At 34.6% G+C, this 72,089-nt stretch overlaps 2 protein-coding genes across 2 annotated transcripts; one reads left to right on the top strand and one right to left on the bottom strand.

The window, feature by feature from the left end:
• The first annotated feature begins 47,722 nt into the window (after positions 1-47,722).
• LOC107909961 (anthranilate synthase beta subunit 2, chloroplastic) lies at positions 47,723-50,895 on the top strand. Its single transcript, XM_016837677.2, has 8 exons — positions 47,723-48,045; positions 48,134-48,297; positions 49,100-49,170; positions 49,318-49,355; positions 49,460-49,570; positions 49,752-49,851; positions 50,177-50,312; positions 50,602-50,895. The coding sequence occupies exons 1-8, from the start codon at positions 47,931-47,933 to the stop codon at positions 50,707-50,709; spliced, it is 843 nt and encodes a 280-aa protein (XP_016693166.1). The 5' UTR covers positions 47,723-47,930; the 3' UTR covers positions 50,710-50,895.
• Positions 50,896-54,817: 3,922 nt separating this feature from the next.
• LOC107909962 (probable xyloglucan endotransglucosylase/hydrolase protein 28) lies at positions 54,818-57,626 on the bottom strand. The gene is made up of 4 exons (XM_016837678.2): positions 56,802-57,626; positions 56,564-56,664; positions 55,856-56,064; positions 54,818-55,587 (listed from the first exon to the last, which is right to left on the bottom strand). The coding sequence occupies exons 1-4, from the start codon at positions 56,980-56,982 to the stop codon at positions 55,086-55,088; spliced, it is 993 nt and encodes a 330-aa protein (XP_016693167.2). The 5' UTR covers positions 56,983-57,626; the 3' UTR covers positions 54,818-55,085.
• Between the last annotated feature and the right edge of the window lie 14,463 nt (positions 57,627-72,089).

The following is a 72,089-nucleotide window of genomic DNA, read 5'->3' as shown; positions in this document are numbered from 1 at the left end:
AAGTGCAACTCCTCCAATTCTTGCAGCTTCAATTTGCGCTCTTCACCTGCCAAACTATAGTCTAAATTGCATTGCTTAACAGCCCAAAATGACCTATGTTCTAGCTCTACAGGAAGATGACATGCCTTTCCAAAAACAACCCTATAAGGTGACATCCCTATTGGCGTTTTGTAGGCTGTTCGAACAGCCCATAATGCTTCATCTAACCTTTGGCTCCAATCTTTCCTATTGGGTTTAACAATCTTCTCTAAAATTCCCTTAATTTCCTTGTTGCTACTCTCAGCTTACCCATTAGTTTGAGGGTGATAAGCTGTCGATACTTTGTGGGTGACACCATATTGTGAACATAAGGCTCTTAAGGTTCGATTATAGAAATGTGTTCCCTTGTCACTAATAATAGCCCTTGGTACGCCATATCTATTTAAGATGTTGGTCTTAAGAAGTTTCACCACAGTTTTAGCATCATCAGTCCTAGTTGGAAATGCTTCCACACACACAAGAATGTATAAATAACCGAAAGAAGAAGGGAAAGGCCCCATGAAATCAATACCCCACACATCAAATATATCACAAACATAAAAATTATGTAATGGCATTTGATTTCTACTACTTAAGTTGCCGGTCTTTTGACATGATGCACAATTTTTACAAAATGCGTATGAGTCTTTATGAATAGTCGGCCAATATAACCTGCATTCAAGTATCTTATGAGCTGTTCTCTTAGGTCCAAAATGTCCCCCACCCTCTCGAGAATGACAAAAATTAAGCACGGATTCTATCTCACTATCATCAACACAACGCCTAATTATTTGGTCGCTACAAAATTGCAAAAGGTATAGCTCATCCCATAAGTAAAATCAAGCTTGACTTCTAATTTTTTCTCTCAAGTGCCTAGGTGCATTCGTGGGGAACTCTTTAGTCACTAAGTAGTTCACTATGTCGGCATACCATGGCAAAACACTAGACACACTATAAAGTCTCTCATCGAGAAATAAATCACTCTACTCACTCCTTACGTCCCCAGCCTCTATCCTACTCAAATGATCAGCCACAAGGTTTTCTTTGCCCTTCTTATCCTTAATCTCTAGGTCAAATTTTTGCAACAGCAAAATCCACCTAATCAATCTAGGCTTAGCCTCTTTTTTATGCAACAAATATTTAATAGCACTATGATCAGAAAATACAATGACTTTGACTCCTAGCAAATATGCTTTAAATTTCTCTAAGGCAAAAACTATGGCATAGAGTTCTTTCTCGGTTGTAGTGCAATTACATTGAGTCGAGTTTAATAGCTCACTAGCATACTTAATAATATAAGACTCTCTACCATTTCTTTGTTCTAGTGCCGCACCACCAGCCTTATCACTAGCATCTCATAGAATCTCGAAGGGTAATGCATAATTTGGTCCTTGAATGATAGGTGCCGTGATTAATTTCAGTTTCAGTTCATCAAAAGATTTTTTACAATTCTCATTAAATTTGAATGTGACATTCTTACCTAGCAATGCACATAAAGATGAAGATATTTGCAAAAAATTCTTGATGAACCTACGGTAGAAACCTACATGCCCCAAGAAAGATCGAATTCCTTTCACAGTGCTCGGATAGGGTAAGTTTTTAATCATCTCAACTTTGGCTTGGTCAACTTCTAAACCTCTAGCTGAGACGATATGCCCCAACACTACACCTTTCTCAACCATGAGATGACATTTCTCAAAATTCAATATCAGATTAGTCTCAATGCAACGCCTAAGCACTAACACAAGATGATGCAAACACTGATCAAATGAATCACCATAAACAGTAAAGTCATCCATAAACACCTCCATTAAATGTGAAATAAAATCTAAAAAAATACTCGTTGTACCTCTTTGAAACGTGGTTGGTGCATTGCACAATTCGAAAGGCATTCTCTTGAAGGCATAAGTTCCAAACGGGCAGCTGAAAGTAGTCTTTTTTTGATCCTCAGGTGCGATGGGTACCTGTAAATAACCTGAATAGCCATCTAAGAAGCAAAAATGTGAGTGACCAGCTAGCCTTTCTAACATCTGATCCATGAATGGGAGAGGGTAGTGGTCTTTCTTAGTGGCTTTGTTTAGCTTCCTATAGTCTATGCAAACCCGTCAACCGTTCTGCACTCTTGTAGGAATTTCTAACCCTTCCTCGTTGGTAACTATTGTGGTTCCTCCTTTCTTAGGGACGACATGAATCGGACTTACCCATTTTAAATCGGCTATAGGATAAATAACATCAGCTTCTAACCGTTTTAAAATTTTTGTCTTAACTACCTCCATCATCGGTGGATTCAGTCGGCGTTGGAGGTCTCTTTTAGGAACTGAGTTTGGTTCTAAGGCTATCTTGTGAGTGCACAAAGTCGTACTAAGTCCCCTAATATCAACTAGTGTCCAACCTAAGGCTTCTTTATGCTCTCTAAGAACTCTAATCAGCTTGGATTCTTGGATTTCGGTTAAGGCATTCGACACTATCAACGGTAAAGTTTGATTTTCACCTAAATAAATGTACTTTAAATTTTCGGGCAGCTCTTTTAGCTCAAGTTTAGGTGGTGAAATCAGTGAGGGAATTTGCTTATTAGTCACCTTAAGGCTAGGGAGGTTCGGTTTGAAGTGTGTCAATTGAGGAGAATTTAATGCACAAACCGAATTAATCAAAGAATCAGAAACAACAAATTTGTGCTCATCGACATCAAAGATGCTTTTAGCTAGAACTCCTTTTAACTCGTCATCTTCTCCTAATTAATAAATATTTTGAACAAAATTATCAATTACATCAAGGGCAAACACAAAATTAACATCAGCGGGATATCTCATAGCATCAAATATATTAAATTTTATTATCTCACCATCAAATTCCATAATTAAATTCCCTTTATACACATCAATTTTCGTTCTAGCGGTCTTAAGGAAAGGTCTGCCTAAAAGTAAGGGTACATCAATCGAATTATCATCAGGTCCCATGTCTAAAACATAGAAATCGGCCGGAAAGACTAACTCATTTACTTGCACTAGAACATTTTATAAGATGCCATCAAGGTAGGCATTACTCCTATCAGCAAGTTAAATTATCAGTCCTGTTTCTTTTAATGAACCTAATTGTACTTTGTTGTAGATACTCATTGGCATGACATTTATAGAAGCTCCTAAATCAAGCATAGTTGTATCAAGTTTAACGTCTCCTACCTTACAAGGTATCGAAAACATTCCAGGATCTTTGCATTTAGGTGGAAGTTTCCTTTGAAATACTGCAGATACATTTTCGCCTAAGCTAATCCTCTCATTTCCAATCAATTTCCTTTTAGATGTACATAACTCTTTTAAAAACTTAGCATATCTAGGCACATGTTTAATTGCATCAATTAACGAAATATTAACTTGTACCTTGTGGAACATTTCCAGAATTTCCGCATTGACGTCTTCTGATTTTTCCTTCCTTAAGCGCTATGGAAACGGAGCTTTCGGCACATAAGATTGCTGTTGGTCATTAGCGTTTGATCTTCCTTCTACTTGAGGCTTGAAGGCCTGCGTTTCCTGCTCAAAATTTGTTGCATCGCGTGAAGCAGTGAGCTGCTGTAGGTGCGATTTTTCTGCCTCCCTTGGTGATGTTTGTGACGGTTGTGAATTCGCCTTTCACATGGCTAATTTCTCCTCTGTTCTATTACCGAATAGACCTTTTTTTACCTCGGTCTCACTCTCCTCATCGCTGTTTTAGACCTTTTTCAGTATAGGTCTTAGTTCCTTCACACTTCGCAAGGTTATTGCACTAACATTATCCCTCGAATTTGCCACTGGCTGTGATGGCAATCGGTTATGCACCTGTGCTTGCAAGTTCCCAAGGTTAGCATTGGTCGAAGAGGCTCTAGTTTGCAATTGCTTCACGGCTGATTCCAAAGCCTGGAATCTTCCATCGGGTTCCTTTTTTTGGTCAGACATCATCTTCATCATTTGTTCGAGCATGGTATGAGTCTTAGTCTCAGCACTAAGCTTTTGATGGGGTTGTTGTGATATATTATATGGTCAGGAATTTTGCTCCTCAAATCTAGAGGGTGTAGCTCGATTTTCATATCTAAAATTAGGGTGGTCTCTCCATCCCTCATTGTAAGTAGCTGAATATGGGTCATACCTTCTCTGATTCGGGAAAACGGCATTAGCTTCTCCTTCTTACAATATCGGACACATATCCGTGGTATGTCATTCCAAACAACAAATGCCACACAGCAAAGCTTTCGAATTACTTCCAGTCATCAACTTACTTACCATAGCCGTTAAGTTAGCTAATTAAGCCTCCATCATACTCGTCTGGCCCTCATCCATTCGCTTACCCACGTCCAACCTCCTGAAACTGAATTACTGTGTATTTTGTGCCATATTAGCAATCAAATTCCGGACTTGCTCAGGTGTTTTATCGACCAGCGCACCTCCACTCACTGCATCGATCATTCCTCGAACTTGTGGCGTCAACCCCTCATAAAAGTATTGCACTAAGAGCTGCTCACTAATCTGATGTTGCAGACAGCTCGCACATAACCATTTAAATCTTTCCCAATACTTATATAATGACTCACCTACCAGCTACTTAATTCCACAAATTTCCTTCCAAATCGACCCTATCGTTGATGCCGAAAAAAACTTCTCAAGAAAGGCTTTATGTAAGCCTGTCCAAGTCGTGAATGAACCCGGCGGCATGGAATATAACCAATCCTTTGCCAAACCTTGTAACAGCAAAGGGAATGCTCGGAGCTGGATTTGTTCTTCCTCAATACCATCTGGCTGCATAGTTGAACAAGTAATTATAAATTCATTAACATGTCGGTATGGGTCATCACCTAGTAGTCCATTGAATTTCGACAACAAATTCAAGAATCCCGAGTTGAGCTTTAATGGCCTATCAAGGGCAGGATAAGTGATAGAAGGAGGTTGAGTAGCCAGGTTAGGTGCGGTCATTTGCTAAAAGGTCTGGTTGGCCACGGCAATGTCTTCTGGATCGTTAGGCTCAGCGTGGGGATTGTAAGATTCAGTTTGTTGATCGGTGATATTAGCAGGGGACTTCAATGTTCGACGTCCACTCCTTAATAACATATACCAAGGGAATTAATCTATCTGCATAAACATAAACAAGAAAATAAAATAAGTTCTGAAAATCAAATAGATTTGACTACGTCACTTCCCCGGAAACGGCGCCAAAATTTGGTAACTATTGTTACGTCTACCGAATTAAATCCACTATTCAACCAATATTAACTGGTAATATAGAGTAAATAGGGAATCATCCCATGAAGAAGCTCGCGTTAAATTTATTTGAGAAGAATTGAAATTAAGCTAATGTTAATCACACACATGCATGCAAGAAAAAGGGGGTTCGTGCTTCTATGTTTGCTAAAATAATATAAGGTAACGAACAAATGAAACTTCAATTAAGAATGCTTAAAATTATCAATCAAATAAAGAGAAAAAAAAGGCTTATTTATTGAATCCTCAATCCGCCAAGAAAAAGTTATTTGTGACCTTAAATTATCCTAGTAGACTAATTCGGCAAAAAGGCTAAAAAATCACTTACGAAGCGACTTCCTATCTCCAGTAATTTTTATCCAATTAGAGAACATTCATAACTGAAAACCTACCTTTAATTATCTCTTTGTCAACTTATTAAATGTGCATTTAGTATTTTAGAGACTTCACCTAACATTAACCATAGAAAATCCTCCAGCGGCTTCTAACATTAAATCCATAGTTGTTTTAATTAGCTGTAGGCCAATTAATCATCACCAACTCTAAGTTTAATTAAGAAATTCGATTACTAAATTTGTACTTAGATGATTATAAGAAAATTCATAAATTAAATAGGTGATCAATCCAATTGATTTAGAAAAAATTCCTTGAATGATAAAAAACAAACAATTAAGGAATACCGATTTTGAATTTAAAACAAATTATGGCTTGGAATCAACTTGTACTTGGCTTCATGAGTGTCCAACTAAGCAAGATTAATTTAGCCACTGATAGTGAGTAAAGCAAAACAAGAATCAATTGAAAACAACATGAATTTCGATCCAATCTTGTTTGGAAGGGCCCCTCTAATCGTCAAGCTTTCCCTCTCTCAACTAGCTGAATTCTTGGACTGCTTTCCTTCAGCTGCTTGTTCGGCAATTGCTGGTTAATTAAAGGAGTTTCTAAGTGGAGTAACGCGAACTATCCTGCTGATTTTTTCTGCTGCTTCTTCTCCTCTTTTTATGGAATAAAATTAGCTTCCAATCGGGTAACTCAGAATCCCTCTACTCCTTGATTTTTGCTCACTTATCGCATAAAAGTAGCTCAATTAGACTTTCACTCCTACTTAACTTCTCAAGGCTGAACCGGTCATAGCTAGAGAGAGCAAATTTGAATCAAAATTAAATCTGATCCCCTTGCTGACTTTGTCGTATATTCGGCAAACTGTACTTCTAAATTGGACCAAATCTTGCCCTTGGTCCCAATGTCTTTTGTGGTCGATTTGGTCACTTTAATTTTTGTATTTTGACCACGTCAATTTAATTTTCAAAACCAGCATACGATCATTCGTATCCTGTAACACCCCGTACCCGAGTCCGTCGCCGGAGTCGGACACGAGGGGTTTGCAGACTTAAATCACTTCTTTGCACAATCCATTTTAAAAGTTTCCAGGCAAGCTGGCTAACTGCGTCACTGTCACCTTAAAAATCATATCTTGAGTTTCACAACTCGAAAATCAGTTTCGTGATTTTTCCCTGAAACTAGACTCATATCTGCATCTAAAAATTTTTTTATAGAATTTTTGGTCAGGCCAATTAGTACAGTTTATTAGTCAAAGTCTCCCCTGTTACAGGGATCGACTACACTGACCTTTGCACATTACGACTTCGATATCTCCCTGTACAGGGCTTCAATACTGATGCCGTTTGTTTCTATAGAAACTAGACTTAAATAGGAATCTATACATATATGGCATGACTTATAAATGTCTCTGTTTAATTTATAATGAATTTCCAAATTCAGATCAGGGGATCCAGAAACCGTTCTGGCCCTGTCTCACGAGAACTTTAACATCTCATAATATACTGTTCATATGAACGTTTCGTTACTTTCCTATGAAAATATATTCATCAAGGTTCGTTTGCATAATTTATTCACTATTTAATTCCATTCCTACTATTTTTAATGATTTTCCAAATCTACGTCACTGCTGCTGTCAGCATCTGCCTTTAAGGTAGACTTTACCTATTTCATAGTTTCCATGATTCAACTAGCCCTTTTAGCATAAATAGCACAAATTATGATAGTGATTAACCATTCCCATGGCCAATCCTTGTTAAGCATATCCATACCAAATGAGTATAACATTATGCTCAAACATATATAAGTCATTTTCGCATGGCTATCCAAAATTATACAAATCCAAAGGGTACATGACCAACAACAAAAGGGTAGTCCTATACATGCCATTTCGAAGTTCAACCAAAATTGTACCAAAAGGGGGCTTTGATAGTGTGGGCGAATTCGACTTCAAAATCCCGAGTCCGATAGCTGAAGAACCAAAATCTATAAAACAGAGAATCAAAGAAACGGAGTAAGCATTAAATGCTTAGTAAGTTTTGAGCAAAGAATTTAGACACAACCAAAGTATAGCATTCATGTAGCTAAACGGATAATTTCATATGCACAAATTTTCAATATCATACTTACTTCACATTACCAACCCTTTTATTCATACACAAAGATCAACTTAGCCAAAGGCCGGTAGCTCATTTATCAACTGAGCGAATACTTATTTGTAAGGGTTCAACTAATTCAAAGCACATACGAAACATACCTCAATGTTGGGATGTTACAAGCGTATTAACTGAAATTTTTACAGCAAGATCATTCATTCCCAAATCACGTACCTTCGAAATTTAACCGGATATAGCTACTCATTCAAATGCCTTCGGGACATAGCCCGGTTATAGTAACTCGCACAAATGCCTTCGGGACTTAACCCGGATTTAGTAACTCGCACAAATGCCTTCGGGACTTAACCCGGATTTAGTAACTCGCACCAATGCCTTCGGATCTTAGTCCGGATATGGTCACTTAGCACAAAGCCTTCGGGACTTAGCCCGGACATCATTCGAATAACCATGCACATTTAACAATAAATCATGACACATTCGTATTTCATTTTCATTAGCAAAACTCAAACACAAGACACTTATCACTCTTGCCATTTCGGCTCAATAGCCACACACAAAGAGCACGATTTTGATTTGCTTAAAACATGATCTAATCAAATCATAATTTAAGCTCTATTACTCAAGAACTTACCTCGGATGTGGTCGAGCGATTTCGACAGCTATTCGATCACTTTTTCCTTTCCCTTATCCAACTGTGGTCCTCTAAGCTCTTGAGCTAATTCAAACAAATTTAACTCATTAAAGTCTCATTTTGCTAGCTTATGGCCGAATATACACATAACTTATGTACTTATTCAAGTGGCCGAACATACATGTCTATGTTGGGGCCGATTGCAACACTTAATACATTCTACAAGTATGGTCACTTGTATTGACTAAACACCATTTTGTTTCAAGTTCAAAACTTGGCCCATACACATATATACACTAGTAAAGCATCCTCTCCCTTTCCATCAATTCAACACATGCATTACTCATTAATATACAAAAATTATATTCGGCCTTAGCACACAACTTGCTAGCCGATTCTTCTCCATCTAGCAACTAATGCACATATGTGCTCATTTGTTAGACTCTACTTCATCTAACAACCACCATATTTTCCCTTCTACTTCCTACCATGGCCGAATGCATCACAACACCATACCATTTCAAATTTTTGGTCATGGTTAAACAAAGAACTTAATGTCTCACTCAAAAAAAATGCTAAAAAGAAGATTCAAGAATGATCAATCCACCATCACATGCACCATTACAAAGCTTCACTTTTAGCTTGCAAATGATATCAACACAAATCCACCTTAGCCGAATATCATCTCTATGACATAGTAAAGATTTGAACCATGGGCTATTTAGAACTCAAGCTAACTACTAAAACATGCATGCATCTCATGGAACATCATCAAACATACCTTAGTCTATCAAACCACCATAGCCGATTTTCTCAAAGCTCTTTTTCCTTCTTTTTCTTTCTCCTATTCGGCCAAGAACAACATGAGAGCTTTTCTCTTCCTTTTTTTTTTTGGTCATGCATGAGAATGATGAACACATTTTTTTTCTCTTTGTTTTCTTCCTTCAATTTCTTATTAGTTTATTGCCCATGCTTCTTATTTTATTCTTCCATTAACACAACATGTTTCATGACATGTTTTGCCCATGCTTCTTATTTTATTTTTCCATTAACACAACATGTTTCATGACATGTTTTGCCCATCATCCCTTGTCATGGCCGGCAACTAGTACTTAAATGGGGGGGGGGAAATTGACATGCAAGTCCACCCCTTTGATTACATGCACTATTAGGCCACTTGCATTTGCCTAGCACATTTCTAAATTTTCTCACATAAGTCCTATCAACTAAATTCACATGCAATTAACTAAATCGAAGCTTAAAACTTTCACACATTTATATTCACATATTTTAGGCAATAATTATCACATTCAAATAATTTGGTGACTCGGTCTAGCGGTCCCGAGACCGCTTTCCGACTAGGGTCACTTTAGGGCTGTCACATATCCAACAGCTTCATTCATGAAAATCATATTCCAAATTGAGTCCATTCGAAACATCAAAATGTCTCTGTCTCGTACATGGCTCAGAAATAACATTAAATTGTTAAATTGGAACAAAAATAAATTATCAAGGTATGGAATGCACTTAATGTAAATTAGGCTAATTTAAAACTCAATTGCTCAAGAATTTATCAATAATTAAGATAATTTAGTTGAATAAGTTAAGCTCAAAATTGAACTTAACACTACTTTACGAATTTTATGTATCAGTTCCAGTATTTATTAGCAGATAATTTATGCTAAAAAATTATCAGAAAAAATTTCAAAAATGTTTCAGTCACTAACTGTCTCGGTATAGCTTTAATCATTTCAGAGTTTTCTAAACTAAAGTGTTTCTAAGTTAGAAGTATTTATAGGATCAGCGCCAAAGACTCAATATTTCATAGAAATTTCTTTTATTCGTACAAAAATAAACTATACCAAAATAAATAATTTTCACAAAAACAATTTTCAACCCAAAATTTCACATCCTGAGTTTTGCAACCTGACTCTAATACCACTAAATGTAACACCCCAAACTCAACCTAAACGTTATGGCCAAATCTGGAGTTGTTATGCTAAATGATTGAAATTTTGGTTTTTGTGTATCTTGAAACTCATCGCAAACTCTGTTATAATCCATGATTATCCAAAACATATTTTATCTAATTATTAATTTGAAAACACAATTTCGCAGCAAAAACCCTTAAAAATATGTTTTTATTTTGAAAACACAATTTTTTAATTGAAACCTAATGTTTTTGCATAAATTTATCATTGCCGATAAAACATTTAAACTATATTATACAGAAACGAAAAATAAAGACCAAAACCCAAAGTAGTCCCAATTGTCTAGAGAGCAAAATTTACAAAACTCTCAAACCACAATTTAATAAGTCAAATTTAAGAAAATACGATATTAATCGAGCTCCTAATTGCACCAATCTGTCTAAGTCTAAGGACTACTTTACAATAATAGTCGAACAAAATATGAGTTTCCGAAACTCAGTGTGTAACAAAAACTCAAACAAATAATTATTTACAGACAAATTTAATAGTACAGAATCTTAACAGAGTAGTTCAGATTCAGATAAATATATTTCCTACCCTCAACTGCTACACACCATCTCCGACCATCCCAGCACACCATATTGGGTTTGAAACATCCATCCAACCCTACATACCACTTAGTGTCGTTAAGACACTTACAGAATATTTGCAGCTATGCTGCCAGTATAGTGGCGAGATGTTGCCACTCATAGAAACACTTCCTCCACATAATATATATCCCGTCCCAAAATCAGGCATAATGAGAGCAGAAATCATACATAATATATTTAATACAAATCACACATATAACATTATTCTCAGTTTTATTTATCATATGACATCTCAAATATAATTGTAAATATAAGAAATTATACTAACATATGACAAAATTTCATGTTTTATAGTATATTTAATCAAATACCGACCCTACAGAAGGCCTACAGTCGATCGAGGTGACGTGTACGGCCCTAGGAAAAATTTTTAAATTTTTCGGCCCACACACCCATGTGGCCCACACGGCCTCACACACACCCACATGGTTCACACAACCTAAATAGTCCAGACTGTGCATCACACACAGTCCCACACATGGCCTATTAGATAGCCATGTGTCGTACACGACCGTGTGGCATCGACAATGTCATTTTTTAGCTTTCATCGTTTGCTTATTTTTGAGTTTTTTGTTACACACCTAGTTGGATTTTGATGTCAAATCACACATAAGTAAACCACAAACCTAAATTGATAGAAAATACATTCACTTAACACCTTCCTTAATCAAATCTAAATGTGAAATCGACAACATGGCCAAATTATGCACATCGAAATTCCCAATGCCACGATAAACGACCTACCCACAATGCAACAGTCGAACACCACAGAACTAGATTGCTGGAGGATCAATTATCTTGTGAATGTCACCTAGAAAACCTTAAAAGATTAATACAAAATACTTCACTACACACACCGAATCTAAAACCAAATATAAAGAAATACCAAATAAGACAAGAACATGTTACTTACACGAGACGGGGTAGTAAACAAATTAATCATAGCAATTGGAGAACTCAAAGTATCAAAACAAGAAAGTCCAAAACTTTGGAGTGGAAAAACAAAAGAACGCAAGGGACAGATTTTTGCAATTACTCCACAAGAACAAACCTGAAGCAAAAGAAATGGGAAAGTGGGTAAAACCAATTGAAATGTGAGTAAATGGGAAGGAAATTTGAGAATATTATTTTTATGATTATTTTAAAGATAAAGCAAAATAATATACCTCACAAAATCCATAACTTATCTTAACTAGCCCTCTAACATTGTTATTATCCTACAGATCTTTTCTTTTCTTCTTCTTTTTTTTAGTGTTCAATTTCAACCCAAACTCCACAAGCTGAACATGGAACAACCCGTTTTCAGTTATGTCAAAAATAGTGGTTTCGAGACCACAATTTTGATGAGCGAATTATTATTTTAATATTTCTTTAAAATTTTATGGGATTATATTAAGGTCGAATTAAAATTTTCTTAAGAAATTTTGATGTTTAACTGGTTATTTAGGTAAAAAGGACTAAACTGTAAATGGTGTAGAAGTTGAGTTCTATTAGCTAAAAGGTTCAAATTGCTATGAAATCTTAAAATAAAGGACTTGAATGATAAATAAATCATTTAATGAGTTAGTGGAAATGCATGGATAGGTTTTAATAAAATTTTGATAGTTTTTAAAGGTTAATTAAGTAATTTGATAATTGAATGAAAATGTTAAGAAATTAAAAGATGACAACCTATCATCTTTCTCATTTTTATCTTTTCTAACCTAAAACATCATTAAAAAAGGCTTGGAGCATTCGATTAAGCTTGTTTCTTGCATGGTATGTGATTTCAACCTCGTTTTTAATGATTTTTATGTTTTTGAGTTCATTTTAGCTTATTCTAGCTAGCCTGGGTTAATTTGTAAAATTTTTAGAGGTTGAGGGACTTTCCATGAAATTTTTTGTTTAAGTTTTTATGTTAGTTGATGAATTATGAATCTTTGTTGAAAAATAAATATGTTTTGTTAAGTGATTATTGATGAAATTGCATTTAGGGATTTATTTGTGAAAATAGTAAAATTTCATGTTAAATTTATGAAATAATGGTTGTAGTGGGTTGATATGAGTCCTTAAGAAATTTTGTTAGCTTATGAGGAGGATTAAAATGGTTAAATTTCTAATTATAAGCTCAAGGACTAAATTGTGAAAAAGTTAAAATGTTAGGGGTAAATTGGTAGTTTTGAATAAATATAAAATATGGATTAAATTGAATTCTAGGAATACTTAATTTATTGAAATCATCTATTTAGATCAAGATAAACCACGTTCAGACTTAGATCGAGGAAAAGCTCAAGTTTCGGACTAGTTCGATTAAACTACTATGCCCCTAACTATCGAGGTAAGTTTTTATGAATTGTAATCATTTTAATGTTTTCTAAATTGAATGTTTGTTATGTTATTTTAAATGTAAATGGATCGATATATAAACGTATCAATGCTATGATGAATTGACGGATATTGAGTCCCGATTGAACCTTAAGAATTATTAGGATATAAATGATATGTCATTAGGGATTTCATGTTTCGAGTACTGATCTTGAATGTCCTACCGATGGCTGAGGTCCTGTATTTGTTGTAGATTCCCCATAGCTCGTGTGAGCAGCATTGTGTAGCTCACATTCCGACCCACAGCTCATGTGAGCAAGCCCATTTCACAGCTCATGTGAGCATTGATATAAAGGAAAGGTTACAGTTATATGTAAAGGCACACTTCGTCTGAGCTTTCCCGAGTATCCAATGTAATTCTAGATGGTTCAACAGGTAAGAAAAGGAAAAGAAAATGGTACGTACGCAAATGCTATGAAACATGACATAATGGTAACATTGATGATGTAAAATGTTATGTTTATACATGGTAGACCACATATCTTATGGTTGATTTCATATATATATATGAACAAGTACACTAACTTGTGAGTTTTGATCATGTTGTATAGGCTTACATTAAGCTTATGACATTGGTTTTGGTTTATACTTATTTTATGAATTGTACTATAGAAATGGTAAGTTATGTTTAAGGCTTATATGAGCTTACTAAGTACTTATTGCTTACGTAGTTTCTTTCCTTTGTTTTATAGATTATCGGAAGCTCGACCGGTTAAAAAATTTGTCAGAGATCTATCACACTATGCAGAAGTCGATTCAGTAGTTTTTGAGTATTTTGACCAAGGTTTATAATGGCATGTATAGGATGTTGTGTAATGGTGTTTTGATATGTTTATGTTTTGAAGATTATGTTTGGCTGGTGCACTTAAGTGTTTGCCAAAAGTTATCATTTTAAGGTCACGTGTTAAAGCTTGTAAATAAGACTCTTATGGTATGTTTGGATGGTTAGAAAATGGTTATATATATTATGTTTTAGTACTTATATGGACTAGGTTTGTATGCATGAAAATGTAGCACATGGACATGTTTAGGTAAGAGCTGTTTGGATGCAAATTGTGGTGCATTTGAATGGCATATTGGTTAGGTAATTTAGGATGCTTGAAATGGTATGTTTATGCAAGTTTTAATGGTGTTTCAACCCCTTGAATGTGGGCTTAAGTGGTTTGAGAAGTTATGCATGAAATGGTTTTGAAATGGTTTATTTTTAGGTAAATTTTGGGTTCACACAGCCTGGGACACAGGCATGTGACACAGCCATGTGAGGCACACGGTCGTGTGTCATCTGAAGATTTCTTACTGTAACACCCCTAACCCACATCCGTAGCTAGAATAAGGTTTCGGAGCATTATCGAAGCTTATCGATCAAACAGACTTAAATTACAAACATTTATTATTATATTATAATCATATCAAAAATAAATTAAACTCATACATATAGTCCCTTAATTGAGCCCTCGAGGCTTAAAATACATGTTAGAAATAAATCGGGACTAATTTGGAAACTCAGAGAATTTTTTGAAAATATTAAAAATTTTCAAAGTTGCAGGGTTCACACGCCCGTGTGTCTGGCCGTGTGGACTCAAAATGTACTTTAACAACAAGTTTACCATTCCCTGCAAGCTTAAACAATAAGCAACTCAAAAATCATTCGTTTAACCAATTCAAAACACAATCAAACACATCCAAAATATGTCAGAACAATCATCCTATGTGCCTAACCAATGTACCCTCACAGGTACTACAATATATCATCAAAACATATCAATAAAACATCATTCAAATCCAATTTGTAAACATGCCAAATTCAATCTATTTTACGTATTTCATATTCATTTAAACATTAGCTTAAACTTGCCATCATATGACCTCAAACATAAACACATATTTATATGTATATGACCATCCAATATTAACTTATAATCTTATTTACAATCAATCCACAAAATGATAAATATTTAGACACCCTAGGTACATGCCGACACAAAAGGAAAAACATCACCACGTTTGGGTTCAGGATAGTTGTTGGATGCTGAATCAACAATCAAAATTTAGTACTTAACCTGCGCACGGAAAATAAAACCGTACGTTGAGTAAAACTCTGAATATTTAAAGATAAGAAATTACAAATATACAATTGAAATATAAACACATATTAGTATTTAATTATTACAACAACCATATCATATTTCATTTGTTTCAAAAATATCTCAATTCTCACACTTTCTATATAAATAGCTTTTCACTATTTATTTCACATTTCATTATACAATTGCAATATTCATTCCATAGTCATTTCATGAGTATATAACTCAGATATTCCATATTTTTGAAACATAATTTACATTTTATTTTCAATTCACTATTTCACTTCCATTTCTCATATCATATCATTTCAATATCAATTATAAAAAATTTTTATTCATTTACCTCTATTAACACAACTCAGACTCGGACGGATACACGGATCCAACCAAAACACACCAGTTTGGCACCTAGTGCCTCATCGGATAATTTGAAGTAATAAATTAACACTCAGTGTCTCATCGGCTAAACCGAAGTAAATTGGCACCCAGTGCCTCATCGAATTAATCCGAAGTAGTAAATTGACACCCAATGTCTCATCAACTCGAAGTCAAAGAAATTCCTGAACTCTTCCAGTCCTATGGCATGCCATCTATATCTGACTCAGCCTGATACAGTTAATAGGGTTTCAATTCACTTTTCAAATACAACCAATATTCATTTCAATTCAAATAATCAATATATTCAATATATATATACCAATTCAATCAATATAAATTCAATAAATTCATCATATACTAAATCAATCCATTTCAATTGCAAAACACAATAATTCTCACCTCAACACTTACCATATACATTAAATTGAATTACAACAATTAACAACTAAATTCGGATTATAGAAATACAAACCAAAAATTTCGAGCTATTCCTCGTCAACTTTATCTTTCCCCTTTTTAGTCGAGGATTCCGGTACGACATTAGCTACGAAATTAAAAAAATCAAAATTCATAATCACAATATAATTCAATTTCATATTGCATATTTCAATTTTTACTCAACATTTTTCTAAATTCCAATTTAGTCCCTAAATCGAGACTAATTTTATTTCTTCACAATCAATTCTATATTTTCATTCAATTTCCACTTTAAACTAGATTTAACTCTCTAATTTCACTTACATCCCTAAATTTTGAATTTTTTACAATTTAGTCCCTATTACTCAAAATTTACAATTTATTCTACAATTCAATCATTTTTCACTTCTAACTTAAAAATCTATCATTTTAATCCCTAATACTAAAACTATTCAACATTAACAACATTTAAAAACTCAATAATTTCTAAAATTTTGACATGGGTCTAGTAGTATTTAATACCCAGATTCCAAAAACATAAAAATTAAAAGAAAAAAGGACTAAATTGATTAACCAATTGAACTTGGAACTTTGAAACTCTAGTTTTCTCCTTTCTTTCTTTTCTCCTGCTTCGTTTTTGCTTCTATGTTTCTTTCTCTATTTCTTTTTCTTTTATTTCTTTGTTTTATTATATAATGTAATATAATATATATATATATATACTTAAACATTAAGATATAATATTATAATATATATTTTAACTTTAAATTTTATAATAATATTAAACCTTATGCCGCCTCATTTAAAGTCAATGGCAAAATTACTTCTTTAGTCCTTTTAATTATTCTTTAATCTATAATTCAACTTTCACCCTTTATGCAATTTAGTCCTTATACCTAATTACTCTTAATTCATGCAAATTCACTTAACCTAAACCTAATTAACTACACAACTAGCTCCGTAAATATTTTTAATAAATATTTACAAGTTCGATTTACGGTAATGGAGTCTCAAAAATGCACTTTCTAACACCCGTGACTATCGGGTCATTACACTTAGGGTTCAAGTCAGTGAGTTACACGGCCTAACACACAGGTATGTGTGGCAACTCAGAGAGTTACACGACCTGGCACATGGACGTGTGACCTTACTCAGTGAGTTACGCGGGTGAGGACACAGGCTGGGACATGGTCGTGTGTCCCTTGTTTGAATGTTACACGACTTAGGGTGATTCCACATGGCCGTGTGACCTTGTTTCTAATTTTTGTAACTTTTTCCTAAACTTTCCAAATTGTTTCAAATTAGTCCTGAATTGCTCTAAGCTATTTCTAATGCCTCAAAGACTCGATTTAGGGACGAAATGTATGATAATGAATGGTTTATAATATATTTAAATTATTAAATGTTATGATGTTTAAATATTTTTGATTGTATGATAATGCTCCGTAACCTTAATCCGGCGACAGAGACGGGTTAGGGGTGTTACAAAACATCCCACAAAGTCATTAGCAAAAACAAAATAACTCCACTTGCCCCCACAGAGACTCAAACCAAAGACCTCTAAAACATAAACAAGACCCTTAACCATTAAAGCAGGTATACATCACATGACAAACTTTCACTAATTACAAATCAAAACTTTGGGGCGTTACAAATACGAAGTTCTAATTGGATCTAGTGCACTAATGGTGGTATGATCGCACCCAAAACATTAATTTTCTTGACCCAGTGGCAAAAATAGTATGTTGTAGGCATGAAAGCTTGGGTTCGACCTCAAGCAACCCCATTCCCCTCCCCCAATTATCAAAAAAGATTTTTTTTTGAGTTATCAAGCACCTTAAGCATATACAGTAAGCCTAATGAGTGAGTTTCAAATTCTATTACATTTTATTTTAAAGTGACTAATCATTCGTGTGAGGTTTATAAGAACTTTGTTTTGTAAATGGTTATTTCTTGCTTGTATTTAATTTTAGTTTTTCAAGCAAAGTGTACGAGATCAGTTGAAATGAAGAAAGGAGAATAATGTGAGAATTAATGAATTTGAACTATTCTATAGTTGAGGACAAACATGGTTTAAGTTTGAGGAATTTGACGGGCTGCATAATTTTGTTTAGCTTGTGATGTTTTTCGTTGTCTTTTGGAGTTAAAATGCTTAATTATGAGATTTTGATTTTTATGAAGTAAATTGGAAATTTAGAGTTAAGTTCTAACATCTTGGAGGAAATTTTTGTTAGAACCTTAAAACAATATCTAATATAAAACTTAAAAAAACAAGATCTATCATGTGAGATCATCAAGAACAAAACTAGATGCGGAAGCATACCTAAATCCATTGATTTCTTAAAATCTTCAGATATTATAATTTTGATATTCCAAATTAGTACATAAGTAATTCAAAGAAGGTGACTCTTTTTTTTCTAAAGATTGGATATTAGAAAAGTTGCGCGTGTGTAATTTAGGGACCATAACCCTAATATATATAACTTTAGCATGTTAACCCTAATTTCTAATCAGCCCATCATCCATGAGGAATTAGTTACTAGAGTATCTACATATATTTGGCTCATACTTTATTTAATAACTAAAGTCCAATAAACCTTAACCAAATTAGATTACTTTTAATTTGGGCTAATCTTTTATGATAGTAAATAATAACATGTAATTACTATTATCATATATGTGATGTCCATATTTTCCAACAATCTCCCACTTGGACCACATATATATATTAATTACTTTATAATTACATTTAATTACTTTACTATCATATCCAAAAGGTATTTCAAACAATCTCATCCATTAATTATGTTAACATAGAACCAAGGTGACTTTCGTTACATATATCGTAGATAAATTCATCTCTGATCACATATAATAACACAACCAAATGACATAGATCAAGTATGGATGTGTAACATGGAAATTACATGCAATATGATCCAAACATGCCTATTTTCAACTGGTCCTCCTTAGCCTTAGTGAGATCAAACTTTACCAAAATCAGAGTGTGACTATACCAAATAAACTTTATTTCTACAGAAAATAACCTTAAGTTGAAATAACCTAAAATTTGTTTATAATAGAAAAGAATTTAAAATTACAAACTCCCACTAAAATTGAATATCCTGGAATGACATTACACCCATATGAGCAGCGTGCTCCTATAAAACCTTGGGTGTAGTCCCTTAGTAAGCGGGTCCACAATCATGGAGTTTATCCCAATATGCTTTATAGGCACCTAACCACTCTGAACTTTTACTTTAACAACGAGGAACTTGAAGTCTATGCGTTTTGACTTCAATGTGCTCCTGTTGTTATTGGAATAAAGGACTACCAATTATTGTCACAATTTGCACCCTAGTGACAAAATTTTTCATCACTATTCCATCAAAATCGGAGTCTGTATACCTTATCATCTCTAACTTATCAAACCTCTGATATGTGAGCATGTAATCTTTTGTTCTATGAAGATACCTTATAACCCTATTGGTTGTTATCCAATGGTCTATACCAGGTTGATTAAATGTCTGCCTAACATCCCAACAATGTGCGTAACATTCAGAGGCGTACATACTTAAGCATACATTAGTCTCCTAACAGTTGATGCATAAGGAATATTTTGCATTTCTTGAATTTTAAGGTTACTTTTAGGGCATTGAGTAAGATTGAATTTGTCTCCTTTAGCAACAGGGGTGTCACATAGCCTACAATCTTCCATGCCAAACCTTCTGAGTACTTTATCAATATAGCTCTTTTGTGACAATCCAAGAATAAATAGAGATCAGTCTTAATCTATCTAAATTCCTAAAATAAAATAGGCATCCCTAATATCTTTCATCCCGAAATGTTTAGATAAAAACCTCTTGGTTTCGTGCAATAAGTCTATATCATTAGTGGCAAGCAAAATGTCATCGACATTTAGAACTAGGAATATATGCTTACTTCCACTAAATCTATTATATACACAATCATCAACAATATGTATCTCAAAACCGAACGAGACAATTACTTGATGAAACTTGTGGTGCCATTGACAGGACACTTGTTTGAGACCATAAATGATTTTGTTAATGTGCAAATCATATTCTTTGGGTCTCCCAACTCAAAGTTTTCTAGTTGTACCATATAAATTGTTTCTTCAAAGTCGTCATTGAAAAATATAGTCTTTACGTCCATCTAATGTAACTCAAGATCAAGATGAGCAATAAGCTCCATGATTGTCCTGAAAGAGTCTTTCGATGAAACTGGAGAGAAAGTCTTTGTAAAATCAATGCATTCTTTCTGAGCATATCATTTAGCTATAAGATGCAGCTTATACCTATCTACATTACCATTTGCACCCCTCTTGGTTTTAAATATCCATTTACAACCAATTAATTTTGCACCTTCAAGTAATGGGACAAGTTCCCAAACTTTATTGTCTTGCATAGACTTATACTCTTTTTGCATGACATCAATCCACTTTTGAAAGTTAAAACTTTTCATGGTCTAGAAAAAGTTGATCGGATCATCTTCCATCATTCCATTGTCATCCTTATGTTTTTGGAGAAATACAACATAATATCGTGAAAAGTGATAGCAAGAACTGAGTTAGAATCCCATTCCTCCTCAAAAGCAATGTCTCTAACATTAATTCTCCGTCCAAACTCAACATCTCAAAAAAATGTTGTAGTTCTTATCTCAAAAATATTCCTAATTGTGGGATCATAAAACTTATATCCCCTAGATTACTTAGGATAACTAATAAAGTAGTTGTTCATTATTTTGGAGTCCAATTTCTTTTCATGTGACCTATAAGGTCTTACCGCAACTGGACATCCCCAAATGTAAAAGTGCTTTAAACTAGTCTTTCAACCTATCTCAAGCTCGTAAGGTGTTTTTGCAACTGCTTTAGTGGGTATTCTATTCAAAATGTAAGTTGTTGTCTTTAGAGATACTGGCCAAATGAGCACTTTCAGGCTTATCATATTTCAACCTTTCTTCCTTTTGCACACAATAAGAAATGAGTTCATTTGGATTCCATTTCTCCTTTTGACAGTTGTAACTAATTTTAAATTGGTTAAACTGTGCAAGAAGTGATACCAAAACCATAAAAATAAGCAATTCCTCAGAAAGCCTGATCTTAAGTGCCTTAAGTCTTGAAGTAACATGAAATATCTCCATAATGTACTCCCTCAAGTTTTCTTAACCCTTATACTTTACCGACATCAAAGAAGTCAAAAGTGATGTCATTTTAACCTTATCATTTTTTGACAAAATGCTTCTCCATTTCGTCAAGGAAACCATTAACATGAGTAATCTCTTCAAATTTTGTGCCCCTAAAAGCTTTTAGAATATTGTGCTCATGATCATTAGACTCGTGTGATTTGAACGATCCCACCTTTCAAAATCTATTTTAACATCAAAGGTGCTTGTCGCAGTGAGAGGTGCAAGTTGTTCTTCTCTTACTGTAAGGTCTATGTCCATACAGCCAAGCACTATAAGTAAGTGCCTTTTCCATTCCTTGAAATTATTCCGATTAAGAATGGGTATAAAATTTATATTAGCAGATATTATGGCAACAGAAGATGAACTAACTGAATATAGAGCAAAATAGATAAACACAAGCTCACATGAATATTCATAAGTAAAAAATAAATTCAAAATAGTGGCTAATTCCACCTCAAGATACCAAACACAACATTAATATCAAGTCTTTGGACAGTAATATTAACAGTAAGTGATACTCTAGTTGTGGCAATCAAACATTAACAATAAATTATGTCAAATAATGAATCAGTCTTTAGACTAACTTACTACTCACATAAAGTACCTTATAATTGACACACATTAATCACCACAGATGTCGTTGAAATTCTGTCAAATATTAACTTACCTTTGGGTCAATTAATAAACGCATGAATCACAAAAATATATAATCATCTTGATATTTTAAATAAGCTAATCTACGTAAAAGAGGTCAATTTGATGGCATTTTGTTTCAACTAATCTATTTAAAATTTTAGACATCCTTAATTAAATACTAAAGTCAAATTCTGGATTTGTTTGTTTCAAAATATTTCAAATTTAAACCAAAATTATTTGAATAAAGGTAAATCTCATCTCAAGATATCGGACACTCCATTAATATTTCATCTTTGGACAAAAATATTAACTTGTAAATGATATCTTATTGTAGTAATCAAAGACTGACAATAAAAACTTGTCGAACAATAAATCTTCCTTTGGACCAATTAAATGCTTACATGTAAAACCGAATAATCGTCACAAGTTTATTACTACAATTGCACATGTAATTTTGTTAAATATTAACCTTCATTTGGGCCAATTAATATTAACGTAGCTTAAGTTACATGCACATAACCTTTTGTATTTTAAAACAAAATAATTTCAATAATAAAAGTCACTTTGACAACTTATTATTTCAATTAAGTTATTTTAAAATATATATAAACATATCAATATTCAAATTTAAAATGTTCATATCATTAACCCAAAGTAAAGTTGTCTCATTACTAAATGAGAAATCGAATACCTTAATCTTTGATAAATTACAAGCCGCCATTAAAATTTTATAATAAAATTCAAAATCAAATTTTATTAGACTGAACTAAATACTCATGATTATCATGAGTTTACATAAAAAAAAACCATATGATTTAGCGATTTCTTTTTATAAAAGAAACTGACTTAAAAAAAAGTTGCAGCGACTATATATATACACTAGAGGTGCTCATGGGCCGGGCGGCCCGGCCCGGCCCGACGGCCCGCCCAAAATATGGGAGGATTTGGGTAAAAATATAGGCCTGAAATATGGGCTTCTGCAAAAAAACGAGGCCCGTTTAGAAAACAGGCCGGGCCTCGGGCACCACTTTTTCGGCCCAGGCCCGGCCTGGCCCGGCCCGATATAATAAATATATTTATTTTTTTTATTTTAAAATATTTTTTACATACTTTTTTTATTTTTTTTAATTTTAAAATATTTTTAAAATACTTTTTTTTTAATTTTTTTAATTTTAAAATATTTTTAAAATACTTTTTTTAAATTTTTTTAATTTTAAAATATTTTTAAATATTTTTAAAATACTTTTTTTAATTTTTTAAAATTTTTAAAATAAAAATGGGCCGGGCCGGGCCGGGCCCAGGCTTATGATTTTTTTCCCGAGCCGGGCCTGGGAAAAATCTTAGGCCCATATTTCGGGCCGGGCCAGGCCCGGACCTAGGACCTGGGCCGAAATTTTTTATGGGCCCGGCCCGAATCCGGCCCGGCCCATGAACACCTCTAATATACACTGGTATACAAGCATACAACAAGCATATTTTAATATCTTAAACATGAGCAAACCACGTTTATATATAATAATCTTTATAATATATTATGCCATGCATATATATACAGGATGTTGGAATAAGTATAATATTCCATGGATTAATACATCAATTAGTTACCTCACTTGAGGTAATTGGCAGCCGCTGATCGAAGTGATTAACAACCTTTGATAGCAATAATTCGAAACTAAGGATAGCACCAATTTAAGAGCATAACAATAGCAAAGTGGATGACACGAGATAGCAGCAAGGGGAGACATTCAACACTTGAAATTAAAGTAAATATTGCACGTATGTGGAACTGATCGACAACTTCTATGAACGGCAACAAGGTTTTGAAGCAATAAGAAAAATAACAAATAAAATCATTTTGATGTATATGAATGACTAATCGCCTTTGATTCAAGTCAACAAACTCAATCCACTCATTTTTAACATCACACAAATCTTCCAAATTCTAAAACTTAAAGCTTCGACATATAACCCTAGAACTTGTGCAATTTTTATATCAAACCCAAACTTTTAATATAAATCCAAAAAAAAATTATGAAGAATGAATTCATCTCTATATAATAAAAAAATAACTCATTCTCAATTATTTGACATAACGAGACTCGGATGCCATTTGTTAGAACCGTAAAACAATATCTAATATAAAACTTCACAAACTAGGATCTATCATGTCACATTATCAAGAATAAATCAAAAACAAAGTAGATGCGGAAGCGTATCTGAATTTATTGATTTCTTGAAATCTTCAGATCTTATGGTTTTGATCTTCCAAATTAGCACACAAGTAATTTAGAGAAGGTTGCTCTCTCTTTTCTAAATATGAGGTATTAGGAAAGTTACATATGTATAATTTGAGGACCATAACTCTAATATATAACTTTTGCACATTAACCATAATTTCTAATCAGCCCATCATCAATTAGAAATTAATTATTAGAATATCTATTGTTGGGAGTTAACCAAGTCAAACTAGACTTGTTATCACTCCTATTCCTTAGGATCTTATTCTACTTAAAATTCAAATTCAAATTGTGAATAGCTGTAGATAACACTCTGATGTAATCTTGTATATATTTGCTATCAATAGTCGAATACAATTGAGCTGAATTTACAAACCAAAATCACTATTTTTCATGGTATCAGACTGCCAGTAAAAAGGTTTCAATCACCGCCTCCTCTCCTTTTTTTTTCCTCATGGTCAATTCGACTGTTTCCTCTCCACCTTCCATGCCAAATCAAATCACCATCAAGCTTACTCCCTCTAATTACCTCCTGTGGAAAACACAAATGACCCCTCTCTTATATAGCCAAAAACTCATGCATCATGTCGACGGCACAGCACCTCCTCCCAAGACCGTTGACAATGCTCCTAACCCGGCCTATGAGTCGTGGTTTCTTAAGGACCAAATAGTTCTTAGCTGGATCCTTGGCTCGTTGTCTGAGTCTATGCTATCTCAAGTAGTCGGAGCCACTACCGCATTCGCAGCTTGGACAAAGCTGCATCAAACTTTTGCTTCCGGATCTCGGGCTCAAATCCGGACCCTTAAAGGCTCTCTTCATGCCTTGTCTCGTGGCGATGATTCAATCGTCATATACATGGATCGTGCGAAACGGATTTTTGATCAACTCGAGGCTCTAAATGCGGCTATTTCTGAAGACGATCTTGTTGATCATATTTTACGAGGACTTGGTGCCGATTATCGACCATTCGTTCGCAATCTAGAGGCAAAACTACAGTCAACATCCTTTGATGATTTGTTTGGCTTATTACTTTCTGAGGAATTACAATTGAAAGCTGTTCAAGAGCCTCTTCATCCTACTGTCGTGGCCCACTTTGCCGGTCGACAGCCTTCTGCTTCCCCTAATCGTGGACGGGGTCGCAACAGTAAGCGCAATGGAAATTATTCCAGTCGTGGCCGAGCTACCTCCCCGCCCAAGGATCCAACATGTTACAACTGCAAGGGACGTGGCCACACAAGTCGTCAGTGTCCCAGCTCAAGATATGCCGAGTCCTACCCCAAACCCTCAGCAAACTATAGCTCGTCTCCTCAAACAAATCCCAAGCCATGGATCGTTGATACCGGTGCCACTCATCATTTGACATCTGAATTGGGAAACTTGGGCATTCATTCTGAGTACACTGGTTCCGATGAAGTCACTCTCACCAATGGTAAAACCTTACCTATCTCTCGTGTTGGCTCGTCTGTCTTAACTCTTAATTCTCATCCTTTCAAATTGTCTAATATTCTTCATGTTCCTAAGGCTAACCTAAATTTATTGTTTGTTCCTCAGTTTACACTCACTAATGATGTCTCTGTTGAATTTTTCCATGATTATTTTGTGGTTAAGGATCAACGAACGAAGCAAACTCTGCATAGAGGGTACATCGAGAATGGTTTATATCACCTAGCCACTGATCCAGTATCTCCTGCTTGTTATTCAGTTTCGTTGTCTACATGGCATGCTAGACTAGGCCATGCTTGCTCAAACACTGTCAATAAAGTTCTTAGTTTCAATAAATTGTCTGCTTCTAATAAGCATGATTCATCTCTTTGTGAAACTTGCTGTGTTAGTAAATCACACAAATTGTCTTTTTCGGATTCTACTTATGAAGCAAAACAACCATTAGAGTTAGTTTGTTCGGATTTGTGGGGTCCTTCTCCAATTGCTTCTAGTGATGGTTTTCTATATTATGTGGTGTTTTTTTATCATTATAGCAAATATACTTGGATCTATTTTCTTCGTTGTAAATCAGATGTTTATAATTGCTTCATTCAATTTCGTGCTATTGTTGAGAAATACTTTGGTTTACCTATTAAGCAGTTCCAATCCGATTGGGGTGGGGAATTCCAAGCCCTTGAAAAATATTTGGCCTCTGAAGCTATAATCCAACGCAGCTCTTGTGCCCATACCCCTGAACAAAATAGCTGTGCTGAAAGAAAACACCGTCATATAACTGAAACTGGTCGCGCCTTGTTACATCATGCCTCTGTTCCTCCCAAATTTTGGGATCATGCCTTTGTTACTGCTGTATACACTATCAACTGTCTCCCGACTCCAAAATTACACCATAAATCACCCTACCAAGCCCTTTTTCATCGTGACCCTGATTACAAGTTATTGAGAATTCTCGGTTGTTGCTGCTATCCCTGGTTGCGTCCATACACCAAAAATAAGCTTGAGCCTAGGTCTGCCAAATGTGTTTTTCTTGGTTACAATCTTCTTCACAAAGGTTATAAATGTTTATCTTTGTCCACCAATAAAGTGTTTTACTCACGCCATGTTCTTTTTGATGAACAGGTTTTTCCATTCAAGTCAAGTGATGGGCACGTATCAGTTCTCGGTCCTCCACCTTCCCCGACAACCATTTTTTCTCTTGGCCATTGCTCCGATTCTAATCCATTACCTGCCGTCCCACTGCCTATAGCCCCATGCCCCAACCAGCAGCTCCCTACTGTCCCAAGGACCCCCCACCGATCAATCTCTTGCAATCACCACCGTGTCCTCCCAACCTGCTCCCATTGTTCCCAATGACCCTATCACATTCCCGATAGGTTCTAGCAGTCCCAATGCTTCTCCTACCACTGCTCTGGCACCTACCGTGCGTCATTCAATGACTTTACGCTCCCATACTGGCTCACTTAAACCAAAGGTTTTTCATGCTGCTGCGTCCACTACATTGTCAGCCCCTTCGTCATACACTGAAGCAGCAAAACAGCAAGTATGGCATGCTGCAATGGGAGAAGAAATTGATGCTCTTCTATCAAACGGCACATGGGATCTTGTTCCTCGTTCTCGAGCTTTGAATATCATTGGTTGCAAGTGGGTATACCGTGTAAAAACAAAAGCGGATGGTTCCTTCGAAAGAAGTCGTGCGCGGTTGGTTGCAAAAGGGTTTCATCAACGATCAGGCCTTGATTATGTTGAGACTTTCAGCCCTGTTATAAAGCCGGCCACCATAAGGTTAATTCTTTCCATTGCCGCCAATCGTCATTGGCCCATTCGGCAACTTGATGTTTCAAATGCCTTTCTTCACAAGACTCTTGATGAAACTATTTTTATGGAACAACCACAGGGATTTGTTGATCATTCTAAACCCGATTTTGTATGTGCTCTAAAGAAATCGCTATATGGTTTAAAGCAGGCGCCACGAGCTTGGTATTTTTGCCTTTCGAATGCACTATAACAGCTTGGTTTTCACGGTTCCAAGGCTGACAGTTCGCTGTTTATATATTCCGGTAATGACGAGTATGCATATTGCTTGGTCTATGTTGATGATTTGGTGTTGACAGGATCATCCTCTTCGCTGTTACAACGGTTTATTGCTCAACTTAGGAAGGTTGTTGCGCTCAAGGATTTAGGACCACTATCCTATTTCTTGGGTGTTGAAGTTGTGTGGTTCTCGAGTGGCTTGCAGCTCACGCAATCCAAATATATCAAAGATTTGCTCCATCAGGCGAATATGCAAGATGCCTCGTCGGTTTCGACTCCTTCAACGCCGCAAACCGACCTCACCGGCACTACTTATTCTACCTTTGATGATCCTAAGCTTTATCGACAGGTTGTTGGGTCTCTTCAATATTTGGCACTCACTTGCCCCGACATAACCATGGCAGTGAACAAAGCTACACAATTTATGCATTCTCCTTGCCTCCATCATTGGCAAGCCATGAAACGGATCCTACATTACCTCCGCGGCACAATAGATCATGGTCTCGTGCTTCGCTTTTCTCGCCAAGCTTCACTTGTTGCTTTTTCGGATGTTGATTGGGGTGGCGACAAGCTTGATCAAAAGAGCACTTCTGCATATGTTGTCTTTCTTGGATCCAATCCGATCTCTTGGATTTCTCGTAAGCAAAAGACTGTCGCTCGTTCAAGCACAGATTCGGAATATCGAGCTTTAGCATCAGCTGCTTCGGAGGTTTATTGGCTTCAGTGCTTTCTTCGGGAACTCAATTGCAAGCTTCCAACAACGCTGAAAGTATGGTGCGATAACGTTTCCGCTACCTATCTAGCTGCGAATCCTGTTTTTCATTCTCGTAGCAAGCACCTTGAGTTGGACTTTCATTTTGTCCGAGACCAAGTACGCCAGAAGAATCTTCTCGTCTCCTATGTTCCGACCATTGATCAAATAGCCGATGTCTTGACGAAACCTTTATCGACAACTCGGTTTCTTATGCTTCGAGACAAACTGATGGTGACTTCCCCCATCCGTTTGCGGGGGGCTGTTGGGAGTTAACCAAGTCAAACTAGACTTGTTATCACTCCTATTCTTTAGGATCTTATTCTACTTAAAATTCAAATTCAAATTGTGAATAGCTGTAGATAACACTCTGATGTAATCTTGTATATATTTGCTATCAATAGTCGAATACAATTGAGCTGAATTTACAAACCAAAATCACTATTTTTCATCTATGACTCATACTTTATTTAATAACTAAATACTAATAAATTTTAACCAAATTATATCACTTTTAATTTGGGCTAATCTTTTATAATAATAAATAATAAGACGTAATTATTATTATATATGTAATGTCACTATTTTTTAACAAGAAAACAACATGAGGCGCAAGCTCGTTCTACTCACTGCTAATTCCTTGTGCAGAAGTAATCGATATGGAATATATTAATAAATACAATTGTGCATATGGTTTTAGTTAGGATTAATTAGGAAAATTAAATATAGACTTTGATATTATTATCTTTATTTTTACTTCGAGGGAAACAAATAAGATTCCATTTTTATTTATTTTTCTTTTAGGGTTTTAGTTGCCTATAGGTTTCAATAGAAGAGAGTGAAATTTCGGAGTTTCTATTTTGTGTTTTTCTTTTATTACGAGTTACTAAACTTTTCTTTTTAATCAAAAAAAAAAAGAAAATTGAGGTTCATGTTTGTGAAATTTAATTCATTTTTATTCTTTCTTACCAAATATTCATGTTTATTAAATGTAAATAACATATTTGATAGTTTGAAACTTTTGTTTTATCAATTAAAATTTTTAAATTCGTAGTTATTTAATTATTCTAAATCTTTATGATAAATAACATGGTCGAATATATTATGCGAATATGTAAATTAGTCTAAATGACTTTAATTGAATATTTGTTACTTGTTCCATGAATCTTTTTAATTTTTAATGCAATTGATAAATTATTATATTTTATTTTAATAAATTACATCATAAAAATTTTTGGGAAGTAATGAAACTTTGTTAATAATAAAACTAATACATTTTGCCTTTAACTATATTCTTATTATATTGAATGCTCAAGTTCTAATTACGATTTTCTTTTTAGCATTTTTAATTTTAATTTTTTTCCTTTACTTTTTATTTACCACCTATTTATTTCACTATTTACAAATTTTATTTTTTGGATTTGATATTCATCATTATTAAATCACGAGGGTGGAATCCCATATGAATTATATATTTAAAGAAAATATAAAAACATAAATTTAAATTTATAAATACCTATTGTAATACTCAATTTTTTGCCCCGGGTACAAATAATAAACGGGTCCAAATGAAACTGCCCAATTGCAACAAAATATGCCCAAACTCAAACCCGATTAAACTACAGAGGCCCAAATTAGTGGCCCAAAATAGTCAGAAACCCTAGGGTTTCTAAGGATCTCTATGGCCGCCTCATACTACTCACGCCGCAGCCAAGCCTTCGTACCTCCGCGTCTTCGCCTGCAAGAAATAAACACAGAAGGAAACAAAAATCAAAGATCACAGATCAAGAAGATACTGAATATGATTTATTTCCTATTTTTATTCTCATCATGGCTATAAAAAGGCCGTTAACACACTGTACATGGGATCCGAAAAAACAATCAATAAAAGAAGTAGCAAATATTTTTCACAGCAAACACAAAAACTTCATCAGAGGATTAATCAGGAAATCCAAAGGTTGATACTTTTATTTTCATTTTTTTTACTTAATGCAATAAAACAAAATAAAGGGTAAAGGACTTATCTTTTCCCGCATCTAAAACGCCGTTAGGGCGGTCGAGGTTCGTCTCCGAGGATAGACGATTGGGAAACCGAATGGTTTCCTAGGCTTTTGAGGTCTTTTTGTTGATATTTTGACGGATTTGGACTTAGATTTGGGCTTAGGGGAGTCTAAAGAGCCCAGGAGGGTATTTTCACCTTTCCGGCCACCGCGGACGGTGGTGCCGGCGCCGGAGATCGACGGCCGGTGCGGTGGCCGGTGACCGTCCGATGACTGGGCCCTAGCCGTAGGACAAGGAAGAGGAAAGCATTTTTGAAACCCTTTTCTGAAGTTTTTTTAAAAGAAGGAAAAATGAAATTTTTTAAATTAAGTTTTGGCTAATATAGCCTACTGAAAACGGCACCGTTTGGAAGGGTGGGATCCGCGTGTCGACCCAACCCGGACCCAGGATCCGCGTGTTTTTATGCGGAGGGGTAAATTGCACTTTTAGCCCCTCCGCCTTTTAATATCATTACAATTAAGTTTTTTTTATTTTTAAATTTACCCTTTTATTCATTTTCAAATTCAATTCGATCCTGATTGGACGACGCGGTTTAGGGAAGTAGGGAAATTTTCCCTTTCGGTCCCTCCGTGTAATACGCGCATTCAATTTGGTCCTTCAGTCTCCATTTATTTAAAGATTTGCCTCAGAATTTTTATTTACAGTTCAAATTAGTCCTTTTTCATTTTCTTTATTTTTTATTAATTATTTTTTTTCATATTTAATTATTTTTTTAAATATATGTATATATATTTTTTACATACGCATATTTATCTTTGTAGTATAATATAATTATTTTTATTTTATTTTTATTCATATGCAATTTTTTTTATAATCTATATATGTATATATTTATTACTTATAGATGTGCCCACGCACATATAATTTTTTTAAAAAACAAATAATTTTTTATTTATATATATACGTATTTATTTATTATTTAGTTTTTTTAATGCTCAAAATATATATTTTTTTAAACACTTATTTTATAATATATATACGTTTATATATTTTTCTTTATTTTCATAAATATATTATGTATTGTATATATATATATATATAAATTCTATAACCCAAAAATTTATTTGTAAATTATATGTATATTTTTAATCTTCATAATTTCCATGTGTATATTATATGTCTTCTGATCTTTATTTATTTTGTTTCCTTTCCTCATTCGTTGTATAATTGTGTTTACATTTAATGTTTTGCATGTCATGGATTATTGTTTTTTTATTTTTCATCTATTTATTTGTTTATATTATTTTTATGCCATTGATGTATTTATTATTGTTGTTTTTTATTATTATAGCATTTGTACGTATAATATAACGTTACATCATCTTTTACTCAAATTTAAAAATAGAAAATTTTCAAAATTGAGATAATACTCGTATTTAGGATTTTCAAGGAAATTGAGCCCTAACGTATTGGGTTCCGATTTTCTTCGTTAAATCTAATAATCAAGCATTTCTCTTTAATCAAAAATAAGAACTCATTATTGGGAATTCAACACGTTGTGTCCTAACGTATTGGATGTGACGCATTGATTTCTCGAAATGAAGATTTTTTCTAAAAAATAATAAAGGAAATACTCCGAGTTTGGGATTTTGGAGGAATTGTGCCCTAATGTATTCGGCCGCGATTTCTTAAATCTTGAATAAATGGATATTCTTTTAAATTTTTATTATACGAGTATTCTGGCCTAATTCATTTTTTTGAGGAAATTAGAATGTCGTGCCCTAACGCATTGGGTGTGGCATTTTCTTTCTCTGAAATGATAAGGGTCTTAATACGCAATATTTAAGAGTTTTTGCTAAGGATTATATTTTTCAAATTTTCGACATTAAGACATTAATTAATTAACTAGGTACCAATTTTTGGGCGTAATGAGGGTGCTAATCCTTCCTCATACGTAACCGATTCCCGGACTCGTTTTTCTAAAATTCGTAGACCAAAGTCGTTTTTTGGTGACCCAATCACACCTTAATAAAAGATCGGTGGCGACTCCCAATTTTTTCAATTTTTATCGAAGACTAATTTTTTGGTTTTTTTAAAAAAAATAAAAATGGTTTCGACAGCTTGGCGACTCCACTGGGGAATTTTTAAAAAAAAAGAGAGTCGAGCCACAAAGTTTATTAATTTTTGTCTTATAGTCGAAAAAATGAAACTCGTTTTAAAAATCCTCTTGCACTCATTATTTTCATGCTTAATCGATTTAAGTACTTTAAATTATTTTGCATTATACATTACATGAGTTGAATGATTTTACCCTTTTAAGTGGGAGTGAGAAACTATTCCTTCGTGAGGTTTTCACCTCTGTATAGGATAGTGGATCGCTTTCGCAATACATCGGTACCTATGCCTTCGTGAGATTATCATCTCCGTATAGTCATAGGGAAAATGTGTTCCCCTGAACCGAACTTGATCTATATGAGCCTATAATGGATGAAGATCAAGGATTCTGCTGGTTCGGGTACCTTTACTTTAGAGCCAAACCGCACTAAACCCTAGGAGATGTCCTAATAGACGTTTTACTCTTCCTTGATTATATGTTTATATTTGATGCTAACTTTTGTGTTTTATTTTGTTTGCATGACATGGCATTTCATTTCATCATAAAAGGCGTCAGTTCAGATTCAGTTGCTAGATAGAAAGCTTGTCATGGAAAAAAGGTTTCTTGATAGAGTAGAGGACAATGCGGCTGTCCGAATTTGGTCTAAAACAACGCAGCAAGAAAAGGGCGATAGCCTGGCCGATGGGTATGTATCGGAATTATGGGATTTTACTCGCATCAGTGTAACTCAAAACAATTTGCAAGAGTTGAAAGAAATCTGGGATCAGTGGAATAATGAGGTTAGATAGTTATTTTATGACAATTATGGGGATTTGCCTTATTTGCTTGATGTGAAGGTAGACAAGCATTTGTTTCAAGTCCTCGCCCAGTTTTGAAATCCTGCTTACAGTTGCTTCACGTTTGGGAATGTCGATTTGGTGCCTACAATAGAAGAATATGTGGCTTTACTCCGATGTTCAAAGTTTCAAGTAAACAGGGTCTACTCGAGGGCGGTAAATGTGCCAACCTTTTCAAAGAAGCTGATAGGTATAACAGGGATGAGTGAGCAGTGGGTTGCTGCACGGATTAAGCAAAAGGGGGATAGTAAATGCGTTCCTTGGAGAAGTTTGAAAGATGCAATTCTAACACATCCAGATGTGAGAAAGAGGTTAGATGTCTTTGCTTTAAGTATATATGGCTTGGTTGTCTTCCCCAGGGCCTTGGGGCATATGGATGAAGCAGTCACCGATTTATTTGATCGGCTTGATAAGAAGGTCACACCGATTCCGGTCATTTTGGCAGAAACCTTCAGGTCATTGAGTGCATGCTGAAAAACAGGTGAGGGTAGATTTATTGGATGTGCACAGCTTCTACTTGTATGGTTTCACAGTCACTTTTGGAAGGTGGATAAGGCTTCGTATCGGGTTTTCTCTGAAAATTATTCACCACTAAAGGAGATAGTAGCTACGCCGAGGAGAGATGACATTTCAGAGGAGAAGTGGATGGCGATTCTTCAAAGTCTTCAGGAGGAAGATATTGAGTGGAGAGCTCATTGGTTACTTCCAGATGAGATCCTATATAGGTGTGGTAATTTTGATTGGGTTCCACTACTTGGGATTTGGGGAGCTAGTGGATATGCCACGTTGTTGGTGCTGAGACAGTATAGGTCAAGACAATTTATATCTGCGACCCAAGGGATAGCTGATTGTGAATTTTCATACAAAGATGATGGTTATAGAAAGAAGATTCAAAAGATGTCTAGCACGTGGAAACAGACTCGCCGAATGAAGGGGTTAGCTGTAGGACCGATGACAACTCCTGAGTATAATGAATGGTAGGGTAAGAGAATCAACGACAATATACCTAAGGTAAATCAAGAAGGTCACCAGCCAATAGAGGAGCATTTGCGAGTTATTCCTTCTGAGTTGGAAATCATAAGACGAAATTTTGAGAAGAGAAATGCAGATTTAGAAAAGAAGATAGAGCAACTGGAGGAAGAAAAGATGAACTTGAAATTGGACGTGGACGTTTAAAAGCTTGAAACTAAGAAATTAAGAAAAGAGAAAAACAAGGCTGAGGAGGAGCTGGGTAGTCTGAAGACGGATTATAAAAAGTTACGTCTGTCAATGAGAACTGTCGGGCTGGGAAAAACATTAGAACAGTGACAAGCAGAAATTCAAGAAGAAAAGGACAAAGCCGATAGATGGGAACAGAAATTTCAGGAAATGCAGAGACGAAACGGGGCTTTAGAAAAGAGTTTGTCAGAAAGCCAAAAGGAAAAAGGCGAGTTAAAGGATAGGGTGATCGTGTTGGAAGGATTTCTTCGTCAGTATCAAAATCAAAATTCTGCAATAGAGTTGAAAGCAAGCTTGAGCAAGATTGAGGAAATGAAGCAAAGAATCGAAGAGATAGAAACGGCGTTGCAAAATTATGAAAACCGGATCAAGCACTTGGAAGCAAATGAAAATCGTAATAAGGAACAGCTACACTACTTTCAGAACCAAGTTAGGAGCAGAGATCATATTATGGAGGAAGCTGTGGTCCAGATCCGAGAAGTAGTTGATCATGTACAAGCTTTGGCAGTACAAGCAGACATGCTGAGTGTGAAGTATGAATTAGAATCAGATCGGGGGCAAGAGTTAGTTGTGTTACTTAGGAAGATTAGAATGCTGAGCAATAGGGCAAAGCTTTATTTGTAATTCACTTTATGTAAAGAAATTTACTTTCTAGTAAAGTTTTCTTAAATGGAGTTGAATCAAAATTGACGTCTTTTTTGCATTCATACATTGCATTACTTCATATGCATTTGAAAATATTAAAAGATTCTAATTAATTTAAATTACTCCTCAGTTAATCTGGAAATCAACCAGCCTACTAAACACCGCTACGGTACTCGATCAAAAACTAAGGATATGGATCAAAGGATGGAAAGGCTAGAACAGTCCCAAAAGGAAATGCAGGAGCAGCTTCAAAAGCAAATGAATGAGCAGCAAAAAATGATAGACAAAATGATGGAATCTCAAGGGAGTATGATGGCTCAGTTAACTCAATGGTTCAACAAGGGAACTAATAAAGGAAAAGGCTCTGTGCTCAATGTTGAAGAAGGAGACAATGAGGGACCTGTCCATCCTCCAGACTTTACCCCCCAGCAAGTTGAGATATACCCGCGTAGGACCTCTGTTACCATTAATCCTCAGCAATTTCAGGGCGACACTACGATGCTAATGAATCTTCAGGCAAGATCAGGCTCTAACCCCTGAGCCAACCTTGTTAATCCTGCTATCCCTGATTTCGATGAGACGGCTGGAAAGGAGAAAATGAATGATGAGTTGCCAAAACAGTTAGAGGAGAAGTACAAATGGCTGGAAGAGAAATTTAGGGCGATGGAATGTCCGGAGAGCTACTATGGGATGGATGCTAAAGAATTGAGCCTGGTCCCAGATTTAGTACTCCCTTACAAGTTCAAAATGTCAGAGTTTGAGAAGTACAACGGAACTAGTAGCCCCGAAGCTCATATTACCATGTTCTGCAGACGAATGACCGGTTATGTCAATAATGACCAACTCTTGATACATTGCTTCCAGGATAGCCTCACAGGGGTAGCATCCAAGTGGTACAATCGATTGAATTGTACCCAGATTAATTCATGGAGAGATCTGGCACAAGCGTTCATAAAGCAGTACAACCATGTGACTGACATGGTACCTGATAGGATCACTCTGCAGGATATGGAAAAGAAACCAGGCGAAATTTTTAGGCAATACGCACAGAGATGGAGGGAGGTCGCCGTACAATTCAGCCATCTCTTCTAGAAAGAGAGATGATGATGCTTTTTGTTAACACATTGAAGGCCCCATTTATTACACATATGTTAGGAAGTGCTACTAAAAGCTTTTCTGACATAGTTATGAATGGCAAAATGATAGAAAATGCTATCAAAAGCGGGAAGATAGATGCTGGAGAGGGTAGCAGGAGGTCGGTCTCAAAGAAGAAGGAAAATGAGGTCAACAACACAAGTTCATATTCAAAGACGATTACAGTGAATCAACCGGGAAAAGTGGCTGTTAACCAACAAGGATCATCAAAACGAGGATCCGACACAAGGTAAAATACGGAGAAGCTTCAATTTACGCCGATTCTGATCTCGTATAGGAAATTATATCAGAATCTATTCAATGCGCACGTGGTTTCCCCTTACCACTTGAAACCTCTGCAACCTCCGTACCCCAAGTGGTATGATGCAAATGCACAATACGATTATCACGCGGAAATCGTGGGGTCTATAAAACATTGTACGGCGTTCAAGAGGCTGGTAGAAAGACTCATAAGCATGGGTATTGTTAAAGTGGATGATTCGCCCAATACAGAGAATCTGTTACCTAATCATAATGATATTGGAGTGAATATGATAGGAGGTAACATGGGTAGGAAAATCAAAGAAGATATCGCAGAAGTGAATATTCCTTTGAGATGGATCTAGAAGAAGATGGTAGAAAGAGGGTTGCTTGTATTGGAAAGAAGCTTTGAGGAGGGAGAAAACTACTGTGAGTTCCATCATGAGGAGGGACATGAGATTCAAGAATGCACAGAATTCAGAGCTTTGGTTCAAGCCCTGATGGATAACAAGGAAATGAAGTTTTATGAAGAAGCTAAGGAGGAGGGGAGTATTTACACATCCGAATCCACAAAGGTTCTAAGAGTAACTCAGCCTGTGGTCATCATTTCGCGACCAAGGAATGATGAAGTGAGAGCGCCAGTAATGCCAAGAATCATAATAAAGAAACCTGCAACCTTTTCTTACCAAGATAGTAGGAAGGTTCCGTGGAACTATGAGTGCAATACAATTGTCCCTGGAATGGAGACTACAAAGGACCAGGATGTGAGTACTGATCCAGAACATGTGAAAGGAAGGGCCATAATAGTGGAACGAGAGGGGAAAATAGCTAAGCCTATGTTGTCTATCAACGAGCCAGTAAAGGAGGAAGAAGCCGTGGAATTCCTTAAATTCTTGAAGCACAGCGAGTACAATGTTGTCGAACAGTTGCATAAACAACCGGCTCACATATCCGTACTAACCTTGCTCTTGAATTCAAAAGTACACCGAAGTGCGTTGATGAGGATATTAAATACGACTTATGTAGCCGATGATATTTCTGTCGGCAAGTTAGATCGGTTGGTCAATAATATCAGTGCTGATAATTTCATATTCTTCAATGATGATGAAATACCTTCAATGATGATATTTCTGTCGGCAAGCTTTGCATATCACGGCACGATGCAAGGGGCATATTTTGCCAGGAGTATTGATTGACAATGGATCAGCTTTGAACGTGTTGCCATTATTCACACTCAACAGGCTTCCCATAGACAGTTCGCATATGAAATCATGCCACAATATGGTGAGGGAGTTTGACGGTACAGAAAGAAAGGTCATGGGAAGAATTGAGATACCCCTACTGATTGGCCCAACAGTTTATGAGGTAGATTTTATTGTGATGGATATCAAACCTTCATACAATTGTTTATTAGGAAGACCAAGGATACATTCGGCGGGGGCAGTACCATCATCATTACATCAGAAGCTGAAGTTAGTGTCAGAAGGTTGGCTAGTGACAATCAACGTCGAAGAGGATATAATAGCAGCTATATCCAATGAGATGCCGTACGTGGAGACTAATGATGAGTCAGTAGAATGCTCATTTCGATCTTTGGAGTTTGTAAATGCTGCATTTGTGCCTGAATGAAGCAAAATTTTGGTGCCTAAATTATCCAAAACTACAGAGATGGGTTTGCAGTTGTTGGTAGGAAAAGGAGCTTTACCGGGAAAAGGGCTGGAGAGATATCTTCAAGGGAGGATTGAGGTGCCAATACTGAAAGGAAAGCAAGATCACTTTAACTTAGGATACAAGCCAGACAGAGGACAGAGAAAGAAGGAGCTAGAAAAAAGACAGGAAAGAAGAAGGGCGCGTCTAAGTGGGGAGGAAACCAAATGGGAGCCAATGATAATTCCATACATATCCAAAACATTTGTATCTGGAGGAGTTATTCATGCTGGGAGAAAGATACCAGTTGAGGAAAGCATTGAAGAGACGTTGGGAAATATGCACATCAATGCCATTCATAAGCATGAGAATGAAGAGAGGAGCTGGTTAGATATTCATCCTTATGAGCCTGGGAGTGTTTTAGACAATTAGACTGCGGAAGAAATACCTAAAGTCTTTAGAACTGTCTCAGAGTAATATTCAGAACAAACTTGTTGTTTTAGCCTAGAAATAACAAGAACTCTTTTTTGAAATAAGCTTATGTTTGAATATTTTAATAAAACATCTTGGCAATCGTTTCGAGCAAATATTATTTCATTCTTTCCATACAAGTAAATATATTCTTTCATTTATAATCATTGCACAAGTAATTGTACATAAATTCATACATTCTTTTGTAACCATATTAGGTCCCTGTATATCAACGACGTGAATGACACCACTACGAACTCAGAGTGTCCTTTTGAACGAAACATGTGTTTAGAGGGATCGCACGACTTTGAAGGTGATAAAGATTGTGGTTTAACTCTGGACTTGTTCAGGATGGTAGAATAAGAGGAAAAACAAATCCTACCTCACAAAGAATCAGTAGAAGTTGTGAGCTTGGAGGAAGAAAAAGAAGAGAAAATTGGAACTAAGATTTCTGCAAAGACAAGACGAGACCTCATTGAATTACTCCGAGAGTTCAAAGACGTCTTCGCATGGTCATACCAGGATATGCCTGGATTGAGCACTGACATCGTGGTACATTGCCTACCTATAAGGGAGGATTGTAAGCCAGTTCATCAGAAACTGAGAAGAATGAGGCCCGATATTGTGCTTAAAATAAAGGAGAAAGTCCAGAAATAGTTTGATGCGGGTTTTTTATAAGAGGTCAAATATTCTAAATGGGTAGCCAATATTGTTCCAGTTCCTAAAAAAGATGGAAAAGTACGAATGTGCGTGGATTATAGAGATCTGAACAAAGTAAGCCCAAAAGATAATTTCCCATTGCCGCATATCGATACTTTGGTTGACAATACGGCGGGATATTCATTGTTTTCCTTCATGGATGGTTTCTCAGGATACAATCAGATAAAGATGCACCCTGAAGATATGGGAAAGACTACATTTGTTACTTTGTGGGGAACATTCTGCTACAAAGTAATGTCATTCGGATTAAAGAATGCGGGAGCAACATATTAGAGAGCCATGGTAGTCTTGTTCCATGACATGATGCATAAAGAGATTGAGGTTTATGTTGATGATATGATTACCAAATCCAAAACAGAGGATAAGCATGTGCAGGTCCTGAGAAAATTGTTCTTAAGACTAAGAAAGTTTCAGCTCAAACTTAACCCAACAATATGCACTTTTAGAGCCAGGTCAGGAAAGTTGTTAGGCTTCATGGTTAGTGAGAAAGGGATTGAGATTGACCCAGACAAGGTTAGGGCAATACGGGATTTACCGCCACCGCGTACTCAGAAAGAAGTTTGAGGTTTTTTAGGACGTTTGAATTATATTGCTCGGTTTATTTCATAGTTGACCGAGAAATGTGACCCCATATTTCGCCTTTTGAACAAACATAATCCAGGTGTTTGGAATGAAGAATGCCAGGAAGCTTTTGAGAGGATAAGCAATACCTATCCAATACTCCGGTGCTGTCACCACCTAACCCAGATAGACCATTGATTTTGTATTTAACAGTGTTCGAAAATTCCATGGGATGTGTGTTGGGTCAGCATGATCCGACCAGAAAGAAGGAAAAGGCGATATATCATCTCAATAAGAAATTCACTGATTGTGAAATGAGATATTCGCCCATCAAAAAATTATGTTGCGCCTTGATCTGGACGACTAAAAGGTTGAGGCAATATTTACTCTATCATACGACTTGGCTAATTTCAAAATTAGACCCTTTGAAGTATATGATGGAGTCAACGGCCTTGAATGGAAGAATGGCTAGATGGCAAATCTTGCTATCTAAGTTTGATATAGTATATGTAAGTCAGAAGACCATCAAAGGGAGTGCGATAGTAGATTTCTTGGCTAGCAGAGCTTTAGAAGATTATGAGCCTCTGGACTTTGATTTCCCGAATGAAGATTTGATGTATGTGGCAAATGTTGAAGAGAATCCCCAAGAAAATCATGCTTGGAGGTTAAACTTTGACGGAGCATCGAATGCGTTAGGCAATGGGATTGGAGCAGTCCTAGTGTCTCCAAATGGAGATTATCATACTTTCACCAGTAAATTGGACTTTGATTGCAATAATAATATGGCTGAGTATGAAGCTTGCATCATGGGTATCCGGGCAACCATAGAGCGGAGAATTAAGACACTAGAAGTGTATGGAGACTCAGCATTGGTAATATACCAGCTAAGAGGGGAATGGGAAACAAGAGACTCTAAGTTGATCCGTTATCGGAGATTGGTTTTGGAATTGATCAAAAGGTTTGACAACATTACCTTCTGTTATCTCCCACGAGAAGAAAATCAGATGGCTGACGCTCTTGCTACTTTAGCTTCCATGATTAAAGTAAATCAGTTGGAGGACATGAAGCCCATTCAAATTAGTATTTATGAGATCCCAGCCCACTGTTACAACATTGAAGAAATAGAGAATGATAATCGTCCCTGGTACCAAGATATATTATTATATGTGAAAAATCACGAATATCCTGGTCAGGCAACGGAGAATGATAGGAGGACATTGAGAAGATTAGCTATTGACTATGTCCTAGATGGAGAGATCCTATACAAAAAGGGAAAGGATCGAGTACTGTTGAGATGCGTGGACACTGTAGAGGCTAAGGAAATTCTAGAAGAAGTCCATGAGGGTGTTTGTGGAATGCACGACAATGGATTCACAATGGCTAGACAGATCATGAGATTTGGATATTACTGGGCCACCATGGAAAGAGATTGCATCAATCATGCCAAGAAATGCCAAATTTACAGAGATAAAATGCACGTACCTCCTTCACCTCTTCATGGTATGACTTCCCCATGGCCTTTCTCCATGTGGGGTATGGACGTCATTGGACCAATATCACCGAAGGCTTCTAATGGACATCATTTCATTTTTGTGGTTATTGACTATTTCACTAAGTGGGTAGAAGCAGCCTCATATGCTAATGTCACGAAGTCAGCAGTCAGTAAGTTTTTGAAGAAAGAGATCATATGTCGATATGGAATGCCTGAAAGAATCATATCTACAATGCGTTGAATCTGAATAACAGCACAATAGCGGAAGTCTGTAGTCAGTTCAACATTAGACACCATAATTCGTCACCGTATCATCCAAAAATGAATGGTGCAGTAGAGGCGGCAAACAAAAATATTAAGAAGATTGTGGCAAAGATGGCTGAAACTTACAAGGATTGGCATGAGAAGTTACCATTCGCTCTTCTGGCTTACCAAACATCTGTCAGGACTTCTACTGGGGCAACACATTTTTCTTTGGTTTATGGAATGGAGGTAGTTTTGCCCATTAAATTTGAAATTCCTTCTCTCCAGGTATTGGCTGAGCTAAAGTTAGATGAAGCTGAATGGATCCAATCTCAGTATGATCAGTTAAATCTGATAGAAGGAAAAAGACTAAAAGCAATTCGTCACGGTCAAATGTACCAAAAACCAATGATGAGAGCATATAATAAAAAGGTTCATCCTAGAGAATTTCATGAAGGGGATCTGGTGTTGAAGAAAATCCTCCATTTACAAAAAGATTTCAGAGGGAAATGGATGCCAAACTGGGAAGGACCTTATGTTGTGAAAAAGGCATTTTTCGAAGGCGCTTTGATTTTGAGTGAAATGGATGGAAAAAATCTTCTGAATCCTATAAATTCAGATTCGGTCAAGAAATATTTCACTTAAAGGAAGGGAGGAATCAAAGTGAAAACCCGCAAAGGGCGCTCTGATTTTCTAAAAAAAAAGGGAGAGGCCAAGGTGAAAACCCGAGAGGGCGCCTTGAGACCAAAGGGGGTTTGAGTTGAAAACCCAAAAAGGGCGGCTCAAACACTGTTAGATTGGGGCATATGGTGATCCTGCTACACTTAAGTCAACATGAAAAGGATATACGACGTCTTGAGGCATTGACAAAGTACTGTAGATCTCCTAAACACATGTTAAATTCAGAATGGTTCTTGGTTTGCACGGAGAAGTTCAGGCGGCGATATCCAAAAGCACCTAGTCTTCATATTATTTGTACCAAGTTCTTCGATGTTCTTGGATATTTTTATTTTCAAGACACTTGCTATCAATAAATTCCTTTTCTATTATTCGAGTTATCCCTTGAATTAATTTCTTAGTCAGTATCTTGATCTTTGAGCAAGAATGTTGCATTAGAATAATGATGGATGGACTAATAAACTTTCACAAAAGAAGTTTTGCATATTACTATGAGAATTTCTAAACCTGAAACAAGACTATTGTCTAGAGCACACCAAGTTTAAAAGAGAATGTCTAAGTTAAGATTGTTTTTGGAGTTGGTTGAATATCGAATGAGATGGCAAGAAGTCTTTGGAAGTTCCCTCTGGAAAGAAAATCCTTCATTTATGCATGAGTGTTTGGTAGGACACCCGGAGAATGGTGTAAAAGAGTTTCATAATCTGCATATTTGAATTACGATAGGAGAAGATGGAGAAGAGTCAAACTTTCCTACCCTTGGGTTACAGTGGAAGCAGGATGGTACAAGTTCTGCGTCCTAATGGATTGAGCTTTGAAGTTCACAATGGAGGGCAATTTGATTGAGTGTTTCTTTAGTGATGTCAGCCAAGCAAAAGGCGTTAGCAACAAAACCTTAATAAACTAGAAATAATAACTTGAGTGATAATTCTCAGAAAATGACATTCTGCATTCATTCAAATGTCATTCATACATGTCTAATTAGGAGCATTAGATTCATTTTGGTCATAACATCCTAATCACTAGGCATAATTAAGTTCATAGAATAGATTTTTACAGGTCATGTTCCCTAGAGAACAGATCGAAAGCCAATGATCCTATCTCCCTGAAGTTGTAGTGGAGTGGATTAAATCACAGATCTTATCTCTCTGAAGTTGTAGAGAGCAGATCGCATCTAGTCTTATCTCCCTGAAGTTGCAGTGGAGCAGACTAAGTAAGCAAGTCTTATCCTCCTGAAGTTGCAGTGAGACAGACTGAAGATGGTAAATCTTATCTCCCTGAAGTTACAGTGGAGCAGATTAAAACAAATAATCCTATCTCTCTGAAGTTGAAGTGGAGCGGATTAAAACCTTGGATCTTATCTCTCTGAAGTTGTCGGAAGCAGATCGCATCTAGTCTTATCTCCCTGAAGTTGCAGTGGAGCAGACTAAGCAAGCAAGTCTTATCTTCCTGAAGTTGCAGTGAGGCAAACTGAAGATGGCAAATCTTATCTCCCTGAAGTTGAAGTGGAGTAGATTAAAACAAATAATCCTATCTCCCTGAAGTTGCAGTGGAGCGGATTAAAACCTTAGATCTTATCTCTCTAAAGTTGCAGAGAGCAGATCGCATCTAGTCTTATCTCCCTGAAGTTGCAGTAGAGCAGACTAAGCAAGCAAGTCTTATCCTCCTGAAGTTGCAGTGAGGCAAACTGAAGATGGCAAATCTTATTTCCCTGAAGTTGTAGTGGAGCAGGTTAAAACCGATAATCCTATCTCCCTGAAGTTGCAGTGGAGCGGATTAAAACCTTGGATCTTATCTCTCTGAAGTTGCAGAGAGCAGATCGCATCTAATCTTATCTCCCTGAAGTTGCAGTGGAGCAGACTAAGTAAGCAAGTCTTATCCTCCTGAAGTTGCAGTGAGGCAGACTGAAGATGGCAAATCTTATCTCCCGAAGTTGCAGTGGAGCAGATTAAAACCAATAATCCTATCTCCTTGAAGTTGCAATGGAGCAGATTAGAACCACAAATCATGGATCTTATCTCTCTGAAGTTGCAGAGAGCAGATCACATCTAGTCTTATCTCCCTGAAGTTGCAGAGGAGTAGATTGAAGCACTAGTTCCTATACCTCTGAAGATGCAGTAGGAAGGGACGAGGCTATTTGAAGAAGAAAAGCACCAAGGTCCAGCATGTCTGGGCAAAATCGGGCATTTTTTTAAATTTTTGCTCCGTTCTCGTTACACGATAACGAGCAAAGAGGGGCAGCTGTAATACCCGATTTTTTGCCCTGGGTACAAATAATAAACGGGCCCAAATGAAACTGCCCAACTGCAATAAAATATGCCCAAACCCAGACCCAATTAAACTACAGAGGCCCAAATTAGTGGCCTAAAATAGTCAGAAACCCTAGGGTTTCTAAGGATCTCTATGGCCGCCTCATACTACTCGCGCCGCAGCCAAGCCTCCATACCTCCGCGTCTTCGCCTGCAAGAAATAAACACAAAAGGAAACAAAAATCAAAGATCACAGATCAAGAAGATACTGAATATGATTTATTTCCTATTTTTATTATCATCATGGCTATAAAAAGGCCATTAAAACATTGTAAACAGGATCCGAAAAAACAATCAATAAAAGAAGTAGCAAATATTTTTCACAGCAAACACAAAAACTTCATCAGAGGATTAATCAGGAAATACAAAGGTTGATACTTTTATTTTCGTTTTTATTTTTTTTTACTTAATGCAATAAAACAAAATAAAGGGTAAAAGACTTATCTTTGCCCGCATTTGAAACGTCGTTAGGGCGGTCAAGGTTCGTCTCCGAGGATAAACGATTGGGAAACCGAAGGGTTTCCTAGGCTTTTAAGGTCTTTTTGTTGATATTTTGACGGATTTGGACCCAGATTTGGGCTTAGGGGAGTCTAAAGAGCCCAGGAGGGTATTTTCACCTTTCCGGCCACCGCGGACGGTGGTGCCGGCGCCGGAGATCGACGGCCGGTGCGGTGGCCGGTGACCGTCCGATGACTGGGCCCTAGCCGTAGGACAAGGAAGAGGAAAGCATTTTTGAAACCCTTTTCTGAAGTTTTTTTAAAAGAAGGAAAAATGAAATTTTTTAAATTAAGTTTTGGCTTATATAGCCTACTGAAAACGGCACCGTTTGGAAGGGTGGGATCTGCGTGTCGACCCGACCCGGACCCAGGATCCCCGTGTTTTTATGCGGAGGGGTAAATTACACTTTAGCCCCTCCGCCTTTTAATATCTTTACAATTAAGTTTTTTTTTATTTTTAAATTTACCCTTTTATTCTTTTTAAAATTCAATTCGATCCTGATTGGACGACGCGGTTTAGGGAAGTAGGGAAAATTTCCCTTCCGGTCCCTCCGTGTAATACGCGCGTTCAATTTGGTCCTTCGGTCTCCATTTATTTACAGATTTGCCTCAGAATTTTTATTTACAGTTCAAATTAGTCCTTTTTCATTTTTCAAATTAGTCCTTTTTCATTTTCTTTATTTTTTTTATTAATTAGTTTTTTTTATTCTTTTTCATATTTAATTATTTTTTAAAAATATATGTATATATATATTTTTTACATACGCATATTTATCTTTGTAGTATAATATAATTATTTTTATTTTATTTTTATGCATATGTAATTTTTTTTTATAATCTATATATATTTATTACTTATAGATGTGCCCACGCGCATATAATTTTTTTATAAAAACAAATAATTTTTTATTTATATATATACGTATTTATTTATTATTTAGTTTTTTTAATGCTCAAATATATATATTTTTAAGCACCTATTTTATAATATATATATGTTTATATATTTTTCTTTATTTTCATAAATATATTATGTATTATATATATATATATAAAAATTCTATAACCCAAAAATTTATTTGTAAATTATATGTATATTTTTAATCTTCATAATTTCCATGTGTATATTATATGTCTTCTGATCTTTATTTATTTTGTTTGCTTTCCTCATTCATTGTATAATTGTGTTTACATTTAATGTTTTGCATGTCATGGATTATTGTTTTTTTATTTTTCGTCTATTTATTTGTTTATATTATTTTTATGTCATTGATGTATTTATTATTGTTGTATTTATTATTATAGCATTTGTACGTATAATATAACGTTACATCATCTTTTACTCAAATTTAAAAATAGAAAATTTTCAAAATTGAGATAATGCTCTTATTTAGGATTTTCAAGGAAATTGAGCCCTAACGTATTGGGTTCCGATTTTCTTCGTTAAATCTATCAATCAAGCATTTCTCTTTAATCAAAAATAAGAACTCATTATTGGGAATTCAACACTTTGTGTCCTAACGTATTGGATGTGACGCATTGATTTCTCGAAATGAAGATTTTTTCTAAAAAATAATAAAAGAAATACTCCGAGTTTGGGATTTTGGAGGAATTGTGCCCTAACGTATTGGGCCGCGATTTCTTAAATCTTAAATAAATGGATATTCTTTTAAATTTTTATTATACAAGTATTCTGGCCCAATTCATTTTTTTGAGGAAATTAGAATGTCGTGCCCTAACGCATTGGGTGTGGCATTTTCTTTTTCTGAAATGATAAGGGTCTTAATACGTAACGTTTAAGAGTTTTTGCTAAGGATTATATTTTTCAAATTTTCGACATTAAAACATTAATTAATTAACTAGGTATCAATTTTTGGGCATAATGAGGGTGCTAATCCTTCCTCATACGTAACCGATTCCCGGACCCGTTTTTCTAAAATTCGTAGACCAAAGTCGTTTTTAGGTGACCCAATCACACCTTAATAAAATATTGGTGGCGACTCCCAATTTTTCTAATTTTTATCGAAGACTAATTTTTTGGTTTTTTTAAAAAAAATAAAAATGGTTTCGACACCTATAATTATTTTAAATGACTTTTATATTAAAATTTGGATTGCATTTTGTTTTCTATGCTCAAGAAATAAATAAATTAGATTAAAACATAAACTGGTCATTTTGTTAACAATGCTATCTATTTTTATTGTTTTATTGTTAAAAACGGGTGTAACTAACAAAATAATCAATTCTAGATATACTTTATTCTGACGTATAAATATTAGATTGCAATAATAAAAATAAACAAAATTTTAAAAAAAATGTTGAATTTGATCCTTAATCCATAAATAAAAGTAGCAACAGGCTGGCTCCATGCAAATCATATTTTAGATTTCCCAATAAGAATTCAGATTTCCTTCCATAATCCATAGAAACAACGAATGAAGAGAATACAATTCACCCATCCTAAAAAGAATTGTCCAAATTACACTACATATTTCCATTTTTGGATCTCAACACTGAACATTGAAAAGATGTTCCTATATAAACAAAATTCTCACTACTTGAATCATTCTAAGTCTGATTCTCCGAGAAACGGTGAACCTGAACTGCCCTTCCCACATTCTAATACTCTCACTCATTACTAGAAAAATGGCGGCTAATTTTATTACTCACTTATCTCTGGTTCATCCAAAACCTTCACTTTCTGCTAAATCCCTTCAAAACCCGTCTCTGTCTCACCTCTCCAAGCTCTCTCCTTCATCAAGTCTCTCTCTCTCTCTCTCTCTCTCTCTCTCTCTCTCTCTCTCGTACAGATTATCACAGGGACGTTCTTTTTCTGGTTTGCTTTGCAGGTGTTTGTTTTTTGCCAATCAAGAGAAGTGGGGTTGTGGGAAAACTCTCATTCGCATCGGCTGTAGCGGATTCAACATCTTCAATTCCGGAAGACAAGAAAATCAGCAAGAATCCCATTATCGTCATTGACAATTATGATAGTTTCACCTACAATCTTTGCCAGGTTTAATTGCATCTTCAAAATTTTGTTTCCTTCTCTCTGTCTAATCTTGCGTCTTCTCTGAGTTTCCCTTGATTCTGAAACGCTGTTGATTGCCTACAAATCTTTACGAAAACAATATAGAGTTACTTGTTTCCAGTTTTCACTATGCGTGAGAATATAGGGAAGACTTGATAATTTTATTAAAGTTAAGAAACCCAATTAAATTGACTATAATAGGAAGAAAGTACTTTATTAGATATGTTTTTTCCTTATAATATATCATATATGTTTGTTTGTTTGTATGTATACATGCATGTATATGGTATAGAAACGTTGTAACTTTGTTATGGCTAATTGTCAATTGAAGGCAAATATGGTTTGTGGGTATCAACCAGAAAAATGATGTGTTGTGTTGAAAGTTACCTATGCTGTGGTGATTTGAATTCGGTATCCTTTATAATGGAGGTCCAATTTGATGGTCTTGACCAATGAAATTCAGTACTCAACAGCAAGTGCAAAGTCTCTGGTCAGAGATTGCCACAATTGCAATAAAAAATGACTTTATCTTCCCTTTTTTTTTTATGGTAAGAAAAAATGTTGAGAAACCAACAGTATTAGGGAATAGAATTATATTTGACCACACCAATGTGGGGACCGTCCCTGCTTGATTCTTGTCTTTCTCCTTTTAAGAAGGTCTACTCTTCGTTTTTATCATCACCTTACGAAATGAATAATAGAATTTACATTACAGAATTTTTAGTACTTGAAATGTTGTTTCTTCATCATGTTGAATATCCTCAAGAGTTTACCTATAATTTTGTAGTATGTGGGAGAGCTTGGATGTCATTTTGAGGTTTATCGAAATGATGAGTTGACAGTAGAAGAGTTAAAAATGTAAGAACTAAGCTTCTTACTGCTGCAATGTGTTTTTATAATCCACTCATTTAACATGATGGCTACTTGAGTGGTGAATGATTACTTGTTAACATATAATCTCGAAATATTTGATTCAATAACGACAATTTTCTTGTATATTTGTAGGAAAAATCCTAGGGGAGTGCTTATCTCTCCTGGTCCAGGTAATAGTTTGTTATATGTTTTTTTCAAACGATAAATAAATTAAACATGAGAATTTTCATATTTAAGCATTTGATGTATACTTTGTATTCTATCCTTCATATAGGAACACCCCAAGATTCTGGAATATCATTGCAAACAGTTTTGGAACTTGGACCTATTGTACCTTTGTTTGGTGTTTGTATGGGTTTGCAGTGCATCGGTGAGGCTTTTGGAGGTGAGCATTCTAGGATACCTTAAGCAACTGTTGTTTATGCTAATAATGTTTCTACACAACACAATATTTATGCTAAGAATGCTAAATTGACATTTATTTTTATTTGTTTATGAAAATCATGGAAGATTAGCTGCTTGCTGGTGGGATTTTAAAGTGATCTTTGACTTCATTGAAAATGCAGGAAAGATAGTCCGATCTCCCTACGGTGTCGTGCATGGCAAAAGTTCTCTCGTGTATCATGATGAGAAGGGGGAAGATGGGTTGTTGGCTGGATTGTCAAAGTATGCATTACTTCTTCCAACGTGATTCTCGATTTAAAATTCTTCGACTGTGCTTCAATTATGTTTTATCTGTAGTCAAACTATCAACTTGATCATATTTGTTTCTTAAGCTATCTTTCTGTACCTCTAGTGGTTCCATAACATCACTTTCTCGTAACAAGTTTCAACTTCTAGGAAATACTATGTATTTCCATTTTCCTATATCCTACTACCTTGTGCTTAGCATGTGTTATATTGCATTGTATGTTAAAAAAATTCCCATTTTATTTTCATTAATTTCACCTCAAATTATTGGTAATTCTTTCTATTATTATGCATTTTCCAGCCCCTTCAATGCAGGAAGATATCACAGCCTTGTGATTGAAAAGGACAGTTTTCCCGGGGAAGCACTCGAGGTTACTGCTTGGACAGAAGATGGACTGATTATGGCTGCTCGGCACAAAGTCTATAAGCATGTTCAGGTAGCTACCATCGCTTTTTACTCGGAACGCATTGGTTCAATGATTTCGTTGCTATGTTAGAACTGATTTCTTCACCTAAATTAATTGCACTCCTAGCTCAAAAAATTGCAGTAACTATACGTTACCATCAAAACGAATCACAAAAGAGAAGTGCTGGTTTTTTGCGCCTTCCTTGTTTCTGCCTTCTAAAACCATGCATTTAATTCACTCGACTCATCTATATAACTTTGTCTGAATTAGAGTAGCAAGTTTATGGTGATGAAATTAACACATTGATCGAAAACTGTAGGGCGTACAGTTCCATCCGGAGAGTATCATAACTTGGGAAGGCAAAACAATTGTTCTTAATTTCGTCAAACTGATAGAGAGAAAAGAGGCAGCTGAATCTGGTAGTTAATTCAGCACATAATGGGTTGAGTAGTAAATGTCAAATAAGGGTATGGGAGAGTACATTGGAGATTCATCATTTATTCATTTGGACCAACCAAAGATACCCTTCAAACCTAGTACTTGGGTGAATGCTGCTTTAAAAGGATTGTGAACTGTAGCTTTCCAAATGATTTACGTGACTGCTTTTGGATGACTGTATTCTCTTTACAATTCCAGTTCAGAATTGGCCGTACAAATCCCAAAATATAATTAAAAATGTTTCTTATAAAAGCCAAGTATTTCAGTATTCGAATTTTTCATTAAAACATCATTTTTTTCAAAATTAAAAATAAGAAACTCTAAATATAAATATAAAAATACAAGTTATATCAGTTTTGTTCGTAGATTACTTGCAAAATTTTTGAAGTCTTCACCAATTTCAACTCCGAAGAGTAAATGCTTGCAAAATCAACATGTTTATTTACTACTTACTAAATTGTTGTAATTATGTTGGAGTAATCATTATGATTATTTAGGAGGGATTAGCTTTTTTTTTAGGAGAATCGTCTTCAAGGACGTCAATCCGATTCTTTAATAATGGAAGGTATTATCCTCTAGGGAGGGGAGAGCCGTGTCCAGTTCATAGAGAGGAACGCTTCAACCGTATGTGGACATATGACCACCCACCAAGAGGCGACGTGAGCGTTTCATCTTTAGTGAGATTCGAACCCCTGACCTATACTATATAGGTCAATTGTTGGGGTTGAAGTGCTCCCCTTTGTGAACCGAACATGGCTCTCCATGGAGTGAGAAACAAAACTCTCCCTCGGAGACAATACTTTTCATTGTTGAAAAACTAAATCAATATCTCCAAAGACGATACTTAGAAAACTTCTTCGAAAGAGTTAATCTCTCCTCAACAGTTATTAATGAGCATCATTAAATTGAATGCAATGGAAGTACCTAATTACTTGTTCTAATAGTCTAATTAGAGAGTTGAGAATTTAAACAATTTCGTGGGGAACTATTCATTATAACTTTTGAATTTTTTATTTTTTTAATTATTTAGTTATGTAATTGCAATTGTATTATCAAACATAACACGTTAAGATGCAACTACATTTATCACTCAAATATGTTTACTAAATTAAAGATCATTGTACTTAAGAATATCCAAACAATTAATTCGATCAATTTTTTAAATTTATTTAACTTAACCAACCATCATATACAAAAACCAAATTGATCAACTTATATCATATCGATCGGTTCGATCCATTAAGTCGGTTAATCAACTTCAAATAAATGTATTATAAAATATATTTAAACTAATGAAAATATAAATATATTTTACCAACTTATATATTATAAAATATAAATATGTTTTAAATAATTAAAAATAATTGAATCAGTTAAGTCAATCGATTCCATTATGAAATTCAATAACCAATAATCAACCAATATAACCAAATAAATAGATCATATAGCTATTTAACCGCTAAAACCGAAACAACTTATGCTCTCCCCTACTTAATATTATAAGAAAATGAGATTACTACTTTAATAATTAAACTTTCTTATAATTAATTTGTTCTATCCAAACCCAATAAACTTATTCCTATTACATTCATAATTATTTTATTAGTCATATTTAAAATATATTATTTTAATTAATATTCATGTTTTTGCCATTAATCATGTTGAATCCTTAATTATTAAACATACATTCAACAATCTTAACATCATTATTTAGTTGATGATTTTAAAATTTTCGCCCATAAACTACTACATTTAGTATGAGGTAAATTAAAACTCAAGGACAAAGAGTCAAAGACTAACAAAACAATTACAAACAATGTAACCCTTTTTTTATATAGAAATTTAGGACAATTTTAAAAGGAATTGGCTAAATTTAAAAGAGAAGAGTTCTTAGTGGTACTTGTCAATTTGTTATTTCTTCAGACTTAATGATATTCGTCTAATCATCGCACATCGACTCCAATAATATTTCTAATTGACCACTTGCTACTCTACCCTCTTCACTTATGAAATAGATTGCTTGATGGATGAAACTCATACCTAACGAGCCTCCCTTTATAAATACATTTTCCCAACACTTGAGCAAAATGACATGAGGTAGAAGATATTACTCAACAACTCTCTTCCGGCTTTTTTTTGTCTTAAACTTTTTATTTTTAGTGGTTCTTCACACTATTTACTATGTGAACCACCACCTTAATTAACCCCAATATCATTAAAATCATTTTCATTATATTAATATTAAAAATATTTTTAAAACAAAGTTTTCAAACGGGCCAAACTTAATATGAGTTCTAAACTTGACCCATACAATGAAGTCTTTCCAAAGTAAGTCTAAGCCCAAACCAATTTGAATTTCATATATTATTCATAAATTACTAATGACACATTCCACTAAGATTTGTAAAAAGATAGAATAAAAAATAATATATATAAAAGGGGGATTTGGTTGTTAGAAAAGCTGATTGGATTAACATTCTGATTGTGCTTTCTTATAATAAATTTGGAGAATTTTCTCACATAATTTTGTGCCAAACCTTTTCTTTTTCTTTTTTGCTTTTAGAAAATGAAGCAATCTTTAATTGTCCAATCTCTAAGAAACAAAACAGTAAATTGGTGACTTAATGTTGTTCTAAAATTTAGTGTTATAACGTTATGATTAGACAAAAAGGTTCCTTATAATCCACCACACTTTCTGTTGCCTTCACCAATTTTTGATTGCCTCTAATGAATTTACCCGCTATACTATACTTATTAAATTACATTTTCATCACTTAACTAAAACAATTATAATTTGTTCATTGACCTAAATGAAATTTTTTGAATAGTTCAATGATAAAAACGAAAATTTACGCTAAACTCACTCCTCCTTCCATCAGCCTTAGCCCTTGGTGAGTTTTCTTTAAAATTAAATAATGATTAATGAGATAAACTGTTTTAAGTGGTTGTTGAATGATAATAAAACCCCTTTTCTTAATTTTCGCCTTTAGCCCTGTTGAGAAAGAATTGTATAAAACTGTGATTCCACGTACGAGAATGACAAATTAAATTTTTCCTCCTGATTTTTAACCTTTTCCTCTTGAAAAAAAATTCAAATCCAACTAAAAATACTAAAAATGAGGAAGAAAAAATTAATTTGTCTTTCTCCTATTGAAAAAAGATACGAATGACGTAGAATTACAGTTTCATACAGCTCCATTAATGCAGAGAGCAATGTTCCTATTCCTAAGGAAAAAAAATTATCCAACAAACATATTTGAACGAAGAAATAAAAAGCAAAAGAATAAATGAAGTCCCAACTACCCTAATTGCTGGCCTCTGAGACTAAGACCTAGAGGTGCTCATGGGTCGGGCCGGGCCGGGCCCAAAAATATTTTGCCCAGGCTTGACTCGGGAAAAAAGTCATAAGCCGGGCCCGGCCCGACCCGGGCTGTTTTTTTAAATAAATACCAAAATTTTATTTTAAAAATTAAAAAAAAAGTACTTTAAAATTATTTTAAAATTAAAAAAGTATTTTAAAAATATTTTAAAAATATTTTAAAATTAAAAAAATTTTAAAAAAGTATTTTAAAAGTATTTTAAAATTTAAAAAATTAAAATTAAAAATATTTATTATATTCGAGCCGGGCCGGGCCGAGTCCGGGCCAAAAAAGTGGTGCCCGAGGCCCGGCCCATTTTTAAATCAGGCCTCATTTTTTTGCCCAAGCCCATATTTCGAGCCTATATTTTTACCCAAACCCTCTCATATTTCGAGCAGGCCGTCAGGCCGGGCCGCCCGGCCCATGAACACCTCTACTAAGACCCTCAAAGCCATAACTTTGAACATTCAACTTCGAAATTCCTTTGCCTTTATTTTGCAGAATCCACATCACATATTATTTTCACTCTACAAAGCCATTTGCAAGCCCTAGACTCCCCCGCCACTTGTCACATCCATCTCACATTGGATTCCAACTACCCTTTTGACAATATTTCCTCTGATCTCTCTACTTTCACATACACATAAACAACACAAAATGAGACCAAAGATGGCTTTGATGAGATAATTATGTAAGAACTCCATATTCTATGCTCAAGTGCTTATTGGATAACAGTCATCACCAAATTCAATCTTTGTAAAAAAACAGAGAGACAAACATCAATGATAAAAATGGAACTATACACATCACACACCCACATCATCAAACATATATTATGATAAGAAACAACTCTATCACCTTCTTTGAGATAAATATTTGTTGCTCTCCTGCTCCTCCTCTCTCTCTATACACAAAACTGACCCCCAACTATTTTATAAATCAAACCGAGAGGAAAATAATGCCCCAACAAGTAATGAAATCAAATCTACCAATGGCCTATTATTTTTTAGATGGTATCAGCTTCGGACCGGCTTGCTCTGCTGCGGTGGTGTCGCTTCCCATGGTGACGCCTGCCTCCAAACGTGACTGGATCGAACCTTTTCAGTCTTTCGGCTTCACGGGGATTGATCACACACTCTACAGGTGGAACTTTGTATCTGGTCTGGTCATAGCAGTAAGAATATGTCATGTGCTTCCTCCTAAAGCTATCCATTTTGCTTCTTTGTGATGGGGTGATAGTGGCAGAAAGTTCCAAACTTTGAGAGGTGGTGTCACACTTCTTCGACGAAAATTCAATGGGATCCACTGCGCAGCCGTGGAGGATCAGGTCAGAAAATTCGGCTACGTAAGGAGCGTATTTGTAATTGACTCTATATTTGCCACCATTAGTAGCCCAATCAGACCCATCCCATATTGTAGCATACAACGACATCGGCTTAGAGGGAAAGTCCCCACCCATTGCAGCTGTTCTTTTAAACTCTCTAATGGGGACGTTGTCTATATAAAATCTGCAACCAAAAACAATGATAACCATAAAAAAGACACAACATTAAACTCATCACCATAGATGTTGGATAAAACAGGGGATACAAATTGTACAACATATAAACCTTCAAAGATAAGAAAACCCCACCCTATATATCAACATCAAACTCTTCAACAAGGCAAGTCGAACACTTAAATCATACAAAAATTCAACAGTTGAAAAGGCTGTGGTTGAAGCAGAGACTAAGGAATAAAGGAAAATGGAAAAGGGAGAGGATTCTTTATGCTTACATGATTTGAGAATCAGTCCAGAGAATAGTGTACTGATGGAAATCATCAGCCGGGTCGAACCAAAGATTGTATCTTTCTTCTCTGCCAACACTGGTGCTTCCATTGCCGTAAATATTGGTCTGAATCCTCCAATCTTTGCCTCTGATGTTACCCAAGAACTCAAAATCTATTTCATCGTGGTTCTTCTCGAACATATCACCATTTGACATCTGCACTCAGAAAAAAGAATGAGGGGATTCTTACACATATTAAAGGCATCTGCACTCAGAAAAAAGAATGAGGAGATTCTTACACATATTAAAGGTAAAACTATCTGGTATTAATTTTAATCAATTGTTTTTGTTTATCTTTAAAAATAACTGGTAGCAAAAATAAAGAGGAAACTTTAACAAGTTTTACCATCTGGGTTTGGATCAGATTCCTAAACAAAAATATGAATTTTTTAAAAAAAAAAACTTGAAAAGGGTAAAACGTTAAAACAAAATACAGTTTTCAAGATGAACCGTTGAAGATAGTGAAGACAGCAGTGGCAAATTCATCCCAGTATCAATACTTCAAAATTTTAATAAAAAAAATGAGTTTTTACTTTTTTAGCAGCAACCATATGATTAAGCTTCTAATAAGCCTGTTAAGAAACCTTCTAACAAAAATAATTGTAAGATAAAAAGGAAAAAAAAATAGATTAATCTTGAATAGAGATTAACTCACATAGAAAGCAACCACAACTCCAGCAGTATAATCAGCAGGTAACTTTATTGAGGCACTGAAGTAACCATGCAAGTAAAGGTCTTGAGACACAAATCCAGACCCTGTTTTTTACGCCATAAACAAAGCCAAACACAAAAAATAAAAACACTTCCTTTTTACTTAAAACAACAAGGAAAAAGGAACCCCAAATATATCAAAACCAGAGACCAGCAAAAAGAAAATAAATAAACAAACAAACCTGTTCTCTCATTCAAAGACAAGTGAACAGCTTTACCATCTCTATGGAGAACTAGATTATCATCTCCAAACAACTGACTATACCCTTCATCAAATGACAGAATTGGTATCCTTTTTCCAAACCCACAAACAAAAACAGAAACCAAAGTCAAAACCAGAAACAAAGAAGGTAACTTGGTCATCGTATTATCCCTTGAATCTCTTTTTTTTTCCCTTTGATATATGGTCGTATTTTTGTTGCTCTAGCACCCTGAGATTATATAAGACAAAGATAAGAGTATAAAAGAAGGATGATTTTTTATATGTATTATGAGAAAATAATAAATGTTTGAGAAAGAAAGAAGAAAGGAATAATCTCTAGAGCTATGGGAGGGGGGCGATGGAGAGCCGGAAAAGGCTATTGAAATGAAAGCATAGCGCAGGTCATTGGCGAGTGAGAGGGTATTATTGAGCTGTTCATATGTAGACAGCCCTTTTTCATTTTTTTTTCTCAATGTATTTGTTTATATATTATTCTCTCATCTTCTTTTAATTTCTTACACTGTTTTCTTTCATCATCATGTTCCTTCCCTAATTCCATCATTTTCTATCATATTCTAGACTTATTTATTTTTTAAATTATTGTTTAATTACAAATGCACTAATAAAAATGTAAATAAATAAAAATATTCTCTTAATTACATAATTTCCTTTATTATTTAATAATATCTTAAAATCGATTAACTCCTATCATTTGTAGGTTTTCTTTTCTTTTTTCGAATTAAAAAGAGTCAAAAGAGCCATGAAAGGAAAAAGAAATTCTTCTTCTTTTATTATTGAAATTGTTGAGTGTTTTTTTCTTTGTCTCTCAAATAGTGGTATATGTATATTTATATAAAATGAATATTATTCATTGACATGACGTATTAGTTAAGTAGGCTTATGCATATAGATATGCATCTTATTCTAGATTAAACACGTATTCATAAGATCTTATGTGAGCCTGACTTGTATGGGTAACCCTGCCGGGAAAGCAAGCTCGACTTGTGAGTCTGTCCTGCGACCGGATCTTGTGAACCTAGCTTGTGAGCCAATCCTGTAAACTTATTACAATTCGACCCAAATCTATTCGAACTTTGGACCGATAATAGTATCCCAACAGGAATATATAAAGTTAAGGTAAATAAATAATTTTATTCATTCACAACCATTTAGCAAAGAGTGTATAAAAATTTCCAGTTGCATGCTTTGATAATGAAGGATGATTTTCACGGTTTTATTTCAATTTTAATTGAAAAAAGTATTATTTGTAGGGATTGAGACAAGTGAAAGAAAAGATAAGATTTTTATGATGCATATTATATGAGAAAATCAAATTATGAAATCAATATAATATTTGTGTTCTTTTATTTGTGCTAATTATCATGGAAATTTACATAAAAAGAAAAAAAGAAAAAGCTAATGAATATTTAAATTATATTGTTGAGCCCTAATTAGTGATATTATTGAGATTGGTGATCCTACATATATATGCTAACTTACTCTTGCACATGTTTATATTGAGATTGGGGTTGGGATTTGCAAATTAAATTTAGATGTCAGTGCGGAATCAATTTGTATATGCTTTACATCAATTCATTACCAATATACTTCTACCTTCCATTTTATGTTTATTGTATCCGAAAACATTGAGTTGATAGAAGACTACTTCATATTAATCTTATATATCACCCATAAAATGAAATATTTTAATTAAAGACAATTACTAGGCCAAGCCTTCTAAATTATCCAATCAACTTTGAAAGTTTCTAGTCTTGAAGGAGGGATAAAGTGACAAAAGAAGCAGAAGAAGAAAGCGTGTAAATCATTAGGCGGAAAAATAACGATAATTAAGACTTTTGGGGCCGGAAAAGAGCTTCTCCTTTTAGTCTTTTTAATTTTCATATGTATGCCCCCACTTATTTAACACAGAATTAAAATCTTAATGACGTTTTGATTCTGCTTTAAGTCTTATTTTATATAAAAATATATGTGAATTCTTTAAATATTAAAAGAAATATTTTTTTAGCTCAATTGATATCCGGTGAAGATAAGCACATTTAAAGATGTCTAAGGTCAAAAGCAACACCAAAGGCTAACAAAGATTTTAACCAAAATATTTAATTTAATCATTTTAAAAATAATAAAATCTTTCAAACGAATTTTTATTTAATTCCTTCAAAATGATGGAATTATAAATTAATATATAAAACATACCTTTTAATTTCCGAAAAATTTTATAATTCAATTCCAAATCTCTTAAAAGATTTTATGGCTTCGCTCCTATTTGATGGTAAGAAGAGGATATGAGTTGAAATTTTGTACAAAAACTATTTTATAAATAAAATTTATTTTATATTATAATAAAAAATATAGAAATATAAATTAAATTGGATTGGATTGGATTAAAAGAATAATAATTATTTATTTTATAAAACCTAAATTCATTTGAATTCAAGTTATATATTTAAATAATAATTTATAATATTATTTAAGCTCGGCTGAGTTGGTGTCACCTCATTCGGGTCACCAACTCGATTAGAAAAATTACGAAAATGTGCTTTCATAATTAAAATAAGTTTACTATTTGAAGGTACTTTAATATTTTTATTTAAAAAACCGATAAACATATACATATGGTAGTATTTGAACTCGAATCAATTGCATTAGAAAAACATTTAATTTACCACTCAGTTAAAGCTTGACTTTGATTTTTTTATGCATTTAATTTTATTACTTCCATCAATTGTATATATTAATAATGTATTTGATTGAGTTGGTGTCACAAGTTAACTCAGGATTAATGACAATACAATAATAAATAATTTAATCTATTTCTTATTTTAAATTATACATATTTCATTTGTTGTTATTAATTAATTTAAAATTATTTATCTGATTATTAATTTATATTATTTCTAAACACACATTTATATTAAAATTTCTAATTATAATGGAACGTAAAATAGGATTTGTAGTAATATTACGATTGAAATTAATTTATGGTTTTGTGAATCAATTGAGCGGAAAATAGAAGCGAAAGGGTTAAGACTTAAGCCTAGTACCGTCATGTGGTGGGGCCCATGCGTTTCCATTAAAGCGGCTCGCCATTGGATTAGAGGCGGCTTAAAATCGGCCAAGAGAAGCGTATTTCCAATCAGATCCAACGGTCCAAATTTTGTTTTAGGGGATATAATAAAACGTGAATGCATTCACTCTGCCGCTGCCACTCCCACGTTTCTTAACTAACGCCTCCACAGTTCCACTAATCAAGGTGCTTAGCTGATTTTTATGTGTGTGCTAATTTATTAAATATACTTTATTTTAAGACAATATTAAATATATAATTAATGTATTAAATTTAAAGTGCCCTTCAATACCCACTAAGCAAACCAAGTACAACCATATTGGAAAAAATTTTTCTAATTTCATTGGAAATTACAAGTGTACAAGTCTATAGGCCTACGCTGCTGCGTTTTTTATTTTCTTCTAATTTAACTATTAAGATTTTTATGTTAATCAGGCTTTGTTTTAATGGTAACGTTAGATTTAAACAAATTGTTTGGTATTATTGATGTTGATTTTATTGTTTATATTCCAGATTCGTGGTTAACCCTTCTAATAATATTATTTCAAATGTTTAAATTTGTGTTCTCTTTTCTGGAATGTAATGTATCTTACCATTGCATTCAACACTCATTAATTGGACTAAATGAATTTTGAGATCTTATATTCAAGTTTTTTTTTAATTATGTGTGGGTTTTCAATCCAAATTTACTTGGATTTAAGTCTCACTACGTATGAATTTGTTGACACAAAGTATGATAAAGGAGGAAGACAAGGTGGATCGAACCAAAACAAGGACAAGAAGGTAGGTTGATTGAAAAGATAAATGCTCAAAGTAACTCTAGGGTATAAAAAAGGGTTGATCTCTTGCCCAAAATTTGCTAGGGTATTTATAGGAAAAATTCCTCTTATCCACTGGTATGATATTGGCTAGATCCGTGTTTAATCCCGTTAAATGTGTAATGGATAATCATGGGCACGTATTATGGGATTCTATCAGTATGAGGCAACTAAGCTTAACTAGACTCCTTATTGTCTTGGAAATTTGTTCACATTAGGATAATATTCTCCTATGAACATGGGTGGTAGGTTTCATTTGAAGTGGGTCGAGTGGTTGTGCTCAGAGGGTCAATGCATGGCCTTTTGCGACACATGCTCCGAGAGTCTCTTAAAGGCTTATCTTGCCAAAGAAAATGAGGCGCCATCGGACAATTTTCATAAATGCAGCATTCTTTTGGGAAATAATGATCATGACGAGGAGCATCTGCCATTGTTTAAGTGGCCAGATGTTATTAGTCATGACCTCAAGTCCTAAAATGAAACCTTTATGAGGGATAACTAAGAAGTCTATAAATTGATCTTCTATTATGTCTGAGACTACTTTGTCATTTCATTTTTTTTCTTAAGATTATTGTTCAATTTTCTAGCTATTTCAAAATTTTCTTCTGTTCATCATTTTCACATTCCAACAATAAGATGAAAACAATGAGTAATAAGCCAACTATAATCGCTTTTAAGAGGCTTGCAACGACCGAGAGCCAAAAAAGACAAATCTCAGAACATTTAAGGGATTACAATGAGCAGAGATAGTTGTCATCAAATGTAAATACACGACGATGGAGTAGGAAATGAGAAGGGCACTAAGATGTAGCAGCTTTCTTACCAGGCTTACGAAAGGCAATAATAAAATTCTACTTCCAAACGCGTGAAGGGGCTTACGGGTGGTAATAACAAACTTACTTCTAGACATATAAGAAGAGGCTTACTGTAACACCCCTCACTCAGTCCTATCATCGGACCCGAGCTACAAAATGTTACAATAGTTAACAGAGAAAATCACATAAATTTCTAACTTTAACATTCAATAAATCAATGAAACAATTCATAATTCGTATTTAACATGATTTACAACAATTTCGAGTCTTAATCAAGCTTACGAAAGCTCTTATGTTGACTCGAGTACAAATAAAGACTAAATTGCAAACTTTTAAACAAATAGAGAAAAAAATCACAAAATAGGGTTACATGGCCGTGTTTCTAAGCCGTGTTACAATATGCAATCGTGTAAGCTGGACTCACACGGTCGTGAAACTCATTGAAGCCGTGTGGACCTAAATGCAAAATCTTACAAACAATCACACGGCTGTGTAGTTAGGCCATGTGAGAGATTGAGACCGTGTGAAAAATCCATTGACCAAATCTATAGTGCCACACAGACGTATGGCCAACCCGTGTGACAAACTAAAACTATGTTTAACCAAAACCTCCCAATTTATAAAGAGCACACGACCGTGTCACATGGCCGTGTGTGGCACATGACCGTGTGTTAGCCCATGTATGTAATTAGGTACCTTATTATACAAGTTACAAAACCAAATTTTCACATATGCCATAAGTATGCACTTAACCAATCTTTAGATCTATTCAAAAGGCACAATAACATGCCTCAATGTACCATCACAAACATGAATCAACACCAAATACATTTCATTTCATTGCCAAAATAGATAATGACCTAACATATGCCTTACACATAACCAAAATATCATCTTTCAATCACCTATTATTAACAAAAAATGACAAATCCATAACCTATAAGATTAACACCATAACCATCCTACAACTCATGCTTTTAACATCCAAATTAGGCATCAAGCTATTGTATCTTTTTCTCCAACAAACCTCACCTGATTGAACACCAAATGCCATCAAGCAAACATACTTGATATAAAACCATTCACACTTTTCTATTACAAAACACTTATATACAATTCAACCTATATTACATGCCACATAACCGAATTGAACGATTAAAAGTCTACCAAAATAGAGGCTGGATAGTGTGACCTTCTGGATGATCTGGCCATCGAGTTTCGCAAAAATGATAACTACAAGAAACAAAAAATTAGCCAGAGTTTGCCCTATTACCATAATTCATATCATCAGTGAGTTCATCATATACATAATAAAGAAAACATTTCATTCAATATAATCCAATCTTAATCGAATCTAGACCATCAAACCATTAAACATATGCACTTTTACATTATAAAACTATACTTTATCTCATTATAATATTTTTACCATTCATCATTATTCAATAATATCAGTTTAGCCTGATGAACTATAATGAACAGATACTGATATACGGGTAACCACCTAAAACACACCTGACTGCTCAAACGAGCCATACTATCCATAAACACACCTGGGCATTAGGTGCCAAGCCCATGGGTTACATATCCTCCCCCAAAAACACGCTTAGATCACTGTAAAGATAGCTTAGTAATCCACAAAAAATGCTAGATTTCGGTACGCTTAGTGAATAAATAGTACGTCATCATCTCATCTCATCTCATATCAAACCCGTACAGCGCGTGAAATAACCCTATTTGCATGCCAATTGTATCCTATCCTATGTTCATTTAGGCTCAATACACATCAGTATAACACTTTTTAATCCAGTCCTTTTTTTCACCTTTGTACCAATTTGTAACATTCAAGAATACATTTGAACATTCCAAAATACACAATTCAACATAAATGTAAACAACCTGAAAGTCAATGGTGTAACAGCCCGATTTTAGTTAAATCAGAACAGTAGCTTCAGAACCACAAATCCGACGTCAAAAAATTATTTTAATATTATTTTTAATATTTAAAACATGTGATTATATATGTGTGAAAGTTTTGTAAAGAAATTTTATTTTTTGAATGCTTAATTCGGTAAAAAGGACTAAATCGCGTAAAGCATAAAAGTTGTGTTCTATAAGCTAAAGGTGTCTAATAGCTATAGAACATTAAAGTAAAGGTCCTTAAGTTTAAATAGGTCATTTGTGAGTTAGTGGATGATATTGGAGTGACATTTTGTGTAATTAAGTAAAATAGTAATTAATGTTAAAAATAAACAAAACAAAATATCATCATCTTCCATTAACATCTTCCACCAATTTTTATGCAAAACATTTGGCCAAGCTTGTAAGCTCAATTAGGTATGCATTTTTGTCTCGTTTTTTATGATTTTATATTTTTGAGATCGTTGCTTCGTGTTCTAGCTAGCCCATGCCTTAATTTTTGAATTGGTTGATGAATTTGTGAGTTGCCATTGATGATAGGTTGATTTTTTTTTGAATTTTTATGATGGAAAATGAATAATTGTTGATAGATTAATACGTTTTGTAAAGTGATTTTTGACAAAAATGTCAAATAGGGATTAAATTCTGAAATATGCAAATTAAGTGGTTGAAATGTGAAATAAATAAAAGTTTTGGGCTACTAGGGGCACTATAGTAATTCGGCTAAGCTTGGGTTATATTGAATTGTGTAAATTTTATGTATTTGTGAAATATGGACTAAATTGAATAAATGTGAAACTTTAGGGGCTAAAGTGCAAAAATGTCCAAATAGGTATTTTTGGATGAAATTGAATGAATATGTGATTAAATGAGTTAAATTTGAATTCATATAGATCGAGAAAAAAAGAAATCAAATTTAGATCGGGGGAAATCAAAAGTTGACGAGTAGTTGATCCAATCCGTTTATTTCCGTACCGTTCATAAGTAAATAAATTTTTTTATTCAAATGTATATGTTTTATACATTGCCGAATTAATTCGTATTTGGATATACATTACAGAATTGATTTGTATATATATACATTGCCGAATTGATTGGTATATAGATCTACAATGCCGAATTGATTTATATTTGGATATACATTGCCAAATTGATTCGTATTTGGATATACATTGCCGAATTGATTTGTATATAGATATACATTACCGAATTGATTTGTATTTGGATATACATTGTCGAATTGATTGGTATATTGATATACATTGCTGAATTGATTTGTATTCGGATATACATTACCGAATTGATTCGTATTTGGATATATATTGTTGAATTGATTTGTATATAGATATTCATTTCTGAATTGATTTGTATTTGGATATACATTGCCGAATTGATTTGTATTTGGATATGCATTGCCGAATTGATTTGTATATGAATACATATATATATTGCCGAATTGATTTGAGCATTGGATGATTGGTTTCGTGTATGAATTAATTTAATTACGAAGTCGAAAGCTCCGAATGAACCTTAGGAAATGTATTGGATATTGATGTCATGATATTAGGACTTCCGAGGTGTGATTTTGTGTAAGACCATGTCTGGGACATTAGTATCGAAGTGAGAAAAAGTGTAAGACCATGTCTGAGACATTGGCATCGTATATGATTCGTATAAGACCCTGTCTGGGACAATGGCATCGATATGCGTTAACATGTAAGACCGTATCTGAGATATGGCATTGTATGAGCTTTATATGAATTCCGTCTGTTCTTAACAATTTCGAATGTAAATATAAGCTAAATGGTTTAAGTATGTGTGAAGTTATATGTTCATGAAATATTAAGGTAAGTTTAGTACTTAATGTGATAATATGAATTTATATGAGTTAGTTAAATGTATATGTGTTTAAGATGATTTATTTGTTTATGGCTTACTAAGCTTCCAAGTTACTTTGTGCATCATTCCAATTTTTTATAGATACATAAAGCTAGCTCGAGCTCAGGGATTATTAAGGATTATCGTCACACTATCAATCACCATTTCGGTATTTTGAAAGCTTGATATTGTGACATATGACATCTATTGACTATGGAAAATTTTGAATTGTATATAAGTTGCCATGCGAAATGGCTTGTTAGAGATACTAATTATTTTGTATATTCAGTCATGTTATAAGCTCTTTTGGGAAGTATGTTTCGAAGTATATATGTATGATTTAGTTGGTGGATGTGTTTCGTTATTATATAATATGAATCAGTGTATGTTAGTTGGTTCGAAATGTGAGTAGTAGAATGATTATGACTTAGTTAAATTTCAGTGTATGAATTGTATTGTGAAATTGGTTTGCACGGAAAAGAAGTATGGTTTCTATATGAGATATGATTAGTAGACATGAATTGTGATAAATGACTGTGTTAGACTGTGTTGTGTTAGGTAATGCTCGTAACCCTAATCCAGTGACAAATACGGGCTAGGGGTATTACATTTTAATTGGTATTAGAGCTACGGTTTGGTCGATTCTAGGACTAAAGTGGTGGGTGAGAGTTTAGCTATACATGCCATATTTTTATGATACGATAGTGTGATGAATTCTTGACAATTCAAAATGTGTTTTTGTATAGCAAATGGATCCCAAACGAGCCGTAGCTGACGATGTTGAAAGTAATGCGCCCACTCCTACTCAAGGGGCAGTACAATTTGATTCTAGAATTATTGCTAGTAGCCACAAAGGAGAGGCAAAGCAAGTCTTTTTCCAAATGATGAATGAGTGGTTTACAGAGTTCGTTCGAACGAATCCGACTGCTCAACAACCTCCACCCCCGCAAGTTCCTGTAGCTCTCCAAGTTATTGATCCGATACGTTCGAGTAAGCCATCTGTCGATAAGATTCGTAAATATAAGGACGAAGAGTTCAGAGCTATTGTTAATGATAATGCTGAAAGAGGTGAGTTTTGGTTAGATAATATTATCCGAGTGTTTGATGAATTATCTTGCACTCCCGTTGAATGCATCAAGTGTGTTGTTTTCTTGCTTAGAGATACCGCGTACCATTGGTGGAATACCTTAGTATCTATGGTTCCTAAGGAACGTGTTACTTGGGAGTTCTTTCAAACTAAATTTTGGAAGAAATATATCAATCAGAGATTTATAGATCAGAAACATAAAGAATTCCTCGAGTTGAAACAGTGGCACATGACAGTGACAAAATATGAGAGAGAATTTGTGAGACTCAGTAGATATGCCTAGGAATGTGTATCGACCGAAGTAATCCTGTTTAAGAGGTTCGAGAATGGTTTAAATGAAGACATCAAGTTATTAGTCGGGATTCTGGAAATCAAAGAGTTTGTGAGACTTGTTGAGCGAGCATGCAAAGATGAAGAACTTGGGAAAGAGAAAAGAAAAGCTTACTTTGAAGCTAGAGATTCACAAAAAAGATCATCGAGTAAGTCATTTCAGTCAATATTTCAAAGGTTGCTGTGGGTTATTCTAAACGAGATTGAGATAGAACACTTGTGAGTTTGAAAGCTACCTCAATAGCTAGTATTGGTAACATCAGACCTAATCGACCTGAGTGCAAACATTGTGATAAATGTCACCCCGGTAATTGTAGATTGAGTGATCAAGTCTGTTTTAAACGTGGATCGTTAGATTATTTTATTCATGATTATCCCGAGTTGGTTAAAAAAGACACTATGCAGAATATAAGACCGAGTAACAGGCAGCTAGAAGTAGACCACCCAGAAACACGGGTAATGTGAGTAGTAGCCAGAAAGGAACTAAAGACACTGCTATTAGATCTGAAGCTCGTGCACTTGCCAGAGCTTATGCTATTTGTACTCACGAAGAAGCTTCGTCTCCAGATGTTATTAACGGTACTTTCACTCTCTATGATACTAATGTGATTGCATTAATAGATCCAGGATCAACTAGTTTGTACATTTGTGTGAATTTAGTATCCAGTAAAACTTTTCCTGTAGAATCTACTAAAATTGTAATTAGAGTATCGAACCCCTTAGGCAAGTGTGTTTTGATAGATAAAGTGTGCAAGAACTATCCGTTGATGATTCAAGATTTTTACTTTCTGACTGATCTGATGTTGTTACCATTTGATGAATTTGATATAATTCTGGGTATGGATTGGCTAACGTTGCATGATACAATTATGAACTGCAAACGAAAGACGATCGATTTGAGATGTCAGAATAATGAGATTATCTAGATTGAGTCAGATGATTTGAATGGGTTGTCGGCTGTGATTTCATCGATGAAAGCTCAGAGTTACATGAGAAAAGGCTATGAAACTTACTTTGCTTATGTTCTTGATACAAAAATGACTGAAAAGAAGATTGAATCTATGCTAGTTGTGTGTGAGTATCCATATGTATTTCCCGAAGAGCTACTGGGATTACCCGATTTGAGAAGTTGAATTTGGTATTGAACTAGTGACGGGAACTACTCCGATATCAATAGCTCCATATAGAATGGCTCCGACCGAGTTAAAAGAATTAAAATTTCAGTTGTAAGAGTTGACCGATAGAAGATTTACACGATCGAGTTTCTCTCCCTGGGGTGCTCCGGTATCATTTGTGAAAAAGAAAGACGGAACTATGAGAATGTGCATTGATTATAGGCAATTCAATAAAGTGACAATCAAGAATAAGTATCTTTTGCCCAGAATATACGATTTGTTTGATCAGTTGAAAAAGACTATTGTGTTTTCAAAAATAGATCTGAGATCTGGTTACTATCAGTTGCGAGTAAAAGAGTCCGATGTGCCAAAGACCGCTTTCCGAACGAGGTACGAAAATTATTAATTTTTAGTTATGCATTTCGGACTGACGAATGCTCCTACAGTCTTTATGGGCTTGATGAACTGAATTTCTAGACCGTATTTAGACCAATTTGTTGTCGTATTTATTGATGATATATTGATTTACTTACGAGATGAAACTGAGCATGCCGAACATTTGAGAATTCTATTGCAGACTCTGCAAAATTAATAGTTATTTGCAAAGTTCAGTAAATGTGAATTCTGGTTACAAGAAATTGGTTTTCTGGGACATATAGTGTCAGCATCGGGTATAAGAGTTGATTCGAGTAAAATTTCTGCAATAATAGATTGGAAACCTCCGAGAAATGTATCCAAAGTTCGTAGCTTTTTGGGACTCGCAGGCTATTATAGATGATTTGTGAAAGGCTTCTCAATGATTGCGACTCCGTTAATAAGATTGCTTCAGAAAGATGTACAATTTTGAATGGTCTGAGAAGTGCTAGAAAAGTTTCGATCAATTGAAAGCCCTATTAACTAAAGCTTCAATTTTAGTACAGCCATAATCGAGTAAAGAATTTGTGATCTATAGTGATGCATCGTTGAATGGCTTGGGTTGTGTTTTGATGAAGGAAGGCAAAGTCGTAGCTTATGCCTCGAGACAATTGAAGCCGCATGAAAAGAATTATCCGACACACGATTTAGAGTTAGCAGCCATTATGTTTGCATTGAAGATTTGGCACCATTATTTGTTCGGTGAGAAATGTAATGTGTATTCTAATCATAAGAGTTTGAAATATCTAATGACTCAGAGAGATTTGAATTTGCGACAACGAAGATGGTTAGAGTTGCTAAAAGATTATGAGTTAGTAATTGACTATCATCTGAGAAAAGCAAATGTTGTTGCTGATGCATTAAGTCAGAAATCTTTGTTTGCTCTACGTGCAATGAATACTAAGTTGACTCTACCTGACATCGGTTCGGTTGTAGCTGAGCTGAAAGCGAGACTGTTATTTTTGTAGCAGATTTATGAAGTTCAGAAAATTGATAATTAAATATTAGCAAAATGAGCTCAATATGATTCGAACCCTGGTTTAGCGTTTCAAGTTAATTCTATGTCTGTTTAAGATTTAGAGGTCGATTATGTGTTTTGAGAAATTTAGAGTTGATTCAGATGATTTTGAATGACGTACATAGTAGTCGTTTATCTGTTCATCCGATAAGCACGAAAATGTATAATGATTTGAAACAACTCTATTAGTGACATGGCATGAAACGTGATATTTTGAAATTTGTTTCGAAATGTTTAATCTGTTAGCAAGTCAAAGCTGAGCATCAGGTACCATCTGGGTTACTACAGCCGATTATGATTCCCGAGTGGAAATGTGACAAATCACGATGAATTTTGTATCGGGTTTGCCTCTGTCGCCGAGTAAGAAAGATGTGATCTTGGTAATTATCGATATAATGTGAGTATATATATAAGGTGAGTTATTTCTTTGAAACAATTTCATGATATGTGAATTTGAATTGAATGATTATTAGTGACAATGTATTAAATTGCATAGTTATAAAATAAAATATTGTATATTGTATATTGCATGGGATATTAGATTTGATATGAAAATGAGATGGTTGGAATCCATGTGTCCGAATCCGAGTCACGTTAATAATGGAAGTAAATGGTAAACTCGAGATAATGCCTTGAGATGGTAATGATTTTGAAAATGACAATACTATTGAAAAACAAGTGTGATAGAATGAAGTGAAATATATAATGAAATGTGAATTGGGAACTAAAGTAGTCAATGAATATATATTTAAGGAATGATGTTTAATTAAGTATGAAATGAATTTAACTATGATTGAGGTAGTATGGCATAACATTATTTATTATAACTTGAGCATGTTATTGTATTGTATTTTACTTTTATTTTTGGATTATAGAGATACCACTAAATTATACTCAACGTGTGGTTTTGTTTTCCGTACGCAGGTTACGTACTTTCAGCTTATCGTCAACACAGCATCCAACAACGAATCCCGAGCTCAAGTGTAGTGATGTTTAAATTGTAATCGCATGTACCTAGAAAGCCTTTGTTTGAGGTTGTTTGTAATGTGATAATGTTTTGGTTTTTCTAGTGAAATGATGATTATGTGTATATATGGTAGTGGTTGAGGCTATGTTGGTATAATAGCTTAGCTTAATGTTTTGGTATGTGTTAGTTTAAAGTTTAGTAGCTTAAGTAGGTAAATGTTAGTCCAATTATGACAAATTTTGGTATGAACGAAAGCTTTGAATGGTTGATGCTTTGCTAGTTTGTTTGATGATATAGAATGTGGTACCAATGAGGGTACATTGATTAGGCATATTAGATGATTGATTTGGCCTATTTTGAGCATGTTAATTTGTTTTGAATAGGTCAAATGGTTGGTAATTGAGTTGCTTAGTGTCCAAGTAAGTCCAAGTAAGTATGAATTGGTAAACTTGAGTTTTAAGGTATATTTAGGTACACATGGCTTGGGACACAGCTTGTCACATGACTATGTGTTACACACGGACGTATGCCCTAAACGTGTTGTGAAACAGTATAAGTGTAGTTTTCACACGGGTTGGGGCACGACCATGTGTCTCAAGTCAATGAGTTATACGGGTAGAGACACGGGTTGGGACACAACCGTGTGTCCCAACTTCGAGAGTCACACGGTCTTGGATGTTCCACACAGTCTGAGGCATTCCACACGGCTTGACCACACGGTCATGTGACCCTTGTTTTTAGGTATTTTTAAAATTTACATTAAACTTCCTATTTTAAATTAGCCCCTGTTTGGTTTTAGACTATTTTTAAGGTCCTACAAACTTGTATTAAGGACTGTAAGAGTATTTTTACTCTAATTTGGAATGAAATAGCAAACCTAAATTAGGTGAAGTAGGTTATTCTACTAATATCACCGAAAGTAAATAGGCAGAGTATAGACCAATACTCTGATGCTAATCATTGGAATAGTCTTGTTATGTATCCAACTTCTAGCTCTCAAGAGGGGATAAATAGTATTAAGAGTGTAGACAGTGGAGACCAAGTTTAGCTTTGCATAGAATGATTCATTATTCGATTGTATAAAAACTATTATGAAATTATTTGGTTGGCATGATCTTTCACTATATAATATATTGTTGTTAATAGTTAGCTTACACCATCGATTATTATGTTGGTAAATGTTGTGATTGGTTAATAACGCCCGTGAATCTAATTTGACGACGGAGAAAGATTAGGGGTGTTACAATAAACATTACAAAAATACATATAACTATATTGTATGAACTTATCAGGTGATAACAACAATAGAAGAAGTGTTAGGGACTAATCTGTTATTTTCTTTTTTCCTCGATTATCTACTGGTTGATTCATTTCTTGATATGCAAGGGACAATTGTTTAGAAGGGTTTGAATCTTTTTTTTTCTTAACAATGGTAAAGAAATGATGGGAAATAAAAATGGCAACGATGACAACTTTTTATTTATATTTTATTAACTTTTAACTTGTTATTTTTATTACATTTTAACAAAATTTTATTAAAACAAAAGCACTTAACCATCCACTACAAACTACTATGACATAATTTCCATTTAAAACCATTCCATTATGCTATTATACTCATTCAACACATAAATTAATAGTAATCAACTTTTGTAGTTTTTACAATTTAGTCTTTGTATATTAATTAACCAACTAATCACTAAAATTTTCGGACTAGAATTCAATATAACTTTTTTATAGACTTGTAAATATTAATAAATTGTATTTCTTGACTCAATCATCAAAAAATAGGGTTCCAAACGCACCGTTTCTGGTACCACA

Source organism: Gossypium hirsutum, chromosome D02, assembly GCF_007990345.1.
Source record: "Gossypium hirsutum isolate 1008001.06 chromosome D02, Gossypium_hirsutum_v2.1, whole genome shotgun sequence".
Classification (NCBI taxonomy): Eukaryota; Viridiplantae; Streptophyta; class Magnoliopsida; order Malvales; family Malvaceae; genus Gossypium; species Gossypium hirsutum.
The sequence above is the reverse complement of the archived record's forward strand: the minus strand, read 5'-3'. Positions and strand labels throughout refer to the sequence as shown.

Excerpts from the sequence above, each read along its gene's own strand:
- LOC107909961 (XM_016837677.2), top strand. The coding sequence starts at position 47,931 with ATGGCGGCTAATTTTATTACTCACTTATCTCTGGTTCATCCAAAACCT. Across the intron at positions 49,171-49,317 it reads ACAGTAGAAGAGTTAAAAAT|GAAAAATCCTAGGGGAGTGC; the intron begins GTAAGAACTAAG and ends GTATATTTGTAG. Across the intron at positions 50,313-50,601 it reads AAGTCTATAAGCATGTTCAG|GGCGTACAGTTCCATCCGGA; the intron begins GTAGCTACCATC and ends CGAAAACTGTAG.
- LOC107909962 (XM_016837678.2), bottom strand. The coding sequence starts at position 56,982 with ATGACCAAGTTACCTTCTTTGTTTCTGGTTTTGACTTTGGTTTCTGTT. Across the intron at positions 56,665-56,801 it reads GTCTTTGAATGAGAGAACAG|GGTCTGGATTTGTGTCTCAA; the intron begins GTTTGTTTGTTT and ends CGTAAAAAACAG. Across the intron at positions 56,065-56,563 it reads GAGTTGTGGTTGCTTTCTAT|ATGTCAAATGGTGATATGTT; the intron begins GTGAGTTAATCT and ends TTCTGAGTGCAG.